The sequence below is a fragment of the Hyperolius riggenbachi genome, chromosome 7, assembly GCF_040937935.1.
Source record: "Hyperolius riggenbachi isolate aHypRig1 chromosome 7, aHypRig1.pri, whole genome shotgun sequence".
Lineage (NCBI taxonomy): Eukaryota > Metazoa > Chordata > Amphibia > Anura > Hyperoliidae > Hyperolius > Hyperolius riggenbachi.
In genome coordinates this window covers 32,416,453-32,488,541 of record NC_090652.1, presented here as the reverse complement: position 1 = coordinate 32,488,541, position 72,089 = coordinate 32,416,453, and the positions used below count along the sequence as shown (strand labels likewise).

The 72,089-nt window shown below is 47.1% G+C and overlaps 9 non-coding genes across 9 annotated transcripts; all 9 read left to right on the top strand.

Annotated features, from left to right (window-relative positions):
• The first annotated feature begins 2,916 nt into the window (after positions 1–2,916).
• On the top strand, positions 2,917–2,988 carry TRNAC-GCA (transfer RNA cysteine (anticodon GCA)). The gene has a single exon. It is a non-coding gene; the product is annotated as a tRNA-Cys (tRNA).
• Positions 2,989–12,640: 9,652 nt separating this feature from the next.
• On the top strand, positions 12,641–12,712 carry TRNAC-GCA (transfer RNA cysteine (anticodon GCA)). The gene has a single exon. It is a non-coding gene; the product is annotated as a tRNA-Cys (tRNA).
• Positions 12,713–13,284: 572 nt separating this feature from the next.
• On the top strand, positions 13,285–13,356 carry TRNAC-GCA (transfer RNA cysteine (anticodon GCA)). Its single transcript has one exon. It is a non-coding gene; the product is annotated as a tRNA-Cys (tRNA).
• A 723-nt stretch (positions 13,357–14,079) lies between these two features.
• On the top strand, positions 14,080–14,151 carry TRNAC-GCA (transfer RNA cysteine (anticodon GCA)). Its single transcript has one exon. It is a non-coding gene; the product is annotated as a tRNA-Cys (tRNA).
• Positions 14,152–57,745: 43,594 nt separating this feature from the next.
• Positions 57,746–57,817, top strand: TRNAC-GCA (transfer RNA cysteine (anticodon GCA)). The gene has a single exon. It is a non-coding gene; the product is annotated as a tRNA-Cys (tRNA).
• Positions 57,818–58,384: 567 nt separating this feature from the next.
• Positions 58,385–58,458, top strand: TRNAC-GCA (transfer RNA cysteine (anticodon GCA)). Its single transcript has one exon. It is a non-coding gene; the product is annotated as a tRNA-Cys (tRNA).
• Positions 58,459–59,174: 716 nt separating this feature from the next.
• On the top strand, positions 59,175–59,246 carry TRNAC-GCA (transfer RNA cysteine (anticodon GCA)). Its single transcript has one exon. It is a non-coding gene; the product is annotated as a tRNA-Cys (tRNA).
• A 572-nt stretch (positions 59,247–59,818) lies between these two features.
• TRNAC-GCA (transfer RNA cysteine (anticodon GCA)) lies at positions 59,819–59,890 on the top strand. Its single transcript has one exon. It is a non-coding gene; the product is annotated as a tRNA-Cys (tRNA).
• A 703-nt stretch (positions 59,891–60,593) lies between these two features.
• Positions 60,594–60,665, top strand: TRNAC-GCA (transfer RNA cysteine (anticodon GCA)). The gene has a single exon. It is a non-coding gene; the product is annotated as a tRNA-Cys (tRNA).
• The last annotated feature ends 11,424 nt before the right edge of the window (positions 60,666–72,089 follow it).

Here is a 72,089-nt window from a genome sequence, read left to right as displayed (position 1 = left end):
TGTGCTGTTGCCTTCCATATCCTCTGCTGTTAGTGCATATGATGGCACATCCTCCCTTTCATGTTGATGCTCCTCTGCCACTTCTTGTTGAGTGTCCATTCCACCTTGGCTTGTTAGTTGTGGGTCAGAGTTCTCCCCATTCTCTGCATGTTCTTGTGCAGCATCTTCTCCTTCTGCTGCTTCTTCTTGTGCTGCATGTTGTTGTGCAGCTTCTATCTCCCTCAGGCGAGCCCTTTCAGCTTTTCTCTCTGTGTAAAAAAAAAAGGTATTGTTTATTATGGTCATGCAAATAACGTAATTTGTACTGTGTTAATTATGTAAATCTATGTAAAGACCTATCAACTTATAACGATTTTAAATATATTAGCACATTATATGGATTTCATTTTTGTCAATATCAAGTTTCATTATTTTAAAATCATAGTGGACCTTTATAAGCCTTCCTAAGCATTGCCTCATGGCTGCCATCTAGTGGTGCCAGGTATAAAGTTACTAAGATTCTTCTTTCCTTTGTCCACAAGACATCAAAAATTATATTACACACCCTACATCACATTAAAGGGAACCAGAGAGGAAGCTATGTTAAAAATAGAGAAAGCTTTTATACATACCTGGTGCTTCCTCCACCCCCATAAACCTGGATCGCTCCCACGCCGCCGTCCTCCGCTTCCTCTATCGGCGGTACCGGGTCCCGTCACTTCCGGCGGACGCGGCCAATTTTCCGCATGAACAGGGGCTCCCTTCATAGCCTTACGCATGGCACGCGTAAGGCTAAGGAGGGAGCCCCTGTGATGCGGAATATTGGTCGCGTCTGCCCGCCGACTTGCCGACTGGCGGAAGTAACGGGACCCAGTACCGGCGGACAGAGGAAGCGGAGGACGGCGGCGTGGGAGCGATCCAGTCTTATGGGGCTGGAGGAAGCCCCAGGTATGTATAAAACCTTTCCTCCCAACCTCTCTGGTTTCCTTTAAACATTTATGTGTTTGTATTTACTATCATGTGCTATTTTTGCTCTCAATCTCTACAGAACTGTTAATTTCAAATCACACCAGCGCTTTCTTAAATGATCTTTGGCTCTCTGTACCCCATACTTCTTCTCTATTCTATGTATGACATGGTCACTTTTCCATTCGTTGGGCCGTTGGTAAACCGTTGGTAAACCTGTAACCTCCCGTCATAATCATGTTTGTCCAGAATGTGAACTATTTCAGCCATTTCCTCTCTGCTCATGGGTGTTGCTCGGCTGTAACTCCTTCTGCGTGGCATCTTGCAACTCCCTGCACTATTTAAGGAAGTGATGTCACAGGAAATGTGACGCAAGCCATTGTGGGATAGCGCGCGTCTAATCTGTTTGTTTGCATATGAACAATCTTTCTACGCATTATTGCAGTGTTTGAATTAGTGACAACTGTTTTTATCTGCTAACCTATTGTAACGGTCTTGTGTCGCAGCTCAGACGTCTGATTATATGGTGATCTGCAGAATCACCAATAATGCAGACGCTATACTTGATTATGTGGTGATCTGCAGAATCACCAATAACACTAGTATAGCCACTAGGATGAGTGTAGTGCTTGGTGCAACCGTAACGTTAATAGCTTGGCGAGACCTCACCAGAGGGGCCGGTGAGGTACTATCAGGACACTGACTGTATACTTAAGTACAGTAACTTTAACAGTTTGGCAAGACCTCACCAGAGGGGCTGGTAAGGTACTATCGATTCACTCATATAGAGTACTACCCCAGCAAGCTGGAGATACAGCAACTGAAGAGAGAGAGAATCTCCCGAGGAGCGGGTGATTCAGACAATACTGCAGGCTAGTGATTACCTGAGGTACAAACAGTACTGTGCTAATGATCACCTGTGGAGCAGGTGATTCAGCCTGTACTGCAGCCTAGGAACAGGAGATACAAACAGTACTGCACTAGCAGGTGATTCAGCCTGTACTGCAGCCTAGGAACAGGAGATACAAACAGTACTGCACTAGCAGGTGATTCAGACTGTACTGCAGCCTAGGAACAGGAGATACAAACAGTACTGCACTGACAGGTGATTCAGACTGTACTGCAGCCTAGGAACAGGAGATACAAACAGTACTGCACTAGCAGGTTATTCAGACTGTACTGCAGCCTAGGAACAGGAGATACAAACAGTACTGCACTAGCAGGTGATTCAGACTGTACTGCAGCCTAGGGACAGGAGATACAAACAGTACTGCACTGACAGGTGATTCAGACTGTACTGCAGCCTAGGAACAGGAGATACAAACAGTACTGCACTAGCAGGTTATTCAGACTGTACTGCAGCCTAGGAACAGGCAAGGTTCGGCAACAGAGAGGTAAGTATCGGCACAGAATTGTGAGGCAAGAGAGCAATCGGAAATCAGGCAGAGGTCCAGCAACTAGTAAGGCAGATAGGCAAAAGTACAGGATCAGAAAGCAGGAACAGAGTCAGAGTATAGCTAAGAGTCATACACAGTATCTGTTTGTCTATGGTACAATCCCAACTTCATCTATCAATTTCTATCTGATTGCAATATCTGTTTGTCTATGGTACGATCCCAACTTCATCTATCAATTTCTATCTGATTGCAATATCTGTTTGTCTATGGTACGATCCCAACTTCATCTATCAATTTCTATCTGATTGCAATATCTGTTTGTCTATGGTACGATCCCAACTTCATCTATCAATTTCTATCTGATTGCAATATCTGTTTGTCTATGGTACGATCCCAACTTCATCTATCAATTTCTATCTGATTGCAATATCTGTATCATTGACCATCTCTAGTCTCTAAGAGTTATCATTGAACTCTGTCCAACCTTAACAAACTCCAAGTTAACGCTTGAAATGCTTTCATGGACTACATGAGAGAAACTATTTAAAATGGTCAGAAAAGCTGAACAGAGTGTGGGGGTATAGCTCAGTGGTAGAGCATTCGACTGCAGATCGAGAGGTCCTTGGTTCAAATCCGAGTGCCCCCTTGACATGAACTAGCTCTTTGCTCTTTCTCTAAACTCTTTACATAAACCAATACTCTCAAGGCAGTAATAAAGAGAACTACGTTAATCAAAATATCCCGTTATGCTGCAGAATCGTAGTAACTTGGTGAAAGTTCACATGCTCCCTCCAAGCAACCACATTTCTGAAGTGTTCTTTTCTTTACATATCCAAAGTAAATTTGTTTTTTCTTTCCATACGTATTTTAAAGGATCCTGCAAAAGAACAGCAAAAGCTACAAAATGTCTACAATGTAAGTCCTCCACTCAAATTAGCAAAGCAGAAGAACTTTAGGCTTCTACATCTGCTGCCAAATACACATGTGCTGGGGTCTAATGCAGTGGCAGAAATGGCAACTGCAGAATGAGAAGTTTCTGGGTCTGACGAAAGTGTCTCTTGCGGCCATGGTCTGTAACATGCTCATCATGTGGCTGAATGGAGTAATGGTTAAGGGCTCTGCCTCTGACGCAGGAGACCTGGGTTCGAATCTCGGCTCTGCCTGTTCAGTAAGCCAGCACCTTATTCAGTAGGAGACCTTGGGCAAGTCTCCCTAACGCTGCTACTGCCTATAGAGCGCGTCCTAGTGGCTGCAGCTCTGGAGCTTTGAGTCCGCCAGGAGAAAAGCGCGATATAAATGTTCTGTGTTTGTCTGTGTTTGATCATTCTAGCTTTCATGAAGATTATTATGCAAATTGTGAGCGCCATGGAAGTGGGACATTCAAATACACTTCCTGACGATTAATGCATTTCCAAGCTGCCTACAATATTAATTCAATTTGCATGCAACCTGGATTTATTACTGTCTCATTGACCATCTCTAGTCTCTAAGAGTTATCATTTAACTCTGTCCAACCTTAACAAACTCCAAGTTAACGCTTGAAATGTTTTCATGGACTACATGAGAGAAACTATTTAAAATTGTCAGAAAAGCTGAACAGAGCGTTGGGGTATAGCTCAGTGGGAGAGCATTCGACTGCAGATTGAGAGGTCCTTGGTTCAAATCCGAGTGCCCTCTTGACATGATCTAGCTCTTTGCTCTTTCTCTAATCTCTTTACATAAACCAATACTCTCAAGGCAGTAATAAAGAGAACTACGTTCATCAAAATATCCCGTTATGCTGCAGAATCGTAGTAACTTGGTGAAAGTTCACATGCTCCCTCCAAGCAACCACATTTCTGAAGTGTTCTTTTCTTTACATATCCAAAGTAAATTTGTTTTTTCTTTCCATACGTATTTTAAAGGATCCTGCAAAAGAACAGCAAAAGCTACAAAATGTCTACAATGTAAGTCCTCCACTCAAATTAGCAAAGCAGCAGAACTTTGGGCTTCTACATCTGCTGCCAAATACACATGTGCTGGGGTCTAATGCAGTGGCAGAAATGGCAACTGCAGAATAAGAAGTTTCTGGTAGGGTTTAGCTTTGGGTAGGCAGGCAGGGTAGTTCGCGCTCCAGCCACACTAGCCAGGGTTGTACTTTTTGAAAAGCATGCTTATATACCATAGCTGGGATTTGAACCCAGGACCTAGTGTGTAGTAAGTATCTGTCTTAACCTCTAGACCATGACCCACACTACATGCTAAAGCTGGCGGTAGCATAAACCATACTTCCATTATGATCAATTCGATAGAAAAAGTAGCATGATTAAGGATTTGTACTTTTTGAAAAGCATGCTTATATACCATAGCTGGGATTTGAACCCAGGACCTAGTGTGTAGTAGGTATCTGTCTTACCCTCTAGACCATGAACCACACTGCATGGTAGTAGGTATCTGTCTTACCCACTAGTAAGGCTGAGGCTGGAGAGGCTGCAGCCTCAGGGCGCAGTGTAGGAGGGGGTGCACAATTCATTCAGCTGTCATTCCCAATTGTGTTTGAAGCAGAAAGAAATAAGAAAAGGTGATACATGGCAGCGACTGCAAGCCAGATAAGTAGAGATTAAGGTGTTGGGGGTGGGGGGGGGGGTGGGGGCCCTGGGGTACCTCTTAGTGTAATAGCAATCAGTGTGTGACAGCTGGGGTGGGAGGGATGGGGGGGGCGCACTTTGCTGTCTCAGCCTTGGGTGCTGAAGGACCTTGTCCCACCTCTGACCACACTACATGCTAAAGCCTGGCCCTGAGTGTGGTTGATGGTCTAGAGCAGTGGTCCTCAAACTAAGGCCCGCGGGCCGAATGTGGCCCCCTAAGGCTTTCTTACCGGCCCCCCACACAGAAAATGTATTGCTTATAAATGCAGTCAGCTACATCTTTAAATATTGGTGGTCCACATATGGAATAGCAGTGCAGCACCCCCCATCCACATGGAAGCCAGAAAGCAGAAATTTTGCTGGTTTCCAATCAAATTCCACATCAGGTGACACTGCTGTCCAATTGGCTTGCAGATTGTCACCTGGGTATGCTTCACTGTCTGGTCCGCAAAGACGTCTACATCATTTTATGTTTACTCCGGCCCACCAGCGGTCTGAAGTATGTTGACCCGGCCCTCAACCCAAAATGTTTGGGGACCCCTGGTCTAGAGGGTAAGACAGATACCTACTACACACTAGGTCCTGGGTTCAAATCCCAGCTATGGTATATAAGCATGCTTTTCAAAAAGTACAAATCCTTAATCATGCTACTTTTTCTATCGAATTGATCATAATGGAAGTATGGTTTATGCTACCGCCAGCTTTAGCATGTAGTGTGGGTCATGGTCTAGAGGTTAAGACAGATACCTACTACACACTAGGTCCTGGGTTCAAATCCCAGCTATGGTATATAAGCATGCTTTTCAAAAAGTACAAATCCTTAATCATGGTACTTTTTCTATCGAATTGATCATAATGGAAGTATGGTTTATGCTACCGCCAGCTTTAGCATGTAGTGTGGGTCATGGTCTAGAGGGTAAGACAGATACCTACTACACACTAGGTTCTGGGTTCAAATCCCAGCTATGGTATATAAGCTATTTTGAAAATCTGCAATTCCCTACGAGAGAGAGCGAGAGAGAGATTTTTTGTGTTATTCCGTCGGAATTATAAAATTTCCGCGGAATTCCGTTTGAGAGGTATAGGAATTCCGATTTGACTACCGGAATCGGAATTAACCTAATTCCGTCCGGAATCACGGAATTCATAATTCCGCGGAATTTTCCGAGCATCCCTACACTATATAGCATTGTGTGTACTGCCACTCTGTGTACACCGCTCAGCCAGACTATATATAGCATTGTTTACTGCCACTCTGTGTACACGGCTCAGCCAGACTATATAGCATTGTTCACTGCCACTGTGTACATGGCTCAGCCAGACTATATAGCATTGTTTACTGCCACTCTGTGTACACGGCTCAGCCACACTATATAGCATTGTTTACTGCCACTCTGTGTACACGGCTTAGCCAGACTATATAGCATTGTTTACTGCCACTCTGTGTACACGGCTCAGCCAGACTATATAGCATTGTTCACTGCCACTCTGTGTACATGGCTCAGCCAGACTATATAGCATTGTTCACTGCCACTCTGTGTACACGGCTCAGCCAGACTATATAGCATTGTTCACTGCCACTCTGTGTACACGGCTCAGCCAGACTATATAGCATTGTTCACTGCCACTCTGTGTACACGGCTCAGCCAGACTATATAGCATTGTTTACTGCCACTCTGTGTACACGGCTCAGCCAGACTATATAGCATTGTTTACTGCCACACTGTGTACACGGCTCAGCCACACTATATAGCATTGTTTACTGCCACTCTGTGTACACGGCTCAGCCAGACTATATAGCATTGTTTAATGCCACTCTGTGTACACGGCTCAGCCACACTATATAGCATTGTTTACTGCCACTCTGTGTACACGGCTCAGCCAGACTATATAGCATTGTTTACTGCCACTCTGTGTACACGGCTCAGCCAGACTATATAGCATTGTTCACTGCCACTCTGTGTACATGGCTCAGCCAGACTATATAGCATTGTGTGTACTGCCACTCTGTGTACACGGCTCAGCCAGACTATATATCATTGTTTACTGCCACTCTGTGTACACGGCTCAGCCACACTATATAGCATTGTGTTTACTGCCACTCTGTGTACACCGCTCAGCCAGACTATATAGCATTGTTTACTGCCACTCTGTGTACACCGCTCAGCCACACTATATAGCATTGTGTGTACTGCCACTCTGTGTACACCGTTCAGCCAGACTATATAGCATTGTGTGTACTGCCACTCTGTGTCTGCTGGGAACAGTAGTACACTGCTCGCTCAGCCACACTATATAGCATTGTGTTTACTGCCACTCTGTGTCTGCTGGGAACAGTAGTACACCGCTCGCTCAGCCACACTATATAGCATTGTGTTTACTGCCACTCTGTGTACACGGCTCAGCCACACTATATAGCATTGTGTTTACTGCCACTCTGATTCTGCTGGGAACAGTAGTACACCGCTCGCTCAGCCAGACTATATAGCATTGTGTTTACTGCCACTCTGTGTACACCGCTCAGCCACACTATATAGCATTGTGTACTCTGCCAGTCAGTGTGTATATTGCTGGGATCAGTAATACTCCACTCACCGTCAACCACTATATGAGCTCACCATGAGTTCCTCAGAGACCTCCGCTGTGAGCAGCACTCCCAACAACAGCAACAGCCAACGCCCCACGCAAGCTATAACATCCACCCCAGCAGCCAGTGGTCAGTGCTCCCCGGAGGAGAAGGTTGTGTCCATCGGTCCAGCACCAGAGCGATTAATGAGGGCTGCCATTGAGGAGATGATGGGGCCTGATGTGGAGGAGGAGGTCGGGCTCAGGCCAGCATCCCAAGTTAATGTTGAGACCGATGAGGGGTCTGTGTCTGGGGATGTTGGGGTGGCAGAGGTGGTGGGTGGGTCAGACTCAGGAGAAGAGTTGTATGATGAGGATGATGATCGGGACCATCTGTATGTGCCTCAGAGTCCGACCCCGGAAAACATGTTGTATCGTGTGTTTAGGTACTAAAATCTGCGTTCCCAGTAGTGTTGGGCGAACAGTGTTCGCCACTGTTCGGGTTCTGCAGAACATCACCCCGTTCGGGGTGACTATATAGCAGACTAAATAGCATTGTGTTTACTGCCACTCTGTGTACACGGCTCAGCCACACTATATAGCATTGTGTTTACTGCCTCTCTGTGTCTGCTGGGAACAGTACACCGCTCACCCGCCACTGTATAGCATTGTGCTCTGTGTCGCTGCTGGCAATAGTGGTACACCGCTCACCCACCACTGTATAGCATTTCTGTACTGCCACTGTACTGCTGCCAGTCAGCGTGTACTTTAAGGATAAGTGAAATGAGGAAGAAATCCGGTGAAAGAGGGAGGGGCAAGGGAAGAGGTGTTTCCCCTGACGGTTCACGTACAGGCCACAGGGGAGCACCCAAGAAAACCCACTCAATACCGCCCATGTTGTCCAGGACAACAACCCTCACAGATCCAAAAGAACAGGACCAGATAATTACTTGGATGACCTCTCAAGCGTCCAGCAGTGGGTTAAGCAGCACCAGCACATCACGCACGAGGTCCGAGTCCTCAGCCAGTTACAAGGAGCCAGTGGGCACAAAGCTGACACAACCGGCAGCGACACCACGCACACAACTGCCAGATAACCAGACGACGTTGGAGTGAGCTGTGCAGAGGTTGTTCTGGGGAGCTCTACTCCACGGTGGCGGCCCCCCACAATGACATATGACGAGTTTGAGGAGATGGAAGAGGAGGGTATGGACAATGTGGACATAGACCCAGATTTTGTTTGTGAACGAGAACATCGCCGTCGTAGCAGCAGCACAGATGAGTCTGTTGAAGAACCCACTGCTGCATGAGTTCGCCTTGTGCCACAAGGTAGGCGGTGCGCAATTTCAGGCACCACAAGCGTGGAAGTTCAAGTGAGAGGCAAAAGAGGCGCAAACAGAAATCGCCAGCAAGGCAGGTGCTCCAAAGTCTGGGCTTTCTTTGAAGACTGCACTGAGGATGTTACCATGGCGATTTGCAAGGTGTGCAAGACCCGCCTGAGCAGGGGGAAAAGTATTAACAACCTCTCCACCACCAGCATGAGCCGCCACATGCTATCCAAACATCCCACTCTGTGGGCAAACGCGGCAGGACAGGGTACCACCAGCAACACTGCCTCCCTTGGGTTCACCAGACTCACCACCAGACCCGCCTCAGCAGCAGCAGTAGCCCAGCCATTGCGTGGTTCACAACATTCACAAACATCAGATGACGCTGACACTGTCACTTTCCGGAGTAGTGCTCTTGAGGTCTCCTAGTGTTCATCAAACACAACAACCAACAGCCCTTCGGTGTGCAGCCCTACGGTTCAGTTGTCTGTCTCGGAGATGTTTGAGCGCAAGAGGAAATTGCCAGCAAATGACCCCCGGGCCGTGGCAGTAACAGCCAGCATAGCCAAGCTTCTGGCCTGCCAAATGCTGCCATATCGAGTGGTGGAGACAAACAGCTTCAAGGGCATGATGTCAGTGGCCATCCCACGCTACGTGGTTCCCAGCCGCTACCACTTTGCGCGCTCTGCAGTGCCTGAGTTGCATGAGCACGTGGTCAGCAAAATAACCCGAAGCTTGAAGAATGCCGTTGCCTGCAAGGTTCACCTCACCACTGACACCTGGACGAGTGCGTTCGGCCAGGGTCGATACATCTCCCTTACCGCGCACTGGGTGAACCTTGTGGAGCCTGGCAGCGATTCCTCACCTGCTACGGCGCGGGTGTTGCCCACGCCATAAACACCTGCACCGCCGTCCCTCCCACTGGATAACAGCAGCACCTACCTCTCTGACTCCTTCTCCTCCAACGCATCTCAAAGCTGTACCTCATCCGGAAACGCTAACCCAGCACCAGCAGCAGTAGGATCGTGGAAGCAGTGCAGCACAGCTGTTGGCATGCGTCAGCAAGCGTTGCTGAAGCTGATCTGCCTTGGGGATAAGCAGCACACAGGGGAGAAAATTTGGAGGGGAATAAAGGAACAGACGGATTTGTGGCTGGCACCGCTGGACCTGAAACCGGCCATGGTTGTGTGTGATAATGGGAGTAATCTCATTCGCGCTTTAAGGTTGGCTAAGCTGACACATGACGAAGAAGAGGAGGAGGAACAGCTGGAGTTGGAGCAGGAATTTTCTGCCACCACTGACGAGGGCCAGAGCGGTGCACGTTGGACTTCCACAATTCAGCGGGAATGGTCAGCAGAAGCAGACCAGGAAGAAGGTGACGACTATGATGCATCACAACAACTATCCCAACGCTCACAAGAGGATGATGAGGATTCTGGTAGGACTCTGGCACACATGGCTCAATTCATGCTAGACTGCATTGAACGTGACCCACGCATTGTGCGCATTCTGGACAACACCAATTACTGGGTTTATACCCTTCTGGATCCACGGTACAAACACAATGTTCCAAAACTGCTTGAAGAAAGAGTCAGACAGGTCAAAATGGAAGAATACCAGCAGGCCCTTTTGGAGACTTTAGAGAGGAGATTGACATCCTCCCCCTCCTCTAGCCAGTTGTACGCCGACAGACTGACTTCCGCAAACCCAGGACGACCAGGAGGGCAGCAAACACCACAAGCCGCAGCTAGTGCCCAAAAGGGAATGGTATCGGCAGTGTCCTTGGAGTGGGAACATTTTCTGACACCCATGCAGCAGCAGCCCACTGAACAGCAAGCGTTCAGATCCACCTCCAACACCGATCGCCTGGAGAAGATGGTCAAGGACTACATGTCAGATGGCGTAGCTGTGTCTAACAATCCATCTGCACCCTTCAACTATTGGGTATCGAAGCTAGACACCTGGCACAAACTGGCAATGTACGCAATAGAGGTGCTGGCTTGCCCGGCAGCCAGCGTTATGTCGGAATGCTGTTTCAGTGCTGCCGGAGGCATCGTCACAGATCGGCGTATCCGCCTCTCCACAGAAAATGCAGACCGTCTGACTCAAATTAAAATGAATCAATCCTGGATTGGAAACGACTACGCAACACTCCAGGACCCCAACCAAGTAACATGACCAATGAACATCTGGGATGGTTTAGCGTTTCCGGTCCCTGTTTATTGAACCTCTCATCTGTATTACATTTATGACTGCATGGCGGCAAAAAGCATTGCTGCTATATCCGCACGCTTTTTGTCCTCATGCAAGGCCTGGGTTGTTGTGTCTCAAAAAGCATGGCCTTCTCCTCCTGCGCCTGCTCCTGTTCCATCACGTGTGCTGCTGCTGCTGGGTTAGCGTTGCCGGTCCCTGTTTATGGAACCTCTTCTCTTTATTACATTTATGACTGCATGGCGGTACAAAGCATGCTATCCGCACGCTTCTTGTCCTCATGCAAGGCCTGGGTTGTTGTGTCTCAAAGCGTGGCCTTCTCCTCCTGCGCCTCCTCCTGTTCCATCACGTGTGCTGCTGCTGGGTTAGCGTTACCGGTCCCTGTTTATGGAACCTCTTCTCTTTATTACATTTATGACTGCATGGCGGTAAAAAGCATGCTATCCGCACGCTTCTTGTCCTCATGCAAGGCCTGGGTTGTTGTGTCTCAAAGCGTGGCCTTCTCCTCCTGCGCCTCCTCCTGTTCCATCACGTGTGCTGCTGCTGCTGCTGCTGGGTTAGCGTTACCGGTCCCTGTTTATGGAACCTCTTCTCTTTATTTCATTTATGACTGCATGGCGGTAAAAAGCATGCTATCCGCACGCTTCTTGTCCTCATGCAAGGCCTGGGTTATTGTGTCTCAAAGCGTGGCCTTCTCCTCCTGCGCCTCCTCCTGTTCCATCACGTGTGCTGCTGCTGCTGCTGGGTTAGCGTTACCGGTCCCTGTTTCAAAGGAAAAACTGTCTTTTAAATGCTGAAAATGTCATGTTTCTTTGCACAGGTAACATGCTTTTTACCGCCATGCAGTCATAAATGTAATAAAGAGAAGAGGTTCCCTCTTCTCTTTATTACATTTATGACTGCATGGCGGTAAAAAGCATGTTACCTGTGCAAAGAAACATGACATTTTCAGCATTTAAAAGACAGTTTTTCCTTTGAAACTTTACAATCAATTTTCTCAAAACTATAAGCTCTTTTTCAAATATTTTTTTTCCTCTTGTACCCACTCCCAAGGTGCACATACCCTGCTAATTTGGGGTATGTAGCATGTAAGGAAGCTTTACAAAGCACAAAAGTTCGGGTCCCCATTGACTTCCATTATGTTTGGAGTTCGGCGCAAACACCCGAACATAGCGGCGATGTTCGGCGAACGTTCTCGAACCCGAACATCTAGGTGTTCACCCAACACTAGTTTCTGGGTCTGACGAAAGTGTCTCTTGCGGCCATGGTCCGTAACATGCTCATCATTCTAGCTTTCATGAAGATTATTATGCAAATTGTGAGCGCCATGGAAGTGGGACATTCAAATACACTTCCTGACGATTAACGCATTTCCAAGCTGCCTACAATATTAATTCAATTTGCATGCAACCTGGATTTATTACTGTCTCATTGACCATCTCTAGTCTCTAAGAGTTATCATTTAACTCTGTCCAACCTTAACAAACTCCAAGTTAACGCTTGAAATGTTTTCATGGACTGCATGAGAGAAACTATTTAAAATTGTCAGAAAAGCTGAACAGAGCGTTGGGGTATAGCTCAGTGGTAGAGCATTCGACTGCAGATCGAGAAGTCCTTGGTTCAAATCCGAGTGCCCTCTTGACATGATCTAGCTCTTTGCTCTTTCTCTAATCGCTTTACATAAACCAATACTCTCAAGGCAGTAATAAAGAGAACTATGTTAATCAAAATATCCTGTTATGCTGCAGAATCGTAGTAACTTGGTAAAAGTTCACATGCTCCTTCCAAGCAACCACATTTCTGAAGTGTTCTTTTCTTTACCTATCCAAAGTAAATTTGGTTTTTCTTTCCATACGTATTTTAAAGGATCCTGCAAAAGAACAGCAAAAGCTACAAAATGTCTACATTGTAAGTCCTCCACTCAAATTAGCAAAGCAGAAGAACTTTGGGCTTCTACATCTGCTGCCAAATACACATGTGCTGGGGTCTAATGCACTTCCTGACGATTAACGCATTTCCAAGCTGCCTACAATATTAATTCAATTTGCATGCAACCTGGATTTATTACTGTCTCATTGACCATCTCTAGTCTCTAAGAGTTATCATTTAACTCTGTCCAACCTTAACAAACTCCAAGTTAACGCTTGAAATGTTTTCATGGACTACATGAGAGAAACTATTTAAAAAGGTCAGAAAAGTTGAACAGAGCGTGGGGGTATAGCTCAGTGGTAGAGCATTTGACTGCAGATCGAGAGGTCCTTGGTTCAAATCCGAGTGCCCCCTTGACATGGTCTAGCTCTTTGCTCTTTCTCTAATCTCTTTACATAAACCAATACTCTCAAGGCAGTAATAAAGAGAACTACAATAATCAAAATATCCCGTTATGCTGCAGAATCGTAGTAACTTGGTGAAAGTTCACATGTTCCCTCCAAGCAACCACATTTCTGAAGTGTTCTTTTCTTTACATATCCAAAGTAAATTTGGTTTTTCTTTCCATACGTATTTTAAAGGATCCTGCAAATGAACAGCAAAAGCTACAAAATGTCTACAATGTAAGTCCTCCACTCAAATTAGCAAAGCAGAAGAACTTTGGGCTTCTATATCTGCTGCCAAATACACATGTGCTGGGGTCTAATGCAGTGGCAGAAATGGCAACTGCAGAATGAGAAGTTTCTGGGTCTGACGAAAGTGTCTCTTGCGGCCATGGTCCGTAACATGCTCATCATTCTAGCTTTCATGCAGATTATTATGCAAATTGTGAGCGTCATGGAAGTGGGACATTCAAATACACTTCCTGACGATTAACGCATTTCCAAGCTGCCTACAATATTAATTCAATTTGCATGCAACCTGGATTTATTACTGTCTCATTGACCATCTCTAGTCTCTAAGAGTTATCATTTAACTCTGTCCAACCTTAACAAACTCCAAGTTAACGCTTGAAATGTTTTCGTGGACTACATGAGAGAAACTATTTAAAAAGGTCAGAAAAGCTGAACAGAGCGTGGGGGTATAGCTCAGTGGTAGAGCATTCGACTGCAGATCAAGAGGTCCTTGATTCAAATCCGAGTGCCCCCTTGACATGATCTAGCTCTTTGCTCTTTCTCTAATCTCTTTACATAAATGTGAGAAAACGCGGAAGAGCCGCCGCCATGAGCCAGCGGTCGGCGGCTCTTTCCGCGTCCAGTGGCCGCGCACACGGGGAGGCAGCTGCCTCCTCCCAGCATGAGGCGGCTGTCCCCGTGGAGAGGCAGGCAGAGCGCCGGGTCACCGCCGCGTTGGACGCGGCGGTCGGCGCGCATGTCCCCGCTGCGGAGACTCCGCAGAGCGGGGCTGCTGGGGCTGGGACTCGTAGTCCCTCAGGTGTTAGAGTGACGCGCGCGCGCGCACTCAGGAAGAATTTATCTTTTACAAGGACTAGTCAGCTGACCAGGCTGGTCAGCTGACTCTGACTCCTCTTCCCATTGGTTCAGCACTTAGGGAGGTGCTGGGAAGAGGGTCGAGTATATATACTGCTGGCTGTTCACTTGCTCCCCGTCTGGCGTTGCGTTCACATATGTGGGAGCACCCAGATCCGTAGTCAGATCCGTTAGTGTGCCGGGACCAGCTGGAGCTGTAATCCTACACTAAGCTAGATTCTGTTGATAGCTTAAAGTACTAGTTTGATTGTGATTATCTGTTATGACTTTTGCCTGCCTCGACTATCCTCCTGAACTTTGACCTTGTACCTCGTTATATCTGATACCCCGTTGCTGAACCCTGCCTGTACTTTGACTCTGCCTCTGCCTCCTGATTTTGTACCCCGATATTTCTGACACCCCGTTGCCGAACTGTGAGGAAACGCGGAAAAGCCGCCGTCTCTCGAGGTGAGGCGGCTGTTTCCGCATCCAGCAGCGCGTCTCAACGCGGAAAAACCGCCACAAGCCGTCCAGGTAGATCGGCGGAATCCGCATTGGTAACAGCGGAATCCGCATTGGTAGCGGCGGAATCCGCATCAGAAGCGGCCCCCGCATTAGATACATTGCATGGCAGTACTGGTGTGGCTGGGACTGATAGTCCACCAAGATTCAGACTTACACGCGCGCGAGCACAGAGGCAGAGTTTAAATAGCAGTTAGAAGGGTGTCGGCTGACCAGCTGGGTCAGCTGACAAATTCCACTGCTCTCATTGGACCAGCAATTAGGGAGGTCCTGGAAAGGTCCTAGAGTATTTATACAGCTGGTTGTTCATTTGCTCTTTGTCTGGCGTGCGATCACATACGTGGGAGCACCCAGATCCGTAGTCAGATCCGCAAGTGTGCCGGGACCAGCTGGAGCTGTAATCCTACACTTAGCTAGATTCTGTTGATAGCTAAAGTACTAGTTTGATTGTGATTATCTGTTATGACTTTTGCCTGCCTTGACTATCCTCCTGAACTCTGATCTTGCACCTCGATATTTCTGTTACTCTGTTGCCGAACCCCGGCTCGTTCCTTGACTCTGCTTCTGCCTCCTGATTTTGTACCCCGATATATCTGATACCCCGTTGCTGAACCCTGCCTGTACTTTGACTCCGCCTTTGCCTTCTGATCTTGTACTTTATCTGTCCGTGTGTGTACGACCTGGCTTGTCCGACCTCGAGAACCGACCTTACCGTTAGAGGCGGCTCCTCGCTCTGTTAGCGATCCTTCCTCCTGAGGGTCACTTTCAGATATACCTTCCTACTGTAAGTCTGACTCCTCCCGTCTTGGAGAGCTCAGGTCTGCGGAAGGAATCTGTGCAGTACTCCTTGCTGCATTGAGGCCTTGTCCTCTAAGTGTTACTGTTACACCAAACACTACACTCTACTCAGGTGAACAGAGGTTAGTTTGTATATCGGATTATCGGTGAGACTGCAGATCACTTATAATCTGGTATATATCTGTATTTCCGGTGATACTGCAGATCACCGCTTATCAGATACTTTCTGCGCCCACCGATCGTTACAGAACGCCAGACCAAATACAAAATGGACGCAAACACTGATTGTCTGGGTGTACTTGCCGCTTCGGTGGACAACATCAATCAAGTACTGGGCACCCACATAACTCTTATTGATGCCCTATCAGGGTCTGTACAAACCCTCCAGACATCAGTGGATCATGTGCGATCCTCTCCTAGCTCTGACATACGTATGCCTGTCCCTGAAAGCTTTTCCGGCCACAGAGCTGACTTCCGGAATTTTAGGAGTAGAGTATTGTCCTATTTTGAGTTGAGACCCCAATCTTCGGGTACTGAGACCCAGAGGGTCACGTTTATTAAAACTTTGTTGTCCGGCGACTCCCAGTCATGGGCATATAGCCTGCCCACCGGAGACAAAGCGCTTACCTCTGTAGAGGAATTCTTTAAGGCTATGTCAGTAATTTACGACGATCCAGACCTTGCCTCGACTTCTGAGTGGAAGCTCAAGCTATTGCGTCAAGGCGAAGGTCCGGTCGAAGATTACGCGGTCGTGTTTAGGAGGTGGTCAGTTACGGCCAGGTGGGACACTCATGCCCTGTTAGATTGTTTCTTGTCAGGGCTGTCCGATGAGGTCTCTGACATGATGTTAAGTCAGCCCGAACCCAGAACAGTCGATGAGGCCATCTCAGCGGCCATCCGGATTGACCGCAGGCTGGGCTACCAAAGGCAGACCAGGGGTAGTTCCCGTGTCAGAAGGGTGTCTTACACCACAGCCCCAGTGATTCCACCTCCTACTGTTTCGTCTTCTCCGGTCTTGCTTCCATCCGAGCCGATACAGATTGGTCGGTCAAAATTGACCCTGGTAGAGCGAAGACGGAGAATGACCGAACAGCTGTGTCTGTATTGCGCTGAAGGGGGGCATATAGTACGAAACTGCCCTAATAAGCCGGGAAAACGCTACCGCCTGGGAGTGGTAGGGGGTAACACCCTGGGCGTCTGACTTTTACCCTTAGAAGAAAAATGGTTGCTTCTTCCCTGCACCATTACGTGGGAAGATAAAACCGAGGTCACGGAAGCCATTATCGATTCAGGCTCCGCGGCAAATTTTATGGATTTTGAGTTTGCTAAGAAATTGGGTATTCCACTCACACCTGTACAACCACCCATCCAGGTTACGGCAGTGGATGACTCTCCTCTGCAAGGGAGTCACCCACTGTCTCAGACACCAGAGGTGGGAGTCACCATAGGGGTTCTGCACTGGGAAAAATTACAATTCTTTGTGTTGCATATGTCTACTTCCACCATTATACTCGGCATGCCGTGGTTGCACCTTCATTCTCCACACATCGATTGGGCCACCGGCCAACTAGTTTCTTGGTCAGCACGCTGCTTTCAGCAATGTTTAGGGAAGGTGACACTGGGCCAAACCAGGGTTCATGTACAAGGGGTACCTGAGCAATATTTAGAATATTCTGATGTGTTCTGTCCCAAGGCAGCAGACAAATTACCCCCACATCGCTCTTTTGATTGCCCCATTGATATCCGTTCTAGTTGTATGCCTCCTCGGGGTCATCTGTACAATTTATCTGGGCCAGAAAAGTTGGCCATGCAAGAATATATCCGTGAGAATTTGGCCAAGGGTTTCATTCGCCCGTCCCGATCGCCTGCTGGAGCAGGTTTCTTTTTCGTTAAAAAGAAAGACGGGGGCCTGCAGCCCTGTATCGATTACCGGGGACTGAATAAAATCACGGTAAAGAACCGATATCCGTTAGCCCTGATAGACGATTTATTTACGCAGGTCACAGACGCCAAGATCTTATCAAAACTGGATTTACGGGGCGCGTACAACCTGGTATGCATAAGAAAGGGTGATGAGTGGAAAACGGCCTTTAACACGCCAGACGGGCATTACGAGTACCTAGTGATGCCCTTTGGGTTATGTAATGCCCCGGCCGTTTTCCAGGAACTCATCAACGAGGTCTTCAGAGAGGTGTTGGGGAGATTCGTGCTGGTCTATCTAGACGATATACTTGTTTTCTCCAACAACCTCTCTGAGCACAGAACGCATGTGAAATTTGTACTCAGCAAACTAAGACAAAACTCGTTATACGCTAAACTTGAGAAATGGATTTTCGAAGTAACATCTGTTGCCTTTTTGGGTTACATTATTTCCACCACGGGCCTGTGTATGGATCCCGCCAAAGTCTCTGCTGTGTTAGAGTGGCCTCAACCCGTGGGGTTAAAATCTTTACAGCGGTTCTTAGGCTTTGCGAACTATTACAGAAGGTTCATAAAGGGGTATTCCACGGTCATTTCACCCCTCACCAGTCTTACAAAAAAAGGGGCAGATACTAACCACTGGACTCCAGAAGCTCTACGAGCATTCTCCACTCTGAAAGACTTGTTTTGCTCAGCACCCATTCTGAGGCACGTTGACACTTCTTACCCCTTTATTGTTGAGGTGGATGCCTCAGAGGTCGGGGTAGGGGCTGTGCTGTCTCAGCGATCAAGGTTGCAGGGAAGATTACATCCCTGTGCCTATTTCTCTCGTAGGTTCTCTCCGGCAGAGAGAAACTACGATATAGGCAACAGAGAGCTCCTTGCCATTAAACTTGCCTTTGAGGAGTGGCGTCATTGGCTGGAAGGAGCAGAGCATATGATTACGGTATACACCGATCACAAAAACCTGGAATACATCGAGGGGGCTAAGAGGTTAAGTCCCCGTCAGGCTCGATGGTTGTTATTTTTTCGAGGTTCCGATTCCTGATTACATACACCCCGGGCAGCAAGAACGTTAAGGCAGATGCTCTGTCCAGATGCTTTGAGCCAGAGACAGCCCAGCCTCCTGCCCCAGAGTCCATTATCCCACAGAGGCTAGTGTTAGCGGCAGCTGAGACTTGGGAGGACTGGACAGAGACCCTGAGGCCTTTTCAGCAGGATGTCCCCGAAGGGAAACCTGAAGGGGTGATGTTTGTACCCCTACCCTTTCATCTCCACACTTTGCAGATGTTTCATTCTCACAAGAATGCGGGACACCCTGGGGCATCTAGAACTCAGGATCTAGTATCCAGGTGTGCTTGGTGGCCTTCTTTAGCAGCAGACTGCAAGGAGTTCGTTAGGGAGTGTGCAGTTTGCGCTAAGAGTAAACCCTCCCGGCTGGCACCTGTGGGTACCTTGCAGCCTTTACCCACCCCGAGTGAGCCATGGACTCATTTGTCCATGGATTTTGTGGGCGAACTTCCCAAGTCAGAAGGTATGTCGGTCATTTGGGTGGTAGTCGACCGCTTCAGTAAAATGGCCCATTTCGTGCCCTTGAAAGGACTCCCCTCGGCCCAGGAATTGGCTGACTTGTTTATTACACATGTCTTCCGGCTGCACGGCATTCCGGAGAACATAGTGTCGGATCGGGGAGTCCAGTTCGTTTCTAGATTCTGGAGGGCATTCTGCCAACAAATGGGCATGAAGCTGTGTAACGATTGTGGGATATCTCCGTGTTCAGCGCACAAAGATGTGCGCTGACACTGCGGAGGTCCTCCACAAGCGTGTCAAGATGCTAGAACCCAGCTTTTGGTGCAAGCACCAGTAGAGGGAAATTCCTGTCGGCAGAGGGCGCTGGAGAGCGCAGAGGAACCAATCCCCTGCACCTCCACAAATGCCAAACAGGAATTGCACGAAGCGCAGAACGCAATCGCAAGAGAAGCGATTGCGAATGAGAACGAGCAAAGGGACAGATTGTATGTGTGTGCGCTCCAATCTAGTCGCCACCCCGTGACCGCGCACACACAACAGCAGGTGCGAAACAGAAACGCAACCGCCAAGAACGGCGATTGCCAGAAGTGACACAAGGCAGATCAGAACAGAATACGAGGATAGCAAAGGCACAGTAAATCATACAATGAGAAGATACAGAAAATAATAAACGCTAGCTAACCGCGAACACCGCACTCATTCGCAACAGTGCACGCGGTTATGCGCGGTCTCCACGTGATAAGCACAATAGAGACAAGCACGCCTAACTAACCATCAACAGACAAACACGAAACAAAGAACGTGAACGCTTGCTTAACGGTTACCTCATCGAGCCTACAGCAAGCGCCCGTATCAGACAAGACAGACAAACGAGAAACAGGAACTAGGCAGAAAGGATCCACCGCTCTTCCGCCAGAGCAAGTGTGATCCAAGCAGGAACACAGATCAGAAAGATCCACAGCCGCTAACGCTAGCGGCTAGTGCGATCTAAACAAGACAGATCAGATGAGGTAGCTGGTAGAAACCGCTGCTCCAGCTTACCCTCCAGGAACTAGATCAGAAGGATCCACAGCCGCTACCGCTAGAGGCTAGTGCGATCCAAACAAGACAGAGCGATTCGCTATCAACCGCCGCTGGTGACAGCGCAATCGCGACAGACAAGACAGGACAGAATAGGCAGTACAAATTATACACAAACTGACTGCACTAACTAGGAATGCAAGGAGCACTCCCCAAGAATTAACTATACTAAGATAGCAGTGGCTGACACTCCAGGTGAGTCCAGCAGGAACCAACCTCTATGAGCAGCGAAGCATTGTGGGACACACATACTACTTATAGTACACGCCTCCAATGAATGTGGCCAGGCAATTTGCATGACAACGTATGCAAATTCCTCAGCAAGCACAAGCTGCAAAACTGACAGAAGGTCTACTTTCCAGAGTCCTGCAGCATGCAGACCTGAATAATGATCAAAAGGCTGCCTGCCTGCGCAGGCAGCTGAGCGGATCGTTACAGTACCCCCCCCCCCTCTAGGGACGAATTCCAGACGTCTTTCAAAACTGGCGTTACCAAAAAAACTCTAACTGAAGACTCATGAAGGTCGGGGCAGCCCGACAAGGTCCAATTCCAGAGTCAGTCCACCCGAAACCGACCTCATCGGAAACAGAAGCCACCGAAACATGCCCATCAGTACTACCAGTCTTAGCGTAACACCCATCAGGACTGTGGATACCAGAGAAAAAGCCATCGACACCCTCCAGACAATACCCACCACCTTCCAAGGAGCGTCCGAAAATACCAAACCTGCCACAATACCTGTTCGAAGTGTCCCTTACAACACAAAAGCCACCATTGATCTTATCCAGGGGACCAAGCAAAATCTCTCCCGGAATCTCCCAGAACCTTTTGAAGCTCCACAGAGATCCCAAGAGGGCAGAACAATCACCAGGCTCACATGGAGAATTACCAAGAACCCCCATGGAACCAATGACAATTCCGGATTCAGAATTACGAGGACACCCATCAAGATCAAGACTTTCAGGGACCACTTCTGGGCATGCAAGCAGGCAAGCTAAATCAGAGCATGTCTCCACCGAGGAAGCATCTGAGTACGCTGGTAACCGAGGCACACTTGGGCTTTCTGGGTCACAGAGCACACTGGGGTACACGAGCACAGGAGAAACCTCAGTACATGTCGGGGAACTGCCAGCCTCAGAGTCCGGCACGACAAGACCAAAACCAGTACCGGACAGAGAATCATCATGAGTGGAGGTCACAGGCACTGGACTTTCACAAGAAGACTCGGATACAAATTCAGAAATTTCTGTGACAATAATATCATTGACTACATATGAGTGAAGCTCCATCAGAGCTGAAAAGGTAGCCAGCAAGGCAGCAATGCCTACGGAAGAGGGTAACACCTCAGAAGGACTTGGGGGGCAGGAGACATCTCCTACAAGTTCTGCACCCTTTGGGAGGAACTCGGAGACCGCCAGAACATCAAACAAGACCTCAGGAACATCTTTTTTCAAGTTTTCTCGGAAGGATTCTGAACTATCCATGTTACAGGGCAAAACTGGAACTTTATTTTGTGGACAGGGCAGATGTCCCAGGAATGGTTCCACCATAACCTGAGACTGGATCTCATCATCATGAGGGGAATGTACAGGTATATTTACTGGAACACACACTGACTCCCTAACTTCATTCTCACTGTACCCAGAATTCTGTGTGGCAGTCAAACTAGCTTGTAACTCCAAAACTGCAGAAAAACAGGTGAGTATAGTGGCAATACCTAGACGAGCCTCTAGGGACACTGCAGGAGACTCTAAACAAGGCCATCTTAACTCATCCAGAGTACAGGGTGCAGAATCAGCACTTTCCTCAGAACAAGAAAGGGACTCACAAATGTCAGTGTGATTGGACATCATATTGTTATTCATGGTACAGAGCAGGCTCAGAGAAACTTTCTCTGGACCCAGCAGAGATGTTTCAGAGTCAGATTCGCAAAAACGAAGCGCTGTCTCACTCTTAGATTCGGCTAACAATGTCAAATCCGAGGAGCCAGAACGCAAAACCTGCGAATCCAAGATCGCTTTAGGTTGTGAAACTGACGCTTCCATAGCGCAAATCTCCGCGATCTGCGGAGCAGACTGCAAGGCATCTAGGGTCGAAACACTGGAGCAATTGTCCCCAGGCAACGGGCCCTTACAGGTGTGAACAGGGTGAGACAGAGACTCATCTGCAGAAGAAATAGCGACATCAACAGAATAAACTTTATTAGGCATATTAATTTCACTTTTGATGCTGCATAGTTTAGGAATTTTTCCCATAGCAGGATCATAGATGGAAGATCTTAAAGATCTGTTCTTAGATGACAAGGGATCCCACATATCTTTGAGAAAACTGGCACATTCATGTTGATCACAATCTGCAGGAACATCTGAGAAACAGGCATTACATCGCATAGATTCAAACTTCACGCAATCAGGAGAGAATCTTTCCAGATTCGCAAAGGAATCAACCACAGTAGTGCACCCATTCATGTCAGGTTGCACAATATCTAGACTCACATGCTTTACCCCAGAAAGGCAGGAACAATCATCCGATAACGATGTCTCTTTATTGAAGTCAATTGATTGGTGTGTGTGCAATTCATCCAAAATCGTCTGCCACACATAAGTCACCGGATTCACAAAACATTCATCACACTCATCAGAGTCAATCAAAGCGTACACCGAATCAAGACAAGCATAAAGAATCTCTGCGCTTTTTGCGATGTAAAAATCGCCAAACGCCTTCCAATCAATCTCGAACTCCTCAATTAATGCTCCAATATCCCATGGAGCAAATGGGGGTTCAAACAACTCGGTTTCCAAGAAACCCTCATAAGGGTTGGGGTCAGGAACATGCAAAGACTTTCTCACTCCTTTAATATAGAAAATAATTCTGCCTATCAAAGGATCCACAAATGCCCTTTCTTGGGGTAATGAAACCTGAGACTGAGAAATTTCAGACTTTACAGAAACACTTTTTTTATTTGTAATTGCTATGGGCAACGGATTTTTCAGCTGAGAAGTCTTCCTTTTTTTCCTGCTTTTAGTCCTTGCTGCTTTAGACACAGGGGAATAGTTACTGCATTCATTTTCAAACTGAATGGTTTTGCATGAAGTAGGTAGAGCAGCTGACTCATTAGCAACTACACACTCATACAGGGCAGGTGGCAAGCAAGGCAACTCAAACCAGTAGGAGAATGTAAATGTAAGAAACTGATATAGATTATCATTCCAAGAATTGTCTTGCAAGATTTCATTAAACCCATACAAACAGATCATCTTTCAAAAGCACATAAGCTAATTGGAGAGCAGACGTGGACGGATCAGTAATTTGAAAAGTAGGATTCAGACAAAATTTTACGCATTCAGAGAGAAAATCCTCTTTCGTCTCTGAATTTAATATTTTGAAACTCTTAAAGACACAGGAACCATACTCAGCAAAATCGTACAAATCAGAAATTCCCTCTACACTGGGGTTTTGGGTTGGGCTGCTCATAATGTAACGATTGTGGGATATCTCCGTGTTCAGCGCACAAAGATGTGCTGTCAGGGGCCTGAGCGGAGAAACAGGGTTTGACCACAGTTTGCAGTACACAGACACTGGAACCAGGAATTAAGGTGCAAAAATAATGATTTATTGCAAATGCAATAGAGCACGCATACATGCAAGCGTAATGCAATTATCACACAAACATATGTACAGCACACAATATATACGAATAACCCAGGAAGCAGTGACAAATATATGTAACACCTGACTATCTATCTATCTATCTAAAGTGCACAATAATATATACAGGAAATATATTCACAATCGCAGTACAGACAGGGATCAGGCAGAATATCAGAGTCAAACAGGAGAGCAAAGTCAGCAACAGGTTATCAGAAAGCACAGTACCAGGGATTAGACAAAAGCAAGGTCTCAGACAGCATAAACAGGTTTGGCAACAGGAAGGCATACATAGGAATCAGGGCAAGGAACAGGAACCAGGGTGTCCAGAACTCAGACCTGGGAACATAAAGTTCTGGCAATTAGCAGGGGGAAGAGGCAGTCCTTAAATAGTCCATGTGATAGCAAACAGGATGCAGCTGGTGGTGAGAGTTCACTTGAAACCACCCGGAGGCCAAACAAGGAACTGCAAGTCCTTAAAATAGTATTCACAGGCCCCCTGCTGGTGGATGGTGGAGGTTCAGGACAATTCAAAGTCCCCAGAGCCCTCTGCTGGTGGAATAAAAGAAGTCCAGGACAGTCCTGTTCCATGTTGCCACCAGCAGGCAGAAAGTGGCAATACAAGGTTCCTGACATATCCCCCCCCTTAAGGAGCGGCCTCAGGACGCTCCACCATGATCTATTAACCTTACCACCAGGGTCCCAAGAGGTTGCAGGCAGCAAACACCTTGGCAGAATGGATAACAGGTGCCAATGCTGGGTGGGCAGGGAGGGAAACAAAAAATAAAACTTTGCAACTTGGTCTGCAAGAAACTGGAACAGAAACTGGAAAACAAAAATATCAAACATAACAGCAGGCTGGTAGGTATCAGGCAGGATCCAAAAAAAAGCAAACAGAACACTGGATAGTGGATACCAAAACTGGGCGGGCAGGGAGGGAAACAATCTGAAAAAATAAAACATGAACTGGACCAGCTGTGCAATGAAAAGTTTCAAAACTTGGACCTCAGGAAGCTGGAACATGGATTGGAAATCATCAGACAAGGAAGCAGATAAAACAGGAGACTGGAGGACATCAAGCAAGGTATCAGGTTGGCAGGTCTCAGACAACATAGCGGACTGGCAGGCATCAGGCTTGAAAACGGGTTGGCAGGTTTCAGGCAGAGCAGGGAACTGGAGAGGATCATCAGACTGAGCAGGAGACTGGAGAGGATCATCAGACTGAGCAGGAGACTGGAGAGGATCATCAGACTGAGCAGGAGACTGGAGAGGATCATCAGACTGAGCAGGAGACTGGAGAGGATCAACAGGCTGAGCAGGAGACTGGAGAGGATCATCAGGCTGAGCAGGAGACTGGAAAGGATCATCAGGCTGAGCAGGAGGCTGGACAGGATCACCAGACTGAGCAGAAAACTGGACAGGCTCAGGCTGAACGGAAAACTGGCAGGCACCAACATGCTTGGCCGGAAACTGGCATGCATCATCAGGCTGAGCAGGCGACTGAAGAGGATCATCAGGCTGAGCAGGAGACTGGCAGACATCAGGCAGGACAGGAGACTGGATAAGATCATCAGGCTTGGCAGGAAACTGAGCAAGATCAGGCTGAACAGGAGACTGGCATGCATCATCAAGATGAGCAGGAGACTGGCAGGCACCAACAGGCTTGGCACCAACAGGGCAGACAGCAGTTTTGGCACCATCAGGAGCGTTGGTAACAAGAGTCTGTGGAGGCTGGGCAGCAGCAGAAGTTTGCAGAGGCTGGGCAGGAGCAGAAGTCTGTGAAGGCTGGGCAGGAGCAGAAGTCTGTGGAGGCTGGGCAGCAGCAGAAGTCTGTGGAGGCTGGGCAGCAGCAGAAGTCTGTGGAGGCTGGGCAGCAGCAGAAGTCTGTGGAGGCTGGGCAGCAGCAAAAGTCTGTGACGGCTGGGCAACAGCAAAAGTCTGTGACGGCTGGGTAGCAGGCCGTGTAGCAACAGGCTGGATAACTTCAGACAGGGTGGCAACAGGCTGGAGAGCTTCAGACAGGGTGGCAACAGGCTGGAGAACCTCCGGGGTCTGGGCCGTTGGCTGAGCACCTGGCTGGGCCGTTGGCTGAGCACCTGGCTGGGCCGTTGGCTGAGCACCTGGCTGGGCCGTTGGCTGAGCACCTGGCTGGGCCGTTGGCTGAGCACCTGGCTGGGCCGTTGGCTGAGCACCTGGCTGGGCCGTTGGCTGAGCACCTGGCTGGGCCATTTGCTGACACCCCGATACAGTCTGTGCGGGCTGGAGCGGAGCCTGTGCAGGCTGGAGCGAAAATTCTGTAGACTGGATGCATGATTCTGCGGAAAAACTGGTTGGATTGGTTTCTGGTGTATGTAAAATCTGCAAGAGTTGTGAAATGAAGGCTAGAGTCTGTATAACTTGTGTCACAGGAACATTGGCTGGAGGCTGCACCAGACAGGAGTCGGCTGGAGGCTGCACCAGACAGGAGTCGGCTGGAGGCTGCACCAGACAGGAGTCGGCTGGAGGCTGCACCAGACAGGAGTCGGCTGGAGGCTGCACCAGACAGGAGTCGGCTGGAGGCTGCACCAGACAGGAGTCGGCTGGAGGCTGCACCAGACAGGAGTCGGCTGGAGGCTGCACCAGACAGGAGTCGGCTGGAGGCTGCACCGGACAGGAACTGACTGGAGTAATGGATGCTGTTGGAAAGTATTTGCGTTTTGTTTTATGAACCAATCTGGAAACAGGAACAGGTTCTTGTGAAGTAACCGGAAATTGCCATGACCAAGGTGTGGATTTGATGGCGGTTTGTAATTTTACAGGCTTTTTACTTTTTACAGGTTCTGAGCTCTGTACATGGTTGGAGATATATGGAGGGTGAGCAGAAGGAGGAGAGTGGAAACAGGAAGAAAGGATCTCACTTCAGACAGTAACCAACATAGAAGGAAAGTCACGCTTACAGAGCTTATGCAGCATCAGTGACTCAGTTGCATGTATACTGGCAGACACAAAACCTTCACTTTTCTCACAGTAATAATTAATAAATCCTTCTCTATCCTTTCTCAGAAAATCAAACAAATCATCAATCAGTTCAGAGTCAAAAATAAAATTAAATTCTTCCTTGCTGGGAGACTGACTTTGCAGCTGTTTAACTGCAGTGGACTGGGAGTGAGTGGTATTCAGAGGGTTAACAGAAGGAATATCCAGTGGTGCTCAGCAGAGCTCGAATATTCGAGTAGCTCGAATATTCGAGCTCTTTCTCAGCTATTCGAGCTCGGTATTCGAGCTCCGAATAGCTAGAGCTATTCGAATGGGGTATTCGAGTACACTCGAATAGCCCATTCACTATTCGAGCTATTCGAGCAAAACGGCGCTATTCGAGCTCGGTACCGAGCTCGAATAGCGTCATAGCCCAGATTGATGTCCTTAGAGCCAATCAGAGGGCTCCCAGGCCCTCTGACGGCAGCCAATCACAGAGGGGGACCCTGGCCAGCCCCTACCCTATAAATAGCGGCCGCCATGTTAGGTTTCTCCGTGCTTGCCTGAGACTTGTACAGAGAGAGAGTTGCTCCTTTGTGCTTTGGCTTAGCAAGAGCTCTATTGTGGTCATTTACCTAGCGTTTTTGCTCACATACACCTCCTATATACACCTATATTGTTGTTAGTTAGATAGACATTGTATTTTAGTTAGTAGCTTTTGTGTTACATAGACAGAGACACAGCTGCTGCAGGCTTACACAGCTTTAGGCCTCAGGGCCTGCCTGTGTGGGCAGCTGTTCTCTCCTGTCCTCTGTTAGTATATTTCTCTCATCTATACCAGTATTTCTGCTGCTGTCCTTTACTACTGATTGATTCTGTATTTAGTATTGTAGTTAGGCTAGGACACTCACTGTCACTGTTCATAGGCTAAGGCTAAGGCTACTAGCTCCTGCGTGTGTGCACTCACAGTCTTGTGCACACACACTCTATTTCCTTCTGATTAGTGATTGATTATTGTAATTAGTTAGTTACTTACTGTTACTACTTGTTACTCTTACTGTACTAGGAGTCTAGGACACTCAGTCACTGTTCATCGGCTACTAGCTCCTGCGTGTGTGCACTCACTGTCTGAGTACACACTACACACACTCTATTTCCTTCTGATTACTGATTGATTATTGTAATTAGTTAGTTGTACTTACTGTTCTTACTTGTTACTCTTACTGTACTAGGAGTCTAGGACACTCAGTCACTGTTCATCGGCTACTAGCTCCTGCGTGTGTGCACTCACTGTCTGAGTACACACTACACACACTCTATTTCCTTCTGATTACTGATTGATTATTGTAATTAGTTAGTTGTACTTACTGTTCTTACTTGTTACTCTTACTGTACTAGGAGTCTAGGACACTCAGTCACTGTTCATCGGCTACTAGCTCCTGCGTGTGTGCACTCACTGTCTGAGTACACACTACACACACTCTATTTCCTTCTGATTACTGATTGATTATTGTAATTAGTTAGTTACTTACTGTTACTACTTGTTACTCTTACTGTACTAGGAGTCTAGTACACTCAGTCACTGTTCATCGGCTACTAGCTCCTGCGTGTGTGCACTCACTGTCTGTGTACACACTACACACACTCTATTTCCTTCTGATTACTGATTGATTATTGTAATTAGTTAGTTACTTACTGTTACTACTTGTTACTCTTACTGTACTAGGAGTCTAGGACACTCAGTCACTGTTCATAGGCTACTAGCTCCTGCGTGTGTGCACTCACTGTCTGAGTACACACTACACACACTCTATTTCCTTCTGATTACTGATTGATTATTGTAATTAGTTAGTTACTTACTGTTACTACTTGTTACTCTTACTGTACTAGGAGTCTAGGACACTCAGTCACTGTTCATAGGCTACTAGCTCCTGCGTGTGTGCACTCACTGTCTGTGTACACACACTACACACACTCTATTTCCTTCTGATTACTGATTGCTTATTGTAATTAGTTAGTTGTACTTCCTGACTGTTACTACTTACTTACTGTACTAGGGACACTCACTCAGTCACCTCACCCACCAACCCACTCCATTAAAGTACCCCACTTTTCACCCGCCCTTTTAAAAAACTTTTGTCTATACGCCCAAAACATCGAAGATGTCTGGAAGTGGCAGCCAGCGCGGTTTGGGCAAGGGGAAGGGCAGCAAGGGAATCAGGAGGAGAGGGAGCAGCATTGTGGCAGGCCGCGGCCGCGCCACCATGCACAGTTCCGCAGCAGCAGCGTCAGTGGCTAACATTCCTCCCATAGCCACTGGCCGTGGACGCCTTGGGCGCCGCCCAGCAGGAGCATCTGCAACTCACGCTGCAGAGACACAGCAGCAGCAGCGTGTAGCACCTGCTCCGATTTTCCTCCAGCCGGGTCGGAAACGTCCCATTGAGGAAAAGCATGCAGACACTGTGGTGCAACTCATGACGGAGGATGAGCAGCCCGCCATCAGCTCTGCATCCGAGGCCTCCACCCTCACCACCACCACCACCACCCCTGTTCGCAGCAGCCGCCCAGCAGGGTCTGGGGAGGAGGCCAGTTCACCGTCACTCGCCGACCTGTCATTCAGCAGTCTTTTGACCCCAGGCATCATGAGTAAATTGTCTGCTGTTGTTGGCGATCTTGAGGAGGAGATGCTGATGGGCACTTTGGGGGATGAGGGATTGGACAGCAAGACTGTGGCGACAGTCAAGCAGCCCATCCATGCATCAGGAGAGGAGTTTGGGGGGTCATCATCCCAGCAGGACATGTTTCAGGAGGGGGAGGATGATGATGACCCGGTGACAGACAGAGACTGGGTGCCACCACCTCCAGGGGATGTCGTCCTCAGCAGCTCTGAGGAGGAGGAGGAGGATGCGCTTGTGGGCCTTGCAAGGAGGCGCATCATTGCAAGCATTGGCAGCAGTAGGCAGGTCCCACAGCCAGCTGGTGTCTCAGGCTCAGCAGCAGCAGCAGCAGCATCTGCCAGTACCACCACCAGCCGCACCCAAGCCCCCCCCCAACCACCACAGGGAGACAGGCAGCAGCGCTTCCATGCCGTAGGGGGATGTTTCTGTCACCAATCTGGCGATATTTCACCATGCCCACTGTGTACAGCAAGTACGCCACTTGCAACCACTGTCAGCGGAAGTTGAGCAGAGGTGCAGACCCCTTAAAGTTCAGCACCAGCTCGCTCATCAACCACCTTGCTGCGAAACATTTCCACAAGCATGAGGAGTTCCAGAGGCTGAAGGCATCTGGTGCTGGCAGTGGCACCACACCCATCACTGCACAGCCTTCAGCAGCAGCAGCAGCAGCAACAGCAGCCACCCGCCCTCCTGCTCCTCCAGCAGCACCAGCAGGAGTGCGGAAACGCACTGCTCCTCCCCCCTCTGCAACTCCTGCCGCCGACACTGAGGCCTGTTCTGGCAGCCAGTCCTCAGTGGCCTCCTCCGCTGTGTCTGCTGATTCCCGTGCCAGCAAAAGGCCACGCCAGAGCCTTTTGAGCGAGTCCTTCCAGGGGGTGGTTAGGGCTCTGCCTCCCAGCAGCCGTCGCGTGCGGCAGCTGAACGGCTTGCTGGCACGGGCCATGTGCTCCCAACTCCTGCCGTACACGCTCGTGCAGGAGGGGAGCGACATTCGTGCGCTGCTTGCTTGCGCAGCCCCAGACTGGCAGCTCCCCAGCAGACACTTTTTCTCCCGCAAGGCCATTCCTGCACTGCACCGCTTTGTGATGGCCAATGTGGAGAGAGGGCTGGAGCACGCGGTTGGTGAAAGGGTCCACATCACCATGGACTCCTGGAGCAGCCGCTTCGGGACAGGCCGCTACCTGTCCTTCACTGTCCACTGGGTCAGCTTGGTGGAAGGGGGTGAGGATGGGAGAGCAGCAGCGGGCACAGCAGCAGCAGCAACACAGTGGGTGGTGCCACCCCGCAGGGTCAGGGGAACTGCAGCAGGTTCCTCCGATCCTCTGCCATCCTCCGGCACACCTGGCCAAACCCCCCGCCTCAGCAGCAGCGTGAAGGCCCGCCACTGCCAAGCGCTGCTGCACTTGGTCAGCCTTGGGAAGACCAAGCTGACGGCAACCCATGTGTTGGCCAAACTCCAGGAGCAGGAGAGGATTTGGCTGACCCCCAGAGGCCTCAGAGTCGGAGAGGTGGTGGCCGACAATGGGGCCAATTTGGTTGCCGCAATAGACAGGGGAAACCTGACCCACATCCCCTGTCTTGCCCACGTGCTGAACCTGGTGGTGCAAAAGTTCTTGCGCACCTACCAGGGGATGGGCGAACTGCTGGAAACGGCAAGGAACGTTGTGCGTCACTTCCGGCGCTCGGCTGCAGCCTGTGCGAGCCTGGAAGACGTGCAAAAGGAGCTGGATCTGCCACGCCATCGGCTGATCCTTGACGTTCCGACTCGCTGGAACTCCACCCTGGCGATGTTGGAGCGTCTGGTTGAACAGAAGCACGCTGTCAACCAGTACCTTGCCCTGGCCACTGTTTCCGCCGCTCAGAGAAGGGACAAGACCAGCAACATCCCGTCCATCGTCCCCGATGATGACTGGAGGCACATGCAGCAGGTGTGCTTAGTGCTGGCTCCCTTTCTGCAGGCCACTAACATGGTGAGCAGGGACCATGCTATGGTCTGCGAGTGGGTGCCCCTGGTTTGTCTGCTGAACAGGGCCCTCGATGCTTTGCTGGAACAGGGAGCGGCAGCCTTGGACCAGCAGGAGCGGCAAGCAGCTGCACAGTCCACCACTGAGGGGGAGGAGGAGGAGGACTTGGTGGAGGTCCCTGACCTTGCTGCTGATGAGGGGGAGCAGCACAGTGCAGCTGAGTTGGTGCGGGGGTGGAGAGAGGATGAGGCTGACGAGGCAGAGGAGGAGGATGAGGACAGCAGCACTGCCGTCGATGTGCCAGCAGACGTGGCCCGCCTCTTCCCAATGGCAGCGCACATGCTGACGTGCCTGCGCAGGGACCCCAGGGTGATCCAGATGAAGCAGAGGGAGGACATCTGGATCAGCATGATGTTGGACCCACGCCTCAAGGGGAAGTTGAGCCAGTTCCTGCCGCCTGCAGGAGGAGACCCAGCGCAACAAATAAGGAGCTTGCAGCAGGCCCTTGTTGAGCGCTTGGAGGAAGCCTTCCCCCAGCCTTCCACCCCCACTGTCCAGCAGCCAGCACAGAGGCAGCAGCAGGTGCCTGCATCCAGCAGCAGCAAGCGCCCCACAGACCTGCTGTCTCTCAGCCACGAGCTCTACAGGACTGTAGAGGCTCCGGCAGCAGTGACTAGAGAGGAGGTGCATGCAGCAGCATCCTCCTCCGGTCACAGCCAGCGCCTGACCCGCATGGTGGCTGACTACATGGGGTCCTACAGCGGGCTTGACAGCGATGCCCCTGTTGATCCCATGGAGTATTGGGTCAAGCGCCTGGAGATCTGGAGCGAGCTGGCGCAGTACGCCCTGGAAGTGCTGTCCTGCCCCCCTTCCAGCGTGCTGTCCGAGCGCTGCTTCAGTGCAGCTGGTGGCGTGGTCACCGAGAAACGCTCACGTCTGTCTCACAAGTCTGTGGACAGACTGACGTTTCTCAAGATGAACCAGGCGTGGGTGGAAGGCGAGTTCCTGGCCCCTGTTGTCGGCGAGAGGGGGACATGAATTGGCTAAGAACCATCGTTAATGTGCCTTACCACCCTTTACCACCTCCTGGCTCCTGCTCACTAAGCCAGCCTGGTTCACTTTGACTATTACGTCGCCTGCAGCCACACATTTTACACCTACAGTGGGCTGCTGTGTGCTGCTGCTGCTGTCTGTCTGTGTTTCCCACCGCCAGGGTACACAGATTTACCTTCTGCTGCCACTCTGCCACCAGCTATTACGTCAAAAAATAGCTATATATCTGTGTAATTGGTTGTAAAACCAAAACTACAAAACCATTACAAAAAAAGGTTTAATTTTTCTGAGGTGCCCGGGTTGAAAACTGTGTTGTCCCAGTTGTGTATTGGACACAATGTGGGCTGCACGACCGCTGTCTGGGACCTCCTGTTGTGTTTATTTACAGCCCTGGTATCACCGCTAGGTACCAGGGCTATTATGTCACGCTGCCTACCTGCTGCCACACTCACACTACTCCTCCATTACTCCTGCTGCTGCTGTCTGTCTGTGTTTCCCACTGCCAGGGTACACAGAATTACCTTCTGCTGCCACACTGCCACCAGCTATTACGTCAAACAATAGCTGCTCACATAATTACTCCTCCATTCCTCCTGCTGCTGCTGCTGCTGTCTGTCTGTGTTTCCCACCGCCAGGGTACACAGATTTACCTTCTGCTGCCACTCTGCCACCAGCTATTACGTCAAACAATAGCTATATATCTGTGTAATTTCTTTTACAAACAAAACCAAAAAACCATTAAAAAAAAAAGGTTTAATTTTTCTGAGGTGCCCGGGTTGAAAACTGTGTTGTCCCAGTTGTGTATTGGACACAATGTGGGCTGCACGACCGCTGTCTGGGACCTCCTGTTGTGTTTATTTACGGCCTGGTATCACCGCTAGGTACCAGGGCTATTATGTCACGCTGTCTACCTGCTGCCACACTCACACTACTCCTCCATTACTCCTGCTGCTGCTGTCTGTCTGTGTTTCCCACTGCCAGGGTACACAGAATTACCTTCTGCTGCCACACTGCCACCAGCTATTACGTCAAACAATAGCTGCTCACATAATTACTCCTCCATTCCTCCTCCTGCTGCTGCTGCTGTCTGTCTGTGTTTCCCACCGCCAGGGTACACAGATTTACCTTCTGCTGCCACTCTGCCACCAGCTATTACGTCAAAAAATAGCTATATATCTGTGTAATTGGTTGTAAAACCAAAACTACAAAACCATTACAAAAAAAGGTTTAATTTTTCTGAGGTGCCCGGGTTGAAAACTGTGTTGCCCCAGTTGTGTATTGGACACAATGTGGGCTGCACGACCGCTGTCTGGGACCTCCTGTTGTGTTTATTTACAGCCCTGGTATCACCGCTAGGTACCAGGGCTATTATGTCACGCTGCCTACCTGCTGCCACACTCACACTACTCCTCCATTACTCCTGCTGCTGCTGTCTGTCTGTGTTTCCCACTGCTAGGGTACACAGAATTACCTTCTGCTGCCACACTGCCACCAGCTATTACGTCAAACAATAGCTGCTCACATAATTACTCCTCCATTCCTCCTGCTGCTGCTGCTGTCTGTCTGTGTTTCCCGCCGCCAGGGTACACAGATTTACCTTCTGCTGCCACTCTGCCACCAGCTATTACGTCAAACAATAGCTATATATCTGTGTAATTTCTTTTACAAACAAAACCAAAAAACCATTAAAAAAAAAAAGGTTTAATTTTTCTGAGGTGCCCGGGTTGAAAACAACTGTGTTGTCCCAGTTGTGTATTGGACACAATGTGGGCTGCACGACCGCTGTCTGGGACCTCCTGTTGTGTTTATTTACAGCCCTGGTATCACCGCTAGGTACCAGGGCTATTATGTCACGCTGCCTGCCTCATTGACTGCATGCTGCCACACACTCATCCTCCTCCTCCTGCTGCTGAATTTACCTCCTGCTGTCTGTGTGTTTCCACTGCCAGGGAGCACATACAATGGCGCTTCCAACATGCGTGCGCCACCAGCTATTTGTTGTTACGCTCAAAAATAGCTGCATTTCTTTAAAAAAAAAAAAAATGAAAAGAGAAATAAGTGAAGAAGAAGAAGACGATATAGGAGAAGAAGAAGAAGAAGACGATATAGGAGAAGAAGAAGAAGAAGACGATATAGGAGAAGAAGAAGAAGAAGACGATATAGGAGAAGAAGAAGAAGAAGAAGAAGAAGACGATATAGGAGAAGAAGAAGAAGAAGAAGAAGAAGACGATATAGGAGAAGAAGAAGAAGAAGAAGACGATATAGGAGAAGAAGAAGAAGAAGACGATATAGGAGAAGAAGAAGAAGAAGACGATATAGGAGAAGAAGAAGAAGAAGACGATATAGGAGAAGAAGAAGAAGAAGAAGAAGAAGACGATATAGGAGAAGAAGAAGAAGAAGAAGACGATATAGGAGAAGAAGAAGAAGACGATATAGGAGAAGAAGAAGAAGAAGAAGAAGACGATATAGGAGAAGAAGAAGAAGACGATATAGGAGAAGAAGAAGAAGAAGAAGAAGACGATATAGGAGAAGAAGAAGAAGAAGAAGAAGAAGAAGAAGACGATATAGGAGAAGAAGAAGAAGAAGAAGAAGAAGAAGAAGAAGAAGAAGAAGAAGAAGAAGAATATACAGTACTGAACAAAATTCTGGACACAACTTCTCTTTTCACCTTTTTTTTTTTTAAAGGAACATCCCCACATAATCACTTGCTGTTGTTACTTGGAAAAAAATATGTTTCTTGCATCATTCACCCTCAAAACAAGTGTTGGGAAGCTATTTAAGGCCAATTCGAATAGTCAGCTCGAATAATGAGCTCGAATACCGACTCGAATAGTGAGCTCGAAGTCCGAGGTCGAATCGAATAGTAAAATTTATTCGACTCGAATATTCGACTGACCTCGAATAATTTACTATTCGAATTCGACCAAACTCGAATTTTAAAAAGGGGTATTTGAGCACCATTGGGAATATCTAAGGGCAGGATCTCTGAATAGGCAGCAATTAAGGCAGCAGCTGGTTCATGCTTACAACATTTCTTATGCATTAACTTTTCCACGCTATTCTTACAACCTGAGACAAAATCAGTAGATTGTCTGGAATAGAATTCAAAGAAAGCACTTCTATCCCTCTTCAGATATCTATAGTACATATCTACCTGTTCAGATGTGAAATCAACATTAACTGGGTTTTTAGCAGGTAAAGCAGAAGCTACAGAACATGATGCAGAGACAATTCTCTGCCATGCAGTCAGCAAGAAGGAGGCTTTCCCATACTTGCATATTCCCTGATTGATCAGAGTCTGGAGGGAATCTATGCAAGCTTGAACAGTCTGCTTGTTTTTGTTTGAATAAAAATCAAGAAATCCTGCTCGGTCACTCTCAAACAAATTAATCAGAACTGTTATCTTTTTATTGGTAAATGGAGGCAGGTAGTGGTCTCCTGGAGTGGGGAATGCAAGATCATACCACAGTTTGATTATGCATTCAAAATCAGGTGCATAAAAAGCTCCATCTTTAATATAACCATACACTTGGCTAATAAACTTTAGCAACTCTTCTCTGGGGTAGTTTGCAAAGAAATCACGACATTCATCCTCTGCATCCTCAGCCAATAATGCATAATAATCCAGATCTTGCGGACTCATTCTGACAGACAACAGATTCTCAGTATCCTGTATAACTGCAGTGGTCAGTAAATGTATGGCCAGAACTTTCTGTCAGGGGCCTGAGCGGAGAAACAGGGTTTGACCACAGTTTGCAGTACACAGACACTGGAACCAGGAATTAAGGTGCAAAAATAATGATTTATTGCAAATGCAATAGAGCACGCATACATGCAAGCGTAATGCAATTATCACACAAACATATGTACAGCACACAATATATACGAATAACCCAGGAAGCAGTGACAAATATATGTAACACCTGACTATCTATCTATCTAAAGTGCACAATAATATATACAGGAAATATATTCACAATCGCAGTACAGACAGGGATCAGGCAGAATATCAGAGTCAAACAGGAGAGCAAAGTCAGCAACAGGTTATCAGAAAGCACAGTACCAGGGATTAGACAAAAGCAAGGTCTCAGACAGCATAAACAGGTTTGGCAACAGGAAGGCATACATAGGAATCAGGGCAAGGAACAGGAACCAGGGTGTCCAGAACTCAGACCTGGGAACATAAAGTTCTGGCGATTAGCAGGGGGAAGAGGCAGTCCTTAAATAGTCCATGTGATAGCAAACAGGATGCAGCTGGTGGTGAGAGTTCACTTAAAACCACCCGGAGGCCAAACAAGGAACTGCAAGTCCTTAAAATAGTATTCACAGGCCCCCTGCTGGTGGATGGTGGAGGTTCAGGACAATTCAAAGTCCCCAGAGCCCTCTGCTGGTGGAATAAAAGAAGTCCAGGACAGTCCTGTTCCATGTTGCCACCAGCAGGCAGAAAGTGGCAATACAAGGTTCCTGACATGTGCGCTGACACTGCGGAGGTCCTCCACAAGCGTGTCAAGATGCTAGAACCCAGCTTTTGGTGCAAGCACCAGTAGAGGGAAATTCCTGTTGGCAGAGGGCGCTGGGGAGCGCAGAGGAACCAATCCCCTGCACCTCCACAAATGCCAAACAGGAATTGCACGAAGCGCAGAACGCAATTGCAAGAGAAGCGATTGCGAATGAGAACGAGCAAAGGGACAGGTTGTATGTGTGTGCGCCAATCTAGTCGCCCCCCCCCTCGACCGCGCACACACAACAGCAGGTGCGAAACAGAAACGCAACCGCCAAGAACGGCGATTGCCAGAAGTGACACAAGGCAGATCAGAACAGAATACGAGGATAGCAAAGGCACAGTAAATCATACAATGAGAAGATACAGAAAATAATAAACGCTAGCTAACCGCGAACACCGCACTCATTCGCAACAGTGCACGCGGTTATACGCGGTCTCCACGTGATAAGCACAATAGAGACAAGCACGCCTAACTAACCATCAACAGACAAACACGAAACAAAGAACGTGAACGCTTGCTTAACGGTTACCTCATCGAGCCTACAGCAAGCGCCCATATCAGACAAGACAGACAAACGAGAAACAGGAACTAGGCAGAAAGGATCCACCGCTCTTCCGCCAGAGCAAGTGTGATCCAAGCAGGAACACAGATCAGAAAGATCCACAGACGCTAACGCTAGCGGCTAGTGCGATCTAAACAAGACAGATCAGATGAGGTAGCTGGTAGCAACCGCTGCTCCAGCTTACACTCCAGGAACTAGATCAGAAGGATCCACAGCCGCTACCGCTAGAGGCTAGTGCGATCCAAACAAGACAGAGCGATTCGCTATCAACCGCCGCTGGTGACAGCGCAATCGCGACAGACAAGACAGGACAGAATAGGCAGTACAAATTATACACAAACTGACTGCACCAGTGGTGCTCAAATACCCCTTTTTAAAATTCGAGTTTGGTCGAATTCGAATAGTAAATTATTCGAGGTCAGTCGAATATTCGAGTCGAATAAATTTTACTATTCGATTCGACCTCGGACTTCGAGCTCACTATTCGAGTCGGTATTCGAGCTCATTATTCGAGCTGACTATTTGAATTGGCCTTAAATAGCTTCCCAACACTTGTTTTGAGGGTGAATGATGCAAGAAACATATTTTTTTCCAAGTAACAACAGCAAGTGATTATGTGGGGATGTTCCTTTAAAAAAAAAAAGGTGAAAAGAGAAGTTGTGTCCAGAATTTTGTTCAGTACTGTATATACTTCTTCTTCTTCTTCTTCTTTATCTTCTATATCTTCTTCTTCTTCTTCTATATCTTCTTCTTCTTCTTCTATATTGTCTTCTTCTTCTTCTTCTTCTTCTTCATCTTCTTCATCTTCATCTTCTTCATCTTCTTCTTCATCTTCTTCATCTTCTTCTTCATCTTCTTCATCTTCTTCTTCTTCATCTTCTTCTTCTTCATCTTCATCTTCTTCATCTTCTTCATCTTCATCTTCTTCTTCATCATCTTCTTCATCTTCTTCTTCTTCATCTTCATCTTCTTCTTCATCTTCTTCATCTTCTTCATCTTCTTCATCTTCTTCTTCTTCTTCTTCTTCTTCTTCTTCTTCATCATCTTCTTCTTCTTCTTCTTCTTCTTCTTCTTCTTCTTCTTCTTCTTCTTCTTCTTCTTCTTCTTCTTCTTTTTCTTCTTCTTCTTCATCTTCTTCTTCTTCTTCTTCTTTCTTCTTCTTCATCTTCTTCTTCATCATCATCTTCTTCTTCTTCTTCTTCTTCATCTTCTTCTTCTTCATCTTCTTCTTCTTCATCTTCTCCTATATCGTCTTCTTCTTCTTCATTTATTTCTCTTTTCATTTTTTTTTTTTTAAAGAAATGCAGCTATTTTTGAGCGTAACAACAAATAGCTGGTGGCGCACGCATGTTGGAAGCGCATTGTATGTGCTCCCTGGCAGTGGAAACACACAGACAGCAGGAGGTAAATTCAGCAGCAGGAGGAGGAGGATGAGTGTGTGGCAGCATGCAGTCAATGAGGCAGGCAGCGTGACATAATAGCCCTGGTACCTAGCGGTGATACCAGGGCTGTAAATAAACACAACAGGAGGTCCCAGACAGCGGTCGTGCAGCCCACATTGTGTCCAATACACAACTGGGACAACACAGTTTTCAACCCGGGCACCTCAGAAAAATTAAACCTTTTTTTGTAATGGTTTTGTAGTTTTGGTTTTACAACCAATTACACAGATATATAGCTATTTTTTGACGTAATAGCTGGTGGCAGAGTGGCAGCAGAAGGTAAATCTGTGTACCCTGGCGGTGGGAAACACAGACAGACAGCAGCAGCAGCAGGAGGAGGAATGGAGGAGTAATTATGTGAGCAGCTATTGTTTGACGTAATAGCTGGTGGCAGTGTGGCAGCAGAAGGTAATTCTGTGTACCCTGGCAGTGGGAAACACAGACAGACAGCAGCAGCAGGAGTAATGGAGGAGTAGTGTGAGTGTGGCAGCAGGTAGACAGCGTGACATAATAGCCCTGGTACCTAGCGGTGATACCAGGCCGTAAATAAACACAACAGGAGGTCCCAGACAGCGGTCGTGCAGCCCACATTGTGTCCAATACACAACTGGGACAACACAGTTTTCAACCCGGGCACCTCAGAAAAATTAAACCTTTTTTTTTTAATGGTTTTTTGGTTTTGTTTGTAAAAGAAATTACACAGATATATAGCTATTGTTTGACGTAATAGCTGGTGGCAGAGTGGCAGCAGAAGGTAAATCTGTGTACCCTGGCGGTGGGAAACACAGACAGACAGCAGCAGCAGCAGGAGGAGGAATGGAGGAGTAATTATGTGAGCAGCTATTGTTTGACGTAATAGCTGGTGGCAGTGTGGCAGCAGAAGGTAATTCTGTGTACCCTGGCAGTGGGAAACACAGACAGACAGCAGCAGCAGGAGTAATGGAGGAGTAGTGTGAGTGTGGCAGCAGGTAGACAGCGTGACATAATAGCCCTGGTACCTAGCGGTGATACCAGGCCGTAAATAAACACAACAGGAGGTCCCAGACAGCGGTCGTGCAGCCCACATTGTGTCCAATACACAACTGGGACAACACAGTTTTCAACCCGGGCACCTCAGAAAAATTAAACCTTTTTTTTTTTAATGGTTTTTTGGTTTTGTTTTTAAAAGAAATTACACAGATATATAGCTATTGTTTGACGTAATAGCTGGTGGCAGAGTGGCAGCAGAAGGTAAATCTGTGTACCCTGGCGGTGGGAAACACAGACAGACAGCAGCAGCAGCAGCAGGAGGAGGAATGGAGGAGTAATTATGTGAGCAGCTATTGTTTGACGTAATAGCTGGTGGCAGTGTGGCAGCAGAAGGTAATTCTGTGTACCCTGGCAGTGGGAAACACAGACAGACAGCAGCAGCAGGAGTAATGGAGGAGTAGTGTGAGTGTGGCAGCAGGTAGACAGCGTGACATAATAGCCCTGGTACCTAGCGGTGATACCAGGCCGTAAATAAACACAACAGGAGGTCCCAGACAGCGGTCGTGCAGCCCACATTGTGTCCAATACACAACTGGGACAACACAGTTTTCAACCCGGGCACCTCAGAAAAATTAAACCTTTTTTTGTAATGGTTTTGTAGTTTTGGTTTTACAACCAATTACACAGATATATAGCTATTTTTTGACGTAATAGCTGGTGGCAGAGTGGCAGCAGAAGGTAAATCTGTGTACCCTGGCGGTGGGAAACACAGACAGACAGCAGCAGCAGCACACAGCAGCCCACTGTAGGTGTAAAATGTGTGGCTGCAGGCGACGTAATAGTCAAAGTGAACCAGGCTGGCTTAGTGAGCAGGAGCCAGGAGGTGGTAAAGGGTGGTAAGGCACATTAACGATGGTTCTTAGCCAGTTCATGTCCCCCTCTCGCCGACAACAGGGGCCAGGAACTCGCCTTCCACCCACGCCTGGTTCATCTTGAGAAACGTCAGTCTGTCCACAGACTTGTGAGACAGACGTGAGCGTTTCTCGGTGACCACGCCACCAGCTGCACTGAAGCAGCGCTCGGACAGCACGCTGGAAGGGGGGCAGGACAGCACTTCCAGGGCGTACTGCGCCAGCTCGCTCCAGATCTCCAGGCGCTTGACCCAATACTCCATGGGATCAACAGGGGCATCGCTGTCAAGCCCGCTGTAGGACCCCATGTAGTCAGCCACCATGCGGGTCAGGCGCTGGCTGTGACCGGAGGAGGATGCTGCTGCATGCACCTCCTCTCTAGTCACTGCTGCCGGAGCCTCTACAGTCCTGTAGAGCTCGTGGCTGAGAGACAGCAGGTCTGTGGGGCGCTTGCTGCTGCTGGATGCAGGCACCTGCTGCTGCCTCTGTGCTGGCTGCTGGACAGTGGGGGTGGAAGGCTGGGGGAAGGCTTCCTCCAAGCGCTCAACAAGGGCCTGCTGCAAGCTCCTTATTTGTTGCGCTGGGTCTCCTCCTGCAGGCGGCAGGAACTGGCTCAACTTCCCCTTGAGGCGTGGGTCCAACATCATGCTGATCCAGATGTCCTCCCTCTGCTTCATCTGGATCACCCTGGGGTCCCTGCGCAGGCACGTCAGCATGTGCGCTGCCATTGGGAAGAGGCGGGCCACGTCTGCTGGCACATCGACGGCAGTGCTGCTGTCCTCATCCTCCTCCTCTGCCTCGTCAGCCTCATCCTCTCTCCACCCCCGCACCAACTCAGCTGCACTGTGCTGCTCCCCCTCATCAGCAGCAAGGTCAGGGACCTCCACCAAGTCCTCCTCCTCCTCCCCCTCAGAGGTGGACTGTGCAGCTGCTTGCCGCTCCTGCTGGTCCAAGGCTGCCGCTCCCTGTTCCAGCAAAGCATCGAGGGCCCTGTTCAGCAGACAAACCAGGGGCACCCACTCGCAGACCATAGCATGGTCCCTGCTCACCATGTTAGTGGCCTGCAGAAAGGGAGCCAGCACTAAGCACACCTGCTGCATGTGCCTCCAGTCATCATCGGGGACGATGGACGGGATGTTGCTGGTCTTGTCCCTTCTCTGAGCGGCGGAAACAGTGGCCAGGGCAAGGTACTGGTTGACAGCGTGCTTCTGTTCAACCAGACGCTCCAACATCGCCAGGGTGGAGTTCCAGCGAGTCGGAACGTCAAGGATCAGCCGATGGCGTGGCAGATCCAGCTCCTTTTGCACGTCTTCCAGGCTCGCACAGGCTGCAGCCGAGCGCCGGAAGTGACGCACAACGTTCCTTGCCGTTTCCAGCAGTTCGCCCATCCCCTAGTAGGTGCGCAAGAACTTTTGCACCACCAGGTTCAGCACGTGGGCAGGGGATGTGGGTCAGGTTTCCCCTGTCTATTGCGGCAACCAAATTGGCCCCATTGTCGGCCACCACCTTTCCGACTCTGAGGCCTCTGGGGGTCAGCCAAATCCTCTCCTGCTCCTGGAGTTTGGCCAACACATGGGTTGCCGTCAGCTTGGTCTTCCCAAGGCTGACCAAGTGCAGCAGCGCTTGGCAGTGGCGGGCCTTCACGCTGCTGCTGAGGCGGGGGGTTTGGCCAGGTGTGCCGGAGGATGGCAGAGGATCGGAGGAACCTGCTGCAGTTCCCCTGACCCTGCGGGGTGGCACCACCCACTGTGTTGCTGCTGCTGCTGTGCCCGCTGCTGCTCTCCCATCCTCACCCCCTTCCACCAAGCTGACCCAGTGGACAGTGAAGGACAGGTAGCGGCCTGTCCCGAAGCGGCTGCTCCAGGAGTCCATGGTGACGTGGACCCTTTCACCAACCGCGTGCTCCAGCCCTCTCTCCACATTGGCCATCACAAAGCGGTGCAGTGCAGGAATGGCCTTGCGGGAGAAAAAGTGTCTGCTGGGGAGCTGCCAGTCTGGGGCTGCGCAAGCAAGCAGCGCACAAATGTCGCTCCCCTCCTGCACGAGCGTGTACGGCAGGAGTTGGGAGCACATGGCCCGTGCCAGCAAGCCGTTCAGCTGCCGCACGCGACGGCTGCTGGGAGGCAGAGCCCTAACCACCCCCTGGAAGGACTCGCTCAAAAGGCTCTGGCGTGGCCTTTTGCTGGCACGGGAATCAGCAGACACAGCGGAGGAGGCCACTGAGGACTGGCTGCCAGAACAGGCCTCAGTGTCGGCGGCAGGAGTTGCAGAGGGGGGAGGAGCAGTGCGTTTCCGCACTCCTGCTGGTGCTGCTGGAGGAGCAGGAGGGCGGGTGGCTGCTGTTGCTGCTGCTGCTGCTGCTGAAGGCTGTGCAGTGATGGGTGTGGTGCCACTGCCAGCACCAGATGCCTTCAGCCTCTGGAACTCCTCATGCTGGTGGAAATGTTTCGCAGCAAGGTGGTTGATGAGCGAGCTGGTGCTGAACTTTAAGGGGTCTGCACCTCTGCTCAACTTCCGCTGACAGTGGTTGCAAGTGGCGTACTTGCTGTACACAGTGGGCATGGTGAAATATCGCCAGATTGGTGACAGAAACATCCCCCTACGGCATGGAAGCGCTGCTGCCTGTCTCCCTGTGGTGGTTGGGGGGGGGGCTTGGGTGCGGCTGGTGGTGGTACTGGCAGATGCTGCTGCTGCTGCTGCTGAGCCTGAGACACCAGCTGGCTGTGGGACCTGCCTACTGCTGCCAATGCTTGCAATGATGCGCCTCCTTGCAAGGCCCACAAGCGCATCCTCCTCCTCCTCCTCAGAGCTGCTGAGGACGACATCCCCTGGAGGTGGTGGCACCCAGTCTCTGTCTGTCACCGGGTCATCATCATCCTCCCCCTCCTGAAACATGTCCTGCTGGGATGATGACCCCCCAAACTCCTCTCCTGATGCATGGATGGGCTGCTTGACTGTCGCCACAGTCTTGCTGTCCAATCCCTCATCCCCCAAAGTGCCCATCAGCATCTCCTCCTCAAGATCGCCAACAACAGCAGACAATTTACTCATGATGCCTGGGGTCAAAAGACTGCTGAATGACAGGTCGGCGAGTGACGGTGAACTGGCCTCCTCCCCAGACCCTGCTGGGCGGCTGCTGCGAACAGGGGTGGTGGTGGTGGTGGTGAGGGTGGAGGCCTCGGATGCAGAGCTGATGGCGGGCTGCTCATCCTCCGTCATGAGTTGCACCACAGTGTCTGCATGCTTTTCCTCAATGGGACGTTTCCGACCCGGCTGGAGGAAAATCGGAGCAGGTGCTACACGCTGCTGCTGCTGTGTCTCTGCAGCGTGAGTTGCAGATGCTCCTGCTGGGCGGCGCCCAAGGCGTCCACGGCCAGTGGCTATGGGAGGAATGTTAGCCACTGACGCTGCTGCTGCTGCTGCGGAACTGTGCATGGTGGCGCGGCCGCGGCCTGCCACAATGCTGCTCCCTCTCCTCCTGATTCCCTTGCTGCCCTTCCCCTTGCCCAAACCGCGCTGGCTGCCACTTCCAGACATCTTCGATGTTTTGGGCGTATAGACAAAAGTTTTTTAAAAGGGCGGGTGAAAAGTGGGGTACTTTAATGGAGTGGGTTGGTGGGTGAGGTGACTGAGTGAGTGTCCCTAGTACAGTAAGTAAGTAGTAACAGTCAGGAAGTACAACTAACTAATTACAATAAGCAATCAGTTATCAGAAGGAAATAGAGTGTGTGTAGTGTGTGTACACAGACAGTGAGTGCACACACGCAGGAGCTAGTAGCCTATGAACAGTGACTGAGTGTCCTAGACTCCTAGTACAGTAAGAGTAACAAGTAGTAACAGTAAGTAACTAACTAATTACAATAATCAATCAGTAATCAGAAGGAAATAGAGTGTGTGTAGTGTGTACTCAGACAGTGAGTGCACACACGCAGGAGCTAGTAGCCTATGAACAGTGACTGAGTGTCCTAGACTCCTAGTACAGTAAGAGTAACAAGTAGTAACAGTAAGTAACTAACTAATTACAATAATCAATCAGTAATCAGAAGGAAATAGAGTGTGTGTAGTGTGTACACAGACAGTGAGTGCACACACGCAGGAGCTAGTAGCCGATGAACAGTGACTGAGTGTACTAGACTCCTAGTACAGTAAGAGTAACAAGTAGTAACAGTAAGTAACTAACTAATTACAATAATCAATCAGTAATCAGAAGGAAATAGAGTGTGTGTAGTGTGTACTCAGACAGTGAGTGCACACACGCAGGAGCTAGTAGCCGATAAACAGTGACTGAGTGTCCTAGACTCCTAGTACAGTAAGAGTAACAAGTAGTAACAGTAAGTAACTAACTAATTACAATAATCAATCAGTAATCAGAAGGAAATAGAGTGTGTGTAGTGTGTACTCAGACAGTGAGTGCACACACGCAGGAGCTAGTAGCCGATGAACAGTGACTGAGTGTCCTAGACTCCTAGTACAGTAAGAGTAACAAGTAGTAACAGTAAGTAACTAACTAATTACAATAATCAATCACTAATCAGAAGGAAATAGAGTGTGTGTGTACAAGACTGTGAGTGCACACACGCAGGAGCTAGTAGCCTTAGCCTTAGCCTATGAACAGTGACAGTGAGTGTCCTAGCCTAACTACAATACTAAATACAGAATCAATCAGTAGTAAAGGACAGCAGCAGAAATACTGGTATAGATGAGAGAAATATACTAACAGAGGACAGGAGAGAACAGCTGCCCACACAGGCAGGCCCTGAGGCCTAAAGCTGTGTAAGCCTGCAGCAGCTGTGTCTCTGTCTATGTAACACAAAAGCTACTAACTAAAATACAATGTCTATCTAACTAACAACAATATAGGTGTATATAGGAGGTGTATGTGAGCAAAAACGCTAGGTAAATGACCACAATAGAGCTCTTGCTAAGCCAAAGCACAAAGGAGCAACTCTCTCTCTGTACAAGTCTCAGGCAAGCACGGAGAAACCTAACATGGCGGACGCTATTTATAGGGTAGGGGCTGGCCAGGGTCCCCCTCTGTGATTGGCTGCCGTCAGAGGGCCTGGGAGCCCTCTGATTGGCTCTAAGGACATCAATCTGGGCTATGACGCTATTCGAGCTCGGTACCGAGCTCGAATAGCGCCGGTTTGCTCGAATAGCTCGAATAGTGAATGGGCTATTCGAGTGTACTCGAATACCCCATTCGAATAGCTCTAGCTATTCGGAGCTCGAATACCGAGCTCGAATAGCTGAGAAAGAGCTCGAATATTCGAGCTACTCGAATATTCGAGCTCTGCTGAGCACCACTGGACTGCACTAACTAGGAATGCAAGGAGCACTCCCCAAGAATTAACTATACTAAGATAGCAGTGGCTGACACTCCAGGTGAGTCCAGCAGGAACCAACCTCTATGAGCAGCGAAGCATTGTGGGACACACATACTACTTATAGTACACGCCTCCAATGAATGTGGCCAGGCAATTTGCATGACAACGTATGCAAATTCCTCAGCAAGCACAAGCTGCAAAACTGACAGAAGGTCTACTTTCCAGAGTCCTGCAGCATGCAGACCTGAATAATGATCAAAAGGCTGCCTGCCTGCGCAGGCAGCTGAGCGGATCGTTACAAGCTGTCATTTTCATCGGGCTACCACCCACAGACCAATGGGCAAACGGAGAGAATCAACCAGTCATTGGAGCAATTTTTGAGGTGCTATGTTGCGGAGACGCAGAGCGACTGGGTTAAATTTCTGCCCTTCGCGGAGTTCGCACAAAATAATTTGAAAAGCTCTTTCACCGGATTCTCTCCGTTCCAGGTTGTGTCTGGAAAATTGCCCAAGTTCTCACCATTTCCAGTGGCCTCCACCCCGTTTCCAGCTCTGGAGGCCTGGCAGAGGTCTTTTAAAGACATTTGGCGCACGGTGAGAGAGAGTTTACAAAAGGAGTTTTTAAGTCAGAAGGGTCAAGCTGACAAAAGACGTTCGGTGGAGTGGAGCTTCCAGCCAGGAGACTTGGTTTGGGTGTCCACGTGTCATTTGGTCCTGAAGCAGCCCTCAGACAAATTGGGCCCCAGGTTTGTCGGCCCATTTCCGGTAGCGAAAAAGATTAACAACGTCACTTATACCGTTTATCTCCCCACCAGCATGCGTGGGGTGAGATCATTCCATGTATCTCTTCTCAAACCAGCAGTCCAGGTGGGTCCCACTCCTCCTTCTCCTGTCTTGGTAGATGCCCAACCCGAATACGAGGTGGAGAAGATTGTAGATTCACGTACTGTACAAAACTCGGTACAGTATCTCGTACATTGGAAAGGGTACGGCATTGAGGAGAGGCAATGGGTACCAGGGACGCGTATGCATGCGGACGAGTTAAGAAGGGAATTTCATGCCTTACATCCCGAGAAACCTGGTGGGAGTTGTCCGGAGTCCACTCCTCGGGGGGGGTTACTGTGAGGAAACGCGGAAAAGCCGCTGTCTCTCGAGGTGAGGCGGCTGTTTCCGCGTCCAGCAGCGCGTCTCAACGCGGAAAAACCGCCGCAAGCCGTCCAGGTAGAGCGGCGGAATCCGCATTGGTAACAGCGGAATCCGCATTGGTAACGGCGGAATCCGCATCAGAGGCGGCCCCCGCATTAGATACATTGCATGACAGTACTGGTGTGGATGGGACTGATAGTCCACCAAGATTCAGACTTACACGCGCGCGAGCACAGAGGCAGAGTTTAAATAGCAGTTAGAAGGGTGTCGGCTGACCAGCTGGGTCAGCTGACAAATTCCACTGCTCTCATTGGACCAGCAATTAGGGAGGTCCTGGAAAGGTCCTAGAGTATTTATACTGCTGGTTGTTCATTTGCTCTTTGTCTGGCGTGCGATCACATACGTCGAGCACCCAGATCCGTAGTCAGATCCGCAAGTGTGCCGGGACCAGCTGGAGCTGTAATCCTACACTTAGCTAGATTCTGTTGATAGCTAAAGTACTAGTTTGATTGCGATTATCTGTTATGACTTTTGCCTGCCTTGACTATCCTCCTGAACTCTGATCTTGCACCTCGATATTTCTGTGTAATGATCGCTGCTGCAGCAGGTGTTGCTGGAAGTAGTAGTGCTGCAGCTCAGGCAGTTCTGATCTCTTTCCATGCAAGCTGCATAGCTTTGTCTGCCTTTCCCTGCTGTCAGCTTGTGACTGATTATTATTCACCTGTGTGGGAATCTGCATGTCTGCTCCCATTGGATGACCTCAGTATAAAGATCTGCTTCCTGCAGGACTCCTCGGGTTTTCATAGCTTCAGTTTAAGCCTGTCTTGCTGTCGCTTCAGCCCTCGATCGTGTTTCTTGTTCTAAAGATACTTTGCTGGTCTTTGCATCATATATTGGTTCATTGCCAATATATATGCATACCAGCACGTTTATTATTTTCCTTGTATTCGTGTTACGTTGATACATCAGTGTCGCTGATGTATACGTACACGAACTGTTTATATCCTGTGTGCAGTTAGTCAGCTTTCCAGCACGTTTTGGTAGGTTGCGCGTACCGTGACCACCCGTGCTGAGGTAGTTACCCTGCTCCTGGTTCTGTTTGTGGATTGCGTTCATCTCTGCGAAGAGATAACGAATCCTTCTGAATCCTGTTCTGTTACTGTTTGTGGATTGCGTTCATCTCTGCGAAGAGATAACGAATCCTTCTGAATCCTGTTCTGTTACCGTTTGTGGATTGCGTTCATCTCTGCGAAGAGATAGCGAATCCTTCTGAGTCCTGTTCTCTGTATTACTCCAGTCCTAGTCAGCGTTCCTGCTTATGTCATATATCGGTTCATTGCCGATATATACATATGTTAGTCAGACGTTACAAATAGTTTCATTGATAGCTGTAATTGTAATACGCTAGGAATACATACTTATTGTATATTTGTCTGTGTTACGTTCATCTATCTTGATCCTGCTATTTCCTGACTATCCTGTCCTGTCTTTGTGAGGCACGCCATCGCCTCAACGCATTGGCTGCCTCATTCCAGTCTGTGTTATTGTGGACGCTTGCTGTCACTAAGTAGTGGCTAGTTAAGCAAGCGTTCATTCTGTTTACCTGTCCTGATCTCCTCAGTTCTGGTTTATGCGCTCAGCGCTACTTTGCGCTGAGACGTTATAACGAAAGCATTGTTTGTGGCTGTCAGATCTGCACCGGCTCTGTGCGCCACAATCTCCTATTGGAGTCAGTCCTCCCCTCCACTATACTAGGGATAGCCTGTTTCCTTGTGCTAGTGTGTGTACCTCCTCCACGTCAGCTCATGCGTTGCATGCTGACTGTGGAGAATACACCACCAAGCCTCACATTCTGTTACTCTGTTGCCGAACCCCGGCTCGTTCCTTGACTTTGCTTCTGCCTCCTGATTTTGTACCCCGATATATCTGATACCCCGTTGCTGAACCCTGCCTGTACTTTGACTCCGCCTTTGCCTTCTGATCTTGTACTTTATCTGTCCGTGTGTGTACGACCTGGCTTGTCCGACCTCGAGAACCGACCTTACCGTTAGAGGCGGTTCCTCGCTCTGTTAGCGATCCTTCCTCCTGAGGGTCACTTTCAGATATACCTTCCTACTGTCAGTCTGACTCCTCCCGTCTTGGAGAGCTCAGGTCTGCGGAAGGAATCTGTGCAGTACTCCTTGCTGCATTGAGGCCTTGTCCTCTAAGTGTTACTGTTACACCAAACACTACACTCTACTCAGGTGAACAGAGGTTAGTTTTTATATCGGATTATCGGTGAGACTGCAGATCACTTATAATCTGGTATATATCTGTATTTCCGGTGATACTGCAGATCACCGGTAATCAGATACTCTCTGCGCCCACCGATCATTACACTTGTAAAAGCATTCCAGAGTCAGAAAGGTCAGGCTGACAAAAGACGTTCGTTAGAGTGGAAATTCCAACCAGGAGATTTGGTTTGGGTGTCAACCCGTCACCTGACCCTAAAACAACCCTCTGATAAACTTGGTCCCAGGTTCGTGGGTCCATTCCCAGTTACTAGGAAGATCAACGATGTCACATATACCATTGATCTTCCCACCAGCATGCGCGGAGTAAGGTCTTTCCACGTATCACTTCTCAAACCCGCAGTCCAGGTGGGTCCCACTCCTCCTCCTCCTGTCTTAGTCGATGCCCAACCTGAGTATGAGGTGGAAAAGATCATAGATTCACGTACTGTACAGAACTCGGTACAGTATCTCGTACATTGGAAGGGGTACGGGATTGAGGAGAGGCAATGGGTACCTGGGAACCGCATGCATGCGGACGAGTTAGTGAAGGAATTTCATGCTGTACATCCAGAAAAGCCTGGAGGGAGCTGTCCGGAGTCCACTCCTCGGGGGGGGGGGGTACTGTGAGAAAACGCGGAAGAGCCGCCGCCATGAGCCAGTGGTCGGCGGCTCTTTCCGCGTCCAGTGGCCGCGCACACGGGGAGGCAGCCACCTCCTCCCAGCATGAGGCGGCTGTCCCCGTGGAGAGGCAGGCAGAGCGCCGGGTCACCGCCGCGTTTGACACGGCGGTCGGCGCGCATGTCCCCGCTGCGGAGACTCCGCAGAGCGGGGCTGCTGGGGCTGGGACTCGTAGTCCCTCAGGTGTTAGAGTGACGCGCGCGCGCGCACTCAGGAAGAATTTATCTTTTACAAGGACTAGTCAGCTGACCAGGCTGGTCAGCTGACTCTGACTCCTCTTCCCATTGGTTCAGCACTTAGGGAGGTGCTGGGAAGAGGGTCGAGTATATATACTGCTGGCTGTTCACTTGCTCCCCGTCTGGCGTTGCGTTCACATATGCAGGGCCGGATTTGTGGGAAGGCACAATAGTTCCGTTCCTAGGGCGGAGCTATGGAAGGGGCGGGTTAACACACAGACAGTGAATCTGCCAAACAATGCCCTGACTCCCAATGGGAATTGCTGGGCTACTGTCCTCGCCATTCCCCACAATGATCTATGTCTGTTTGCAGCCGTCCCAACCCACCCCTGTGTCGCTCTGCACACTGAATGCATTTATAGCTGCTCTCCGGTACAAAGATCATGTGCGGTGTGTCTCTGCTGTCTCCGGGGGTGTCCATCGTCTAGTGTCACTTTTCGCTCCCCGCCCCTGTCAAATTGCTACTTTCAGCACTGCACTGAGTAGATGCACACATGCGCCCATTGATGCACTGCTCTAAGGAGGAAGGAAGGCTGTCACATTTCGCTGCCCTTCTGCCTCGTGGTTCCCTCGTGCAGTAGCAGCTTCGAGGTCTGATACTGCTGCCTTCCTATTGCAGTGTGCCCTCCTCTTCCCCCACCTCGTATAACAAAGTTACGGAGAGAAGAGAGCTGCAAGACCACTCATCCCATCCGAAAACATCGCCCGTGTGTTGTGGGGGATGGGAGCAGGAATACTGTGCAGAGATCTAGCCTAATGCAGCCCAGTCCTCAGCTCCTCACTGTTCTGGAACTACCAAACACGGTACTCATCCCTCTTTGTCCCTTGTTTATTTGAAGTGTACAGTATTGTGAATGCAAAACATTTATTAGAGTGTGAACTGTATGCCCAGCTCCTAATGTTGTGTTAATATATAGGGATCCATCTGAGTGATTGCTTTCTGATCAATGCTGTTTTGTGCTCAGTTTTAAAAAACAGAGAGCTATTTTAAGATTGTAAACTGGCAGTATTTTATCTTTACAGTACAGAGAAGTGCTGTGATTATTGTAAGTAGAAATGTTCTGAGCTTCCACTACATTTATCAGCACTAAACTGTTCAAAAAGGCAAAAAATAGATCCACAATTATATTAGAAAATCTCTATAAGCATCCATATTCAATTACAATGGGCACAAAGAGCCAAAGTTGTCATGCTTCTTGCTGGGGATACACGGTACGTTTCTGTACCGTTGGCCTGATCAAGCCGCTCGACTCCCGCCCGCTCGATCCCCGCCGGCGGACAATGGCAGGGAATCGAGCGTTGAGTAGGAAGTGCCGGCGGGGACAAGCGGCAATCGATCCGCGTGGACGAGCGGCGGGGACGCGGCTGGGGTCGATCCGGCGGCTAATCGGCCGCCGGATCGACCCATGTATTCACAGCATAAGACCTTAAAATGTACCTGAGGTACAACCTGCAAGAAAAAAAACAAATACTTACCTAGGTCTCTGGATAGTCAAGAGTCTTCCTGTGCCTTCTTCATCCTCACCGTTGTTGTCGTGGCTGCACTCTCCACTGTGTACGACCAGGGCCATACTGTGCCTGCATAGGTACGGACATGCCTGCGAGGTAAGCTGGAACTGCTTGTCCACGAGCAACTCCTTGCTACTGAAAAAGGTGCGGCCATACTCACGCAGGCAGTACAACCGTCCTCATGTAAGAAGAACGCTGCAGAGGGTCCTAGGCTGCAGGCGAGGACAAGGAGGACACACAAAGCCTCTGGAGGATGCCTAGGTAAGTATCTGTATTTTGCTGCAGCTTTCAACTCGGGTTCTCCTTAAAGAGACACTGTAAACTCAAAAAGTTCCCCTGGGGGTACTCACTTCGTGTGGGGGAAGTCTCAGGATCCTAATGAGGCTTCCCACGCTGTCCTCTCTCCCACGGGGGTTTCACTGAAGCCCTCCGAACAGTCGCCCGACAGACCTGACTGTTAGTTCAATATTTACCTTTGCAGGCTCCAGCGGGGGCGCTGTGGCAGCTTTCGGCTCTGTAGTAGACGGAAATACCCGATATCAGTCGGGTCCGCTCTACTGCGCAGGCGCCGGAGATTTGCGCCTGCGCAGTAGAGCAGACCCGACTGAGATCGGGTATTTCTGCCTATTTCGGAGCCGAAAGCCGCCACAGCGCCTGCGCAGGAGCCGGGAAGTTAAATATTTACATTGCCACTGTTCAGAGGGCTTCAGTGAGACCCCCGTGGGAGAGAGGACAGCGTGGGAAGCCTCATTAGGATCCTGAGGCTTCCCCCTCCCGAGGTGAGTACCCCCCAGGGGAATTTTTGATGTTACAGATTTTCTTTAAGTAAGGACCGCTAGGTCTGAAACTTGTCAGCTCATGGTTTTGGCTCTTTATTCTATAATTGTATACATATGTCAATAAAGTGTGTGTGTGTATGTGTGTAGCAGTAGGGTATTGTACCGTGTTAGCCATCAGTAAAAGCAAGAAGTTTTAAATCAGGATGATACCATTTATTGGCTAACTACAAATGAATAAGAATAAACAAGCTTTCGGCCTTGCAGCCTTCGTCAGGTTTATATCCTGTTAGTTTGCAAGCTGGTGGTACAGACAGCTTATATACATGCAACATCAAAAAGAAAAACAGATATTTTTTTCAAGCATAAATACATCATTAAGATGCCTTAATACAAACAGACCATCTAAATGGGGTAAGATAAGGATCCTTGTTTACTTTATTGCTCACAGACCTGGTATTAGGATTGACCCAGAGGTATCGTAAATTCTTAGTTCACAAGTTCAGCTAGGGTGGCTGAGACAGTTCATATATCATCAATCTCATACCAATATAGAAAGTTGTTGTCCTTATTCAGACCCTTCTGCACAGCTTTGAAACAATTTATAAATTTTGTTTCTGCTATTAATCGGTCATTTGACGTTTTGAAGCCGCCCTTCAGGGCAGTGACACGAAGATCATCCATGCTGTGTCCGTTGGACCGAAAGTGTGTAGCAACTGGGAGTCCAGATTTGGTATCATTAATAGTGTGCCTGTGTCCATTCATACGTTTGCGCAGAGTTTGTCCAGTTTCTCCCACGTACATAACATTGGGGCATTTAGCACACATGATCAGATATACCAGATTGGTGGACCCACAAGAAAATGTACCTTGTATTCTGTACTCCTGTTGTGAACCTGGTATCGTTACCCTGTCAGTGGAGTAAATGTGTCTGCAGGTCCCACATATTTTTTGTCGGCAGGGTGATGTTCCGTTTTGTTGAGGCCTATTCAAAGAGCTCCTGACAATCATCTGTTTTAGATTGTGTGGTTGCCGATATGACAAGAGTGGAGGTTTAGGGAATATCGTTCTCAGTCTGTGATCCTTGTGTAAAATGGGATGAAGTTCCTTAGCAATCCTCCTTAAGATTTCCAGGTGTGGGTTGTAGGTGACAACCAAAGGGACACGTTCCTCTTTCTGGTTTTGCTTATATTTCAGGAGTTCAGTCCTGGGGATGTTGCTGGCTTTCCTGATTTGGGCCTCAGCCATGGGAGGACTGTAACCTTGTTTAATGAAAGTGTTCTTAAGGTGATCCAGGTGCTTGTCTCTGTCCATCCTGTCAGAACAAATCCGGTTGTACCTTATAGCTTGGCTGTAAATTATAGAGTTCTTAATGTGCTTGGGATGAAAACTGTCATATCTTAGGTATGTGGGACGGTCTGTAGGTTTGCGATACACAGAGGTTTGTATGTTGTTACCCCTGATGTATATGGTGGTGTCCAGAAAGTTAATCTCTGTGTGAGAGTAGGTAAGTTTCAATTTGTGTGTGTGTGTAGTGTGTAGTGTGTAGTGTGTAGTGTGCAGTGTGCGTGTGTGCGTGTGTGCGTGTGTGTGTGTGTGTGTGTGTGTATGTGTGTGTGCGTGTGCGTGTGTGTGTGTATGTGTGTACAGTGTGTGTGTGTGTGTGTGTGTGTGTGTGTGTGTGTGTGTGTGTGTGTGTGTGTGTGTGTGTGTGTGTGTGTGTATAGTGTGTGTGTGTGTATAGTGTGTGTGTGTGTGTGTGTGTGTGTGTGTATGTGTGTACAGTGTGTGTGTGTGTGTGTGCGTGTGTGTGTGTGTGTGTACAGTGTGTGTGTGTACAGTGTGTGTGTGTACAGTGTGTGTGTGTACGTACAGTGTGTGTACAGTGTGTGTGTGTGTGTGTGTGTGTGTGTGTGTGTGTACAGTGTGTGTGTGTGTGTGTGTGTGTGCAGTGTGGGGGTGTGTGGGGGTGTGTGCGTGTGTGTGTGTGCAGTGTGTGTGTACATGTGTGTGTGTGTGTGTGTGCAGTGTGTGTACAGTGTGTGTGTGTGTGTGCAGTGTGTGTACAGTGTGTGTGTGTGTGTGTGTGTGTGTGTGTGTGTGTAGTGTGTGTGTGTGTGTGTACATTGTGTGTGTGTGTGTGTGTGCTGTGCTGTGCGTGTGTGTGTGTGTGCGTGTGTGTGTGTGTGTGTGTGTGCGTGTGTGTGTGTGATCTGATTATAAAATCTTATCCTACCTCAGCTATACAAGACAAGGGCCTGGGCAATACATCCTATATGCTAGCTCCTATTACATAGATGTTTAACAGAATACTTATTTAAGTCATGATACTGTAAACTAGAACCACTAGGATTTTTTTTTAACACACTAAAAGGAGCCTAAAACCACTTTACATAGATGTTGGTAAGATTGGGCAACATTGTACAGACTAGCTTTCTAACAGCATGTCTGTACAGTAGTCATTCTGAAACTGCCTGCACTGGCTTCACTATCATGGTGTGGACCACAAGCGATATTGCCATCTGAGGGGGCTGCACCCAGAGGACTAATGCAGCCTTGCTAGCCAACTCACCTGTCTTTCCAATACGTTCCTACTTGTACCTTAATGCATCTAACTTCCCCACAGCTGTGTTTCTGAATTGTGACCTTGCAGCGCTGGGTCAAATCCCACAGTGGGCACTATGCATGGAGTTTGTTCTCCCCATGCCTGCGTCCTCCAGGCGTACCAGTTTGCTCCCACATCCCAAAAACGGGTACATACAGATAATTTAATTGGTTTCCCCCTAAATTGGCCCTAGACTATGATGGCCATATGAGTGTGTAGGGATTAGATTATGAGCCCCTCTGAGTACTGTCAGTGACATGACTATGAACTCTGTAAAGCACTGCAGAAGATGTCAGTGTTATATCGAAACATAATAATAGTATGGTTGGACATTAGACTATGACTATGGTAGGATTAATAATCTAAACATTTGTATAGCGCTTTTCTCCTGTCTGACTTAAAGCGCTCAAGAGCTGCAGCCACTGGGACGCGCTCAAGAGGCCACCCTGCATGGAGTCTTGCCTTGAACTCCTTACGGAACCGGAACTGACCCTAGCCAGGGATCAAACCCTGTTCTCCCATGTCAAAGGCAGTGCCCTTAATCACTACACTATCCAGCCACTGTCAGTGACATGACTATGTACTCTGTAAAGTGCTGAAAAAGATGTCAGTGCTATATAAATACATAATTATTAAGACAACTGCCTCCAAAAATACAGTATGATCCATCTTATACAGAATCCCTGTGTGAAATCTTGCTCACTGCTAAAAACTTTTTTTAAAGTGTGTGTGTGAGTGTGGAGGGGGGGGGCGGCTGCTGATAGTGGGCCTTGGGCGGTAAACGGTACAAATCCGGCCCTGCACATATGTGGGAGCACCCAGATCCGTAGTCAGATCCGTTAGTGTGCCGGGACCAGCTGGAGCTGTAATCCTACACTAAGCTAGATTCTGTTGATAGCTTAAAGTACTAGTTTGATTGTGATTATCTGTTATGACTTTTGCCTGCCTCGACTATCCTCCTGAACTTTGACCTTGTACCTCGTTATATCTGATACCCCGTTGCTGAACCCTGCCTGTACTTTGACTCCGCCTCTGCCTCCTGATTTTGTACCCCGATATTTCTGACACCCCGTTGCCGAACCCTGCCTGTACTTTGACTCCGCCTTTGCCTACTGATATTGTACTTATCTGTCCGTCTGTTTACGACCTGGCTTGTCCGACCTCGAGAACCGACCTCACGATTGGAGGCGGTTCCCCGTCCTGTTAGTGACACTTCCGCCTGAGTGTCACTTTCGGACTTCCCTTCCCACTGTCAGTCTGACTCCTCCCGTCTTGGAGAGCTTAGACCTGCGGAAGGAATCTGAGCAGTTCTCCTTGCTGCACTGAGGCTTGTCCTCTGCATTACTGTTGCACCAATCACAACACTCTACTCAGGTGACCAGAGGTTAGCTAGTATATTGGATTATCGGTGATACTGCAGATCACATATAATCTGGTATACGTCTGTATTTCCCGTGATACTGCAGATCACCGGTAATCAGACCTCTCTGTGCTTCACCGAGCGTTACAATAAACCAATACTCTCAAGGCAGTAATAAAGAGAACTACAATAATCAAAATATCCCGTTATGCTGCAGAATCGTAGTAACTTGGTGAAAGTTCACATGCTCCCTCCAAGCAACCACATTTCTGAAGTGTTCTTTTCTTTACATATCCAAAGTAAATTTGGTTTTTCTTTCCATACGTATTTTAAAGGATCCTGCAAATGAACAGCAAAAGCTACAAAATGTCTACAATGTAAGTCCTCCACTCAAATTAGCAAAGCAAAAGAACTTTGGGCTTCTACATCTGCTGCCAAATACACATGTGCTGGGGTCTAATGCAGTGGCAAAAATGGCAACTGCAGAATGAGAAGTTTCTGGGTCTGACGAAAGTGTCTCTTGCGGCCATGGTCCGTAACATGCTCATCATTCTAGCTTTCATGCAGATTATTATGCAAATTGTGAGCGTCATGGAAGTGGGACATTCAAATACACTTCCTGACGATTAACGCATTTCCAAGCTGCCTACAATATTAATTCAATTTGCATGCAACCTGGATTTATTACTGTCTCATTGACCATCTCTAGTCTCTAAGAGTTATCATTTAACTCTGTCCAACCTTAACAAACTCCAAGTTAACGCTTGAAATGCTTTTATGGACTACATGAGAGAAACTATTTAAAATGGTCAGAAAAGCTGAACAGCGCGTGGGGGTATAGCTCAGTGGTAGAGCATTCGACTGCAGATCGAGAGGTCCTTGGTTCAAATCCGAGTGCCCCTTTGACATGATCTAGCTCTTTGCTCTTTCTCTAAACTCTTTACATAAACCAATACTCTCAAGGCAGTAATAAAGAGAACTACAATAATCAAAATATCCCGTTATGCTGTAGAATCGTAGTAACTTGGTGAAAGTTCACACACTCCCTCCAAGCAACCACATTTCTGAAGTGTTCTTTTCTTTACATATCCAAAGTAAATTTGTTTTTTCTTTCCATACGTATTTTAAAGGATCCTGCAAAAGAACAGCAAAAGCTACAAAATGTCCACAATGTAAGTCCTCCACTCAAATTAGCAAAGCAGAAGAACTTTGGGCTTCTACATCTGCTGCCAAATACACATGTGCTGGGGTCTAATGCACTTCCTGACGATTAACGCATTTCCAAGCTGCCTACAATATTAATTCAATTTGCATGCAACCTCGATTTATTACTGTCTCATTGACCATCTCTAGTCTCTAAGAGTTATCATTTAACTCTGTCCAACCTTAAACTCCAAGTTAACGCTTGAAATGTTTTCATGGACTACATGAGAGAAACTATTTAAAATGGTCAGAAAAGCTGAACAGAGCGTGGTGGTATAGCTCAGTGGTAGAGCATTTGACTGCAGATCGAGAGGTCCTTGGTTCAAATCCGAGTGCCCACTTGACATGATCTAGCTCTTTCTCTAATCTCTTTACATAAACCAATACTCTCAAGGCAGTAATAAAGAGAACTACAATAATCAAAATATCCCGTTATGCTGCAGAATCGTAGTAACTTGGTGAAAGTTCACATGCTCCCTCCAAGCAACCACATATCTGAAGTGTTCTTTCCTTTACATATCCAAAGTAAATTTGGTTTTTCTTTCCATACGTATTTTAAAGGATCCTGCAAAAGAACAGCAAAAGCTACAAAATGTCTACAATGTAAGTCCTCCACTCAAATTAGCAAAGCAGAAGAACTTTGGGCTTCTACATCTGCTGCCAAATACACATGTGCTGGGGTCTAATGCAGTGGCAGAAATGGCAACTGCAGAATGAGAAGTTTCTGGGTCTGACGAAAGTGTCTCTTGCGGCCATGGTCCGTAACATGCTCATCATTCTAGCTTTCATGCAGATTATTATGCAAATTGTGAGCGTCATGGAAGTGGGACATTCAAATACACTTCCTGACGATTAACGCATTTCCAAGCTGCCTACAATATTAATTCAATTTGCATGCAACCTGGATTTATTACTGTCTCATTGACCATCTCTAGTCTCTAAGAGTTATCATTTAACTCTGTCCAACCTTAACAAACTCCAAGTTAACGCTTGAAATGTTTTCATGGACTACATGAGAGAAACTATTTAAAATGGTCAGAAAAGCTGAACAGAGCGTGGGGGTATAGCTCAGTGGTAGAGCATTCGACTGCATATCGAGAGGTCCTTGGTTCAAATCCGAGTGCCCCCTTGACATGATCTAGCTCTTTGCTCTTTCTCTAAACTCTTTACATAAACCAATACTCTCAAGGCAGTAATAAAGAGAACTACGTTAATCAAAATATCCCGTTATGCTGCAGAATCGTAGTAACTTGGTAAAAGTTAACATGCTCCCTCCAAGCAACCACATTTCTGAAGTGTTCTTTTCTTTACATATCCAAAGTAAATTTGTTTTTTCTTTCCATACGTATTTTAAAGGATCCTGCAAAAGAACAGCAAAAGCTACAAAATGTTTACAATGTAAGTCCTCCACTCAAATTAGCAAAGCAGAAGAACTTTGGGCTTCTACATCTGCTGCCAAATACACATGTGCTGGGGTCTAATGCACTTCCTGACGATTAACGCATTTCCAAGCTGCCTACAATATTAATTCAATTTGCATGCAACCTGGATTTATTACTGTCTCATTGACCATCTCTAGTCTCTAAGAGTTATCATTTAACTCTGTCCAACCTTAACAAACTCCAAGTTAACGCTTGAAATGTTTTCATGGACTACATGAGAGAAACTATTTAAAATGGTCAGAAAAGCTGAACAGAGCGTGGGGGTATAGCTCAGTGGTAGAGCGTTCGACTGCAGCTCGAGAGATCCTTGGTTCAAATCCGAGTGCCTCCTTGACATGATCTATCTCTTTACATAAACCAATACTCTCAAGGCAGTAATAAAGAGAACTACAATAATCAAAATATCCCGTTATGCTGCAGAATCGTAGTAACTTGGTGAAAGTTCACATGCTCCCTCCAAGCAACCACATTTCTGAAGTGTTCTTTTCTTTACATATCCAAAGTAAATTTGGTTTTTCTTTCCATACGTATTTTAAAGGATCCTGCAAATGAACAGCAAAAGCTACAAAATGTCTACAATGTAAGTCCTCCACTCAAATTAGCAAAGCAGAAGAACTTTGGGCTTCTACATCTGCTGCCAAATACACATGTGCTGGGGTCTAATGCAGTGGCAGAAATGGCAACTGCAGAATGAGAAGTTTCTGGGTCTGACGAAAGTGTCTCTTGCGGCCATGGTCCGTAACATGCTCATCATTCTAGCTTTCATGCAGATTATTATGCAAATTGTGAGCGTCATGGAAGTGGGACATTCAAATACACTTCCTGACGATTAACGCATTTCCAAGCTGCTTACAATATTAATTCAATTTGCATGCAACCTGGATTTATTACTGTCTCATTGACCATCTCTAGTCTCTAAGAGTTATCATTTAACTCTGTCCAACCTTAACAAACTCCAAGTTAACGCTTGAAATGCTTTCATGGACTACATGAAAGAAACTATTTAAAATGGTCAGAAAAGCTGAACAGAGTGTGGGGGTATAGCTCAGTGGTAGAGCATTCGACTGCAGATCGAGAGGTCCTTGGTTCAAATCCGAGTACCCCCTTGACATGATCTAGCTCTTTGCTCTTTCTCTAAACTCTTTACATAAACCAATACTCTCAAGGCAGTAATAAAGAGAACTACGTTAGTTAAAATATCCCGTTATGCTGCAGAATCGTAGTAACTTGGTGAAAGTTCACATGCTCCCTCCAAGCAACCACATTTCTGAAGTGTTCTTTTCTTTACATATCCAAAGTAAATTTGTTTTTTCTTTCCATACGTATTTTAAAGGATCCTGCAAAAGAACAGCAAAAGCTACAAAATGTCTACAATGTAAGTCCTCCACTCAAATTAGCAAAGCAGAAGAACTTTGGGCTTCTACATCTGCTGCCAAATACACATGTGCTGGGGTCTAATGCACTTCCTGATGATTAACGCATTTCCAAGCTGCCTACAATATTAATTCAATTTGCATGCAACCTGGATTTATTACTGTCTCATTGACCATCTCTAGTCTCTAAGAGTTATCATTTAACTCTGTCCAACCTTAACAAACTCCAAGTTAACGCTTGAAATGCTTTCATGGACTACATGAGAGTGTCGAGATTTCCATATGGCGGAATATCGTTTTCCCAATAAACTGAACTGTATATGATCGGATACAATAAACCTAATTAATTTCCTTCCCCTAAGGTACAGCAGACAAAGACTTTTTAATATATGGGGATTATAGGTTAATATAGGTGCATTGATTATATAGAAATGTATAGCCTATTTTAATGCAGCGATGCTGAATTGTCCAGTCTGTGGGTCTCAAGAAAGATCAGATGTTGAATAACAGGCAGTCAGCTGCTGTGCTGTTTGCAATGGATGATACAATTCAACTTGCATGAACAATGAACTCAGGCCATGCCTTGGGTAAAAACTAACAGTTGCCCAAACCTATGAATACAATCTTTAAGGCTTGTAGATTTTAGAATTTAACCATTAGTTTAGACCAAAACATTGGGCAAGATAGCAAACAAGAGGAGTCTGAGTGACAATAGATTGTTTACTAGCATTTGTGTGCAATTGCTCAAACCCCTCTGTGTTGAATGACTACACCTTAATCCAATTAAAGCCAGATGTCCTCATTGTGAAGAGTAGACAATGTCAGATGAGCAAAACAGGTTCCGTAGTTAATGGATAAACCAAGCTAGGGTGAGTCACTAAACATCAGCATGGTATAGCACAACATGAATTCCAATTAAAATAATTAAGGATAATACAGACAGCACATATATGTATTATGACATATCAAGTGAGAATGTTACCTGTATTTTTCTTATAGCTGGACAAATCAGTCATAATATGAAAATGTATATGTGTTAATATAAAGATTCTCTGAATGAATATGTCCAGAATGGTATAGAAATGCTATATATGTTTATCCTTGTTGCATTTTAGACAATTATATTAATGGTTAAAACTCTGCTAACATGCATAATGTGTTATATATAGGAGAGGTCCATAGTGGTTTTCAATATGCCACTATGATTTTGGATAAAATCAAATCTATCTTGGATATGATAGAAGAGGTCACTGTATACTAAATAATAACCAATGATCCCATCCAAATCAGCTATCCATAGATATGAATTTTTTTTTTTTTATAACATTGATTTATTCACTGGGGGCTATAATAAAACACAATCAAAATGTTTTTAATTTTGCCACATATCCCATCAAGAATGCGATTAGTTATCCGACAGCACCTCCAGAGGGTGAAATCCAGTATTACACTTGGGTTAAAGATTAGTCACAGAAAACTCTCACTGATCACTCCCACTGCCTTGTGATAGGCTGGAAGATTTAATCTCCTGGGCAGGATCATAGGTAGTGAGGGGAATAAGAAGAGATGAGTCAGTCATCGATCAATCATCAGATCACCAGCTGAAGAGGGCTCAGGGGAATCCATGCATTCTGAATGATCACGCCCAAAGGAACACGCCCTTGACTCCATATTGGTAACTATTAATAACCAATTTTTTCCAGTTATATGACTTATCACAGCGCAGTTATCTGAACGTTTGATTTATTGACAATTATTTCTCTTATTTTATAGTCATTTATAGCCAAAGGGAGTGGGTTCTTCCAGTGCACAGTAATCACTCACTCCGCATCTTTGATAAAACCCATTCAGTGGGTATATTTTTCTTTAGATGAACACAATTAATAGTTCAAGAATCGCTGGCTGTGAATTCCATAACTTGTTTTTGGATAAAAGATATTTCAAGCTACCTCCTCTAAATATTGATATTTTGCCGCAGCATGTGCAGGCCACACCTAGCAAAGTTTAGAATGACTCAATAAGATATTTCATTCCAAAATTATATATATGTATGTTACCCGCTCGCTTTGTGTAGTAACACAGGCCAGCGGAGGTTAAAGTGTAGACAGAAGTAAAATTCCTGTCATTTATAGTTGATTGCATATCAATTGTAGGGCAACGCCCAGTCGTTATATCCACTGAGTCATCCTAAATTTGTCATATTGAATGGTATAGCTGACATCAGCCATTTTGATTTTTGATAGCCGCCATTTTGTTTTTCATAGCCGCCATTTTGATTTTGATAGCAGCCATTTTTGATTTTGATAGCAGCCATTTTGTCTCCAGGAATCCTGTGATAAATTGATTGACATGGCCGGTGGCCATATTTGATGACTCATAGCTCTGCATTGTATTTGAATTGACTGCTATTGGTTTAAGTTTTTGCTTATTGATAAATGCGTATAACAACAATTTGATTGTATCACTGAAATTGTATGATCCAGCTCATTGTAGGAATAACCTTACGAGTTTTGTGTTAAATCAAAAGTGCAACTTTATATCGTTTTGATATTGTAATATTTATTTGATATTAAATTGATATTTTTACAAGTTGGTCTACGTTTATTTACATGTTTAAACCAGTACTGTAAAACCTCGAAAAACGAACTCATATAGTTAGGCGTGTGTTTGTATTGTTAGCTCCTCCCATTTTTTAGGAGCTTTATATTTGTGATTTTCTAATTTTTAACTATTAATACAAACATTGACAAAACGCCCGACATAAGATTGGAGGCCCCAGCGAGATTCGTTTACTTTCCCTTACTGGTTTAAACAGCGTAAAAACGTTTTATTGAGCTGGTTTTATTGCATTGGCTATATTGAATCATGAGTGCTGCAAGTAGTGATTCAGAACTTCATTTGGAACAGATGTTCCGGAAAATTGTTGAATTCGTATTTATACAGCTAAAATATAATGAGGAAGTAGATGACTGGATAGGCAGAATAAGAAAATGTATAAAACAGGAAGTTGATTGTATATTTCAATCTAAAGGTACGTTTGATCATTATCTATCATGTATGACCACAATAACTTCAGATTCCGAACTGAAGAAGAGGTTGTTAGGTGCCCTACCTTCTGTGTTATATGGGTTATTAGAAGTAAATATCCTTTCACAATCTAGAAAAAAAGAGATTGTACAGTTGAGATCCCAATTGCAAGAAACGGAGGAAAACGTCCAATCGTTGACCTCTCAGTTACATGATATGGAATCAAGTATTCAGGTTATGAGGGCTGATAGAGACCAATTGATGATTGATATGTCAGACAGGGAAGCAGCGATCAAAAGTCTGGAAAAAGACGCTGAACAAAATCGTGAAGCGCATCACAGACTTAAACAGGATTTTGAAGAACTACAACAGCAGTACTTCAAAATCAAACAGGCAGGTAGATTCGATAGAACATCCAACCCTTGCCCGCCAGTACTCACTCCATATGACCCAAAATGGCAAGGCATGTTGGATCGTATGGAGGCGGTATGTAAAACTATGAATACCATGATAGATGACAGTACAAGGGTCCCTAAAGATCGACATTTGGATTCCTCTCCAGAGAGAGATATGCAAATGAGGGCCCCTAGGTATGACGATTCCCATAAAGGTAACGACTCCCTTGCTGATATTGATTCAGATGAATTTGAGGCTGATGAGAGAAAGCGTGAATCCAGCCCTATCCCAAGAAGGGGGAAAGGTATGTATAAAGGGGATTCAAACAGGGGAAATAATCAGTACCCTCAAGAAAAACAGAGCTCGGCCAGCATCATAAAATTCTTAAACACCGCTGTGCCAAAGTTCACTAAAAAGGGTTCAGCGCAAATAGCATCCCACATGGAGTTGTATGAATCCACCATGGACTCTGTAAATCTGTCTGAAGCAGACAGGAGCAGATTTCTCCCATGGGTTTTTGATGACAGATACCGCCACTATTTCACCTCATTTAACCCCCTTGGCGGTATGAAAAATACCGCCAGGGGGAAGCGCAACAGTTTTTTTTAATTTTTTTTTTTTTTTATCATGTAGCGAGCCGAGGGCTCGCTACATGATAGCCGCTGCTCAGCGGCATCCCCCCAGCCCCGCCGATCGCCTCCGGCGATAGGCGATCAGGAAATCCCGTTCAAAGAACGGGATTTCCTGGAGGGCTTCCCCCGTCGCCATGGCGACGGGGCGGGATGACGTCACCGACGTCAGCGACGTCGGGACGTCATTGGGAGACCCGATCCACCCCTCGGCGCTGCCTGGCACTGATTGGCCAGGCAGCGCTCGGGGTCTGGGGGGGGGGGGGGCCGCGCGCCGCACCGGATAGCGGCGATCGGGCGCGCGGCGGCGGCGATCGGGGTGCTGGCGCAGCTAGCAAAGTGCTAGCTGCGTCCAGCAAAAAAAAAATTAAGCAAATCGGCCCAGCAGGGCCTGAGCGGCACCCTCCGGCGGCTTACCCCGTGTCACACACGGGGTTACCGCTAAGGAGGTTAAGGAGCGGGGTATCATTAGATGGCAAGCAGTTTCACACGAAGTGAAGCTGGAGTTTGGGCCGTATCGCACTAACTCAGAAGCTAAACGAGATGTGTATCGACTTACTTGTCGACCCGATCAGAGCCCCCGAGAATTCCTTTCCGTGCTAAAAAACTCCTACAGTTTAGCATATCGGAATCCTAACTGGGAGTCTCTTGATTTTAAACAGGCATATTATGATGCATTGCCTACCCAAATAAAGTTAAGCATGGCCAATGAGTTAGACTTCGGAAACCCCCTAGAGAAAATGGTTACCTCAGCAACCCTGCTGTTCAATATCAGTGGGAGTTCCAACGTAAGTGGGAGGAACAACAGAAAGTACCCAGAACGCAGAGTAGATGAAACCAAAGTAAAAGCGGACTTAAACCTTGAATCCCAGCAGAAGAAAATACCTCCTGCAAAAGTACCTATCCAGCAGGGCCAAAGACAGCAACAAAATCCAAATCAAAGTAGGCCCCAACATCCTAAAGGGTCAGATAGGGATAGCTCAGGCTCTGGAAACCAGGACTACCGTCCTCGGTTCAATCGCAGGTATCAAGGATACCAGGGTTACCAAGGAAACCAGGGTAACCAGGGGTACAGAGGTTACCAGGGATATAGAGAACCCCAGGGGTACAGGCGTCCCCAAGGATATAGACGGTGGGATAACCGACCCAGGCAGCAGTGGGAAAGGAGACAGCACCCACCTAATTCACCTAGGGGTAGATCACCACCTAACTCACCTAGGAGTGGATCACCCGCAGGGAACAGAAATGATCCCCGGAACCAGAACCCTCGCCGACCTAATAGGTTTGATCAGCTTGTCGATCAAGTGAACAAACTAAGTGACATGATGGGTAAGTTGGCTCAGGGATCTGCAGGAAGACAGCCTGAGAATTTTTTAGCTGGGGAGGCAGGGCCCAGCTCTGCCAACTAAGGGAAACCAAGACAAATCACTGTACGGAAATGGAAATGGCAGTACTAAATACCATTAATGAAAATGATGTGCAATGTACCGACCTATCCCAGGTCGAGGAAGGGAAGTCTAATGTTTGTGATATTTCACCACAAATGTGTGATACCGTGTCATTTGAGCCAGAGCATGAAGTACCCTCTGTTCAGATTGTCCCAGTGGTAGAATCCATGGGGACCCAAATGCCTTGCAGGCAGAATCAGGAGGAACAAGTTCCTAATACCCTGACACTGCAGAGAAATCATTCTCTGAAGCAACAAATGGAAAAACATTCCAATTTTCTTTGCAATCTTGAACAGGTAGATGGCCGGTATTTTATCGATACCCATCTACAAGATGGATGTATCGAACCGATACCGGGTTTACTGGATACCGGTTCCCAGGTCACTATTCTCTCTTTTAACTATTACCAGCAGATCTTGGATTCATCACAAAGGAAGCCAAGATTAAAAGCCTTTGACGGTGCGCTGATAAGCGTTGGTGGTAATAGTTTACAAGTAAAAGGCACATCCTGGCTGACATACAAGATTGGTAAAAAGGTCATTAAACATCCAACTTTGATTGTTGATCTTCCATATGATAGATTGATCATTGGAATCGATCTACTCAAACGACTAAATTCCATAATTGACTTCATAAATGAAGCAATATGGGCTCAAGTCGATACACCAATTGCTTTTGAGCGCTCCAGCAATGCACAACTGCAACGCAGCTGCCATATGATTGAGGAAAGGCCTAACTCTGTTGAAATCCATTTCCGGAACAGTCAGATACCAGAAGTCACAGTCCTGAAAAACGGTAATCCCGAACAAAATATTGATACATCTTTCCATATCATAAATATCCAAAAGGATAAAATTGACAAAGTAATTCTGGAAGATGATGTATTAACTATTTCCCTTAAAGGGGGAAGTCAGGAAGTGGCAGGCATAACCAGCCATACACAAGCATTGGTTAAAATCGAGAAAACCAATGACAATGTGATGGTTCCCGTGCAGGTAAATAATATTGCTCGGGTAAAATATGCCAAGTTGGATCTCAAATCTGAGGCCAGCTACATAAGCCTAGGACTGCTGAAGCAGGTTACAGACCCTCAGGTCATCAAATTTATTTCCACACAGGAATGGATCCACGATCTGGATAACGATAACCAGAGTCATAATGTGATTGCAAAATGCATCTTATCTGTGTCTCTAGGAAACAAATCTGCAAAACATGTCTTCAGTGTGTTAAAGGAACCACAGTACCAAATGTACTTAGGAAACGACATTATTCATCGATTCGCCATACAGGTTGATTTGGTCAATAATGTTCTGTGGTCCAAATTATCCGGAAACCCAGAGGAATTCCAGGATAGAGAACAAGCACTGAGATGGGGACAGCAATTACCATATGCAGTGGATATCACTGTCGCTGAAAAAGTAAAAATCCCTGAAGGGTGCAAATCATTTCTTTTACCCATTCGAGTAAAGAAGGGGCAAAAGATGAGAAATGCAGATGCCTTGATTTGTTTATCTAATCGGATGCAACAATTGGGGTTGAAGGTAAAACCAATTCCCCTAATAAATATTCATCAGGAACCATTGTACATGGTCATGCAAAACATGAGCCCTCATAGTATCACGTTACAGGAGGATACAATGATTGGCTTAGCCATTGACTCAGAATATTATACTTTTGGATTCCAAAATGAAGTCATTGGATTAATACCTGATGAATATTTGACAGAAGAACAAATAGTGGACCAACAATATTTCTCAACACCTGAAGGGTTATTCAGCATACACTCTGTTTATCCTTTCAGTCCTGAGGAAGGTACATGTCATGTCGAGGAAACATCATTGATTTTTAACCATGAGATCAATGAAAGTGAGTATCAATCACTCCAGCAGGGTAAGGATCAAGCATGTTACACCCCAAATGATCTAACTAATAGGCTTGAAGAAGCTTATGAGGTAGGTCAACCTGAGATTTTCCCAGAATTTCAGGAACGGGTAGAAGAACAACTCTCTATAGCTGATGGATGTTCTAATGAATCAGAACGACAGCAGCTAAGGCAACTATTCTGGGATTTCCAGGAGATGTTTGCCAAGGACTCTTATGACTGCGGGGAAACTAACCTGCATGTTACAAGAATCCTGACTGATCCAGATGCACCCCCTGTGTTTATCAAACAATATCGACTTCCGCTAGCAGCCTACGAGTCATTATCGGAAATTGTTAAGAACTTGGAAAAGAAAGGTATTATCCGACCAGTACACAGTTCCTTCAATCATCCAGTACTCGGAGTTCTTAAACCAAATGGTCAGTTCCGTTTATGCTCAGACTTGAGACAGTTAAACAAACGTGTCTACATGTCTGGTGGGCCTGTACCATACATTGACCAATGCTTGGCGCAAATCCAAGGGTCTAAAATATTCACAGCCCTTGACTGCGCACAAGGATATTGGACAATTAAAGTGGATGAAAGGGATCAATACAAACTGGCATTTACGTTCGGTAACAGACAATTTGCGTGGACCCATACGCCTTTCAGATACATCAATGCAGGCTACGAGTTTGCTGTGTTCATGCACAAAGCAATGCCTGATGCAGCTGAACGAGGTACCCTAACTTATGTCGATGATATCCTTATCAAAAGTACAATTTTTGAGGAACATATTTCAGAGTTGAGATATGTATTAAATCAACTAAGAGAAGCAGGTGTTAAGCTTTCCCTACAGAAAGCTCAATGGTGCCGATCTAAGGTAAATTTCCTAGGACATGAAATTACTGCAGAAGGAATTAATCCACAGAAAAAGAAAGTGGAAGCAATCAAAAATACAAGGTCCCCCACAAATCTCAAGGAACTGAGATCATTCCTGGGGATGATGAATTATTCTCGCAAGTTCATAGATAACTATGCTGAGATTACAAAGCCGCTATTGCAGCTGCTAAAGAAAGGAGTACAATGGGAATGGAATGAGTGCCATGAACAAGCTGTATCTGAGCTTAAAACAAAACTCATACAGGCCCCATGCCTTGCTTATCCAGAAGGTGGTAAACCCTTCTACGTTGAAACAGGTTTTACCGACAAGAGTGTAAGTGCAGTTCTTTTCCAAAAGCAAGAAAGGCTGAATAAAATAATTGCTTATGCCAGTAAATCATTATCACCAGTTGAAATCAAATTTAATAATTGCGAGAAGGCATTATTAGCAACTGTGTGGGCTTTGCAATATTTCAGAAGTTTTATTCAAGGTGAAAAGATCATTGTGGAAACTGCACACCAATCACCACAATATTTACAAAGTGATCAAATAAAAGAAGGGAACCTGTCAAACAGCAGGATAACCGCATGGACAATGTCCCTAATGGGATGGCCATTGGAAATCAAATATAAACAGGATACTAAAAACCCAGTTGCTCAAGGATTAGCTGAACTCCATGATTGCACCCATGTGGAACGTAAAGATGAGCCACCAGAAAATGATTTTCTGGAAGAGCAATCTTTATCTCCATATAAATCCTATGAAGAAGAATACTGCAAATCACTACAACATATCACATCAACATATGTTGATGGCTGTTCTTTTCACACAGAAGGAGATGAAAAGATGCTGGTTGCAGGTATCGGTATCATATGGAATAACATATTTCCAGAGATATCTGCGGGATACAAAATTGGTCCCAAAAGTAGCCAGGTCGCAGAACTTGCTGCCGTGTATAAAGCTATACAAATGGCTATCGAACAGGACCTTAAGGAATTTGTTTTGATAACAGATTCTGAGTATGTTCGGAACAGTTTTGTGGAATATTTTCCCAGTTGGAAAAGAACTAGCATGACAAGAAGTAACAAAAAGCCAGTCAAACATGGTAAATTGTTCTGTAAAATCGATGAACTTGTTAATACCCACGGTCTTACCATTTATTGGAAAAAGGTAAGGGGTCATTCAAAACACCCTGGCGCTGATAAAGATGGGAACGATTTAGCAGATTCCCTCGCTAAGAAAGCAGCCATTGATGGTGAGATTTTCGATATCAATGACCTCATGGGAACTATCGAAGTAAATGTCACCACTAGGGGGCAGGCCCAAAAGGAGTCTTAACCCAGTGTGGCAATGTGGAGTCAAGATTCTCCTAGTGAGGATCTCATTACAAGCCAAAAGGGGGATCCCATTATTGGTTTGTTTTATAAACATATTGAAAGTCCACAGGATTATCCCATCACCGTGGAAGACTGCAGTGACAACGAAGAATTACGTATTCTGATGAAAGGTGTGTCACAATTTTCACTACAGGATGAATTGCTAATACGAACCTCGAAAAACGGTATTACGCAATGGGTAGTACCCGCAGCATATCGGGGTCTGATGTTGCAACATGCTCATGATGCCCCGACAGCTGGTCATCGAGGAGAGAAAATAACATATGAGTTATTAAGAGACTACGCTTACTGGCCACACATGTTACAGGATGTCAGGACATATTGCCAAGGATGCTTGATATGCCCTCAATTCCAGCCACAAGGTCCCACTCATAGGGCACCGCTGATGAAAAGAGGAATATACATGCCATGGTCAGACATCCAGATAGATTTCATTGGACCAGTAACAACGTCCTCAAAAGGAAATCGATACATGTTGACTGTAACGTGTTTATTTACTAAATGGGTAGAATGTCTACCGAGTAAGACATTCAGTTCTAGTGTATGTGCATCACTGCTCATTAACCACATTTTCTCCCGATTTGGTCTTCCCCAGGGTATCGAGTCCGATCGCGGAAGTCACTTCACCAGTGAAGTAATGACCAAAATGTGGGAAATCCTAGGGGTAAAACGGAAGCTACACATAGCTTACCGACCAGCCTCTAGTGGTGGAGTGGAGCGTTACAATCAATCCATTGTAAATATCCTGAAAAAATTTGTTAGCGAATCAGGTAAAGACTGGGACGTTAAGCTGCCACTAGTTCTTATGGCTATTAGAGCTACTCCAAGCGCAGCAACCAAACTTTCTCCATTTGAGATGCTCACAGGTAGAAAGATGGTGTTACCCCAGCATTTGCTTTACAAAACCTCAGATCATAACTTGATGAATGCAACTACTGCACATCAATATGTGGAGAACTTACGCAAACACCTCCAGCATGCCTTCGCATTTGCTCAAAGAAACATCGAAAAAACCGCAGTCAGTACGAAAACGTACTATGACCTCAAAACTACACAAAAGGAGTATCAGGTTGACGATAAAGTTTATCTGTATAATTTTGCCAGAGACCAGGTAAAGGAAAAGAAGTTCCTCCCTTCATGGAAAGGTCCATATCCAATCACCGATAAACTGTCTCCTGTGGTTTACAAGGTTAAGATCCCTAAGGGGGATGACTCAGTGCTGGGCCGAAATTACGCATTAGCGTAATTACGCATCGTAATTCACTACAAATGCACCGTAAGCGTTACGTGTAAGGTTACGGTATTACGCGTAATTAATTACGCGTAGACCGTAGGGTTACGTTTTACGCGTAACAAATTACGCGTAAGACAGTAAACTCCCATTGAAATTACACAGTCTGCCGTAATCGCGTAATATTACGCTCCCGTATAATATAAAAAAGCCGCCGACTTTAAGGGTTAATAGCAAAGCCCCCTTAAGTGCCAAGAGCCTCAAATTTGGAGAATATATTAAGGA